This window comes from Nicotiana tabacum, chromosome 23 (genome assembly GCF_000715075.1).
Source record: "Nicotiana tabacum cultivar K326 chromosome 23, ASM71507v2, whole genome shotgun sequence".
Lineage (NCBI taxonomy): Eukaryota > Viridiplantae > Streptophyta > Magnoliopsida > Solanales > Solanaceae > Nicotiana > Nicotiana tabacum.
Window position 1 is genome coordinate 64,766,218 of NC_134102.1, and position 71,404 is coordinate 64,837,621.

The 71,404-nt window shown below is 36.7% G+C and overlaps 7 protein-coding genes, 1 long non-coding RNA gene and 1 other non-coding gene across 13 annotated transcripts in view; 4 read left to right on the forward strand and 5 right to left on the reverse strand.

The window, feature by feature from the left end:
- Positions 1-9,715: 9,715 nt before the first annotated feature.
- On the reverse strand, positions 9,716-11,276 carry LOC107768799 (uncharacterized). The gene is made up of 3 exons (XM_016587951.2): positions 10,862-11,276; positions 10,730-10,774; positions 9,716-10,553 (listed from the first exon to the last, which is right to left on the reverse strand). Exons 1-3 carry the CDS (start codon positions 11,166-11,168, stop codon positions 10,414-10,416), a joined length of 492 nt encoding a protein of 163 aa, XP_016443437.1. The 5' UTR covers positions 11,169-11,276; the 3' UTR covers positions 9,716-10,413.
- A 5,697-nt stretch (positions 11,277-16,973) lies between these two features.
- On the forward strand, positions 16,974-17,417 carry LOC107768808 (uncharacterized). Its single transcript, XM_075245656.1, has 2 exons — positions 16,974-17,095; positions 17,198-17,417. The coding sequence occupies exons 1-2, from the start codon at positions 16,974-16,976 to the stop codon at positions 17,415-17,417; spliced, it is 342 nt and encodes a 113-aa protein (XP_075101757.1).
- Positions 17,418-18,755: 1,338 nt separating this feature from the next.
- LOC142177189 (uncharacterized) lies at positions 18,756-19,418 on the forward strand. The gene is made up of 2 exons (XM_075245657.1): positions 18,756-19,084; positions 19,283-19,418. Exons 1-2 carry the CDS (start codon positions 18,756-18,758, stop codon positions 19,416-19,418), a joined length of 465 nt encoding a protein of 154 aa, XP_075101758.1.
- A 6,329-nt stretch (positions 19,419-25,747) lies between these two features.
- On the reverse strand, positions 25,748-26,428 carry LOC107768809 (uncharacterized). Its single transcript, XM_016587964.1, has 2 exons — positions 26,275-26,428; positions 25,748-26,226 (listed from the first exon to the last, which is right to left on the reverse strand). The coding sequence occupies exons 1-2, from the start codon at positions 26,426-26,428 to the stop codon at positions 25,748-25,750; spliced, it is 633 nt and encodes a 210-aa protein (XP_016443450.1).
- A 415-nt stretch (positions 26,429-26,843) lies between these two features.
- LOC107768800 (uncharacterized) lies at positions 26,844-31,307 on the forward strand. The gene is made up of 2 exons (XM_016587952.2): positions 26,844-27,714; positions 30,450-31,307. The coding sequence occupies exons 1-2, from the start codon at positions 27,584-27,586 to the stop codon at positions 30,919-30,921; spliced, it is 603 nt and encodes a 200-aa protein (XP_016443438.1). The 5' UTR covers positions 26,844-27,583; the 3' UTR covers positions 30,922-31,307.
- Positions 31,308-34,133: 2,826 nt separating this feature from the next.
- Positions 34,134-36,585, reverse strand: LOC107768801 (putative calcium-binding protein CML18). Of its 2 annotated transcripts, none has more exons than XM_016587954.2 (2): positions 35,484-36,585; positions 34,134-34,624 (listed from the first exon to the last, which is right to left on the reverse strand). In XM_016587954.2, the coding sequence occupies exon 1, from the start codon at positions 35,990-35,992 to the stop codon at positions 35,501-35,503; it is 492 nt and encodes a 163-aa protein (XP_016443440.1). In that variant the 5' UTR covers positions 35,993-36,585; the 3' UTR covers positions 34,134-34,624; positions 35,484-35,500. The 2 variants fall into 2 exon arrangements, with proteins under 2 accessions (XP_016443440.1, XP_016443439.1); XM_016587953.2 differs by having other exon boundaries at positions 34,134-34,621; positions 35,484-36,584.
- An 8,140-nt stretch (positions 36,586-44,725) lies between these two features.
- Positions 44,726-44,826, reverse strand: LOC142177713 (U6 spliceosomal RNA). Its single transcript, XR_012706276.1, has one exon. It is a non-coding gene; the product is annotated as a U6 spliceosomal RNA (small nuclear RNA).
- A 531-nt stretch (positions 44,827-45,357) lies between these two features.
- On the reverse strand, positions 45,358-52,290 carry LOC107768802 (plastoglobulin-1, chloroplastic). 4 transcript variants are annotated; one of them, XR_012705958.1, is made up of 4 exons: positions 51,458-52,290; positions 46,463-46,658; positions 45,856-46,217; positions 45,358-45,743 (listed from the first exon to the last, which is right to left on the reverse strand). XR_012705958.1 is itself a non-coding variant. In XM_075246386.1 (4 exons), the coding sequence occupies exons 1-3, from the start codon at positions 51,976-51,978 to the stop codon at positions 45,909-45,911; spliced, it is 1,026 nt and encodes a 341-aa protein (XP_075102487.1). In that variant the 5' UTR covers positions 51,979-52,290; the 3' UTR covers positions 45,358-45,743; positions 45,904-45,908. The 4 variants fall into 4 exon arrangements, 2 of the variants coding, with proteins under 2 accessions (XP_075102487.1, XP_016443443.1); XR_012705957.1 differs by having other exon boundaries at positions 45,358-45,756; XM_075246386.1 differs by having other exon boundaries at positions 45,904-46,217.
- An 18,858-nt stretch (positions 52,291-71,148) lies between these two features.
- Positions 71,149-71,404, forward strand: part of LOC107768803 (uncharacterized) — a 4,391-nt gene continuing 4,135 nt past the window's right edge. The window contains exon 1 of the long non-coding RNA XR_001644238.2: positions 71,149-71,399. This is a non-coding gene — a long non-coding RNA (uncharacterized LOC107768803). The remainder of the gene's footprint in view (positions 71,400-71,404) is intronic.

Here is a 71,404-nt window from a genome sequence, read left to right on the forward strand (position 1 = left end):
GGGGATACACCTCCGGATCATGTTATCTACACATATTCTAAAAAGTAGAGGTTCATCCCAATAATAAGATCGACAATCACGAAAGAACCTTTTCTTTTGAATTGAAGAGAGTTCATAAGGTACAATACCGCTTGCTAAATAGCTAGCAATATCAGCATACCATGGCGACTCCTCCATTGTCACAGCGAGTAACTGTTCATCCGAGAATGTCTCTGTTATATCTTAAACCTCCATCTTCTTTTCAGCTCCTTCCAACCTTGAGATGTGGTCTGTCACTTGATTGTCCGTCCCTTTTCTGTCACGGATTTTCAGATCGAATTCTTGTAGTAAAAGAACCCAGAAAGCGTGGCTTTGACTCCTTCTTTGCTATCAAGTACCTAATTGTTGCATGGTCAGTACAAATAATAACTTTTGAACCAATTAAGTACGACCTGAATTTGTTGAAGGCAAACACTACAGCCAATATTTCCTTTTCTGTTACGGTGTAATTGAGTTGTGCACCATTGAGTGTCCTGCTTGCATAGTAAATTGGGTGCATTATCTTGTCTTTTCGCTGCCCCAAGACTGCTCCTATAGCATAATCACTGGCGTCGCACATGAGCTCGAACGATTGCTCCTAGTTGGGTGCAACAATGATGGGTGCAGTTACCAGTCTCTTCTTCAGCTCCTCAAATGCCAACCTGCAATCATTAGAAAACACAAAGGGCTGATCCTTTTCAAGGAGTTTACATAAATGGTTAGCAATCTTGGGGGAAAAAAAAATTATGAATCGCCTGTAGAACCCGGTGTGCCCAAGGAAACTTCTCACTGCAATGACCGAAGGGGGCGGTGGTAATTTCTCAATCATATCAACCTTAGCATGGTCGACCTCAATTCCCTTACTGGACACTCGATGCCCCAAAACTATTCCTTCTTGTACCATAAAATGGCACTTTTCCCAATTCAGCACCATATTTGTCTCCACACATCTTTTGAGCACTCTTCTTAAATTCTGAAGACAATCTTCGAATGAATCCCCCACCACGGAGAAATCATCCATAAACACCTCCATAATGTCTTCAACCATATCAGTGAAAATGGCTAACATGCACCGCTAGAATGTAGTCGGCGAATTACAAAGTCCAAAAGGTATTCTCCGAAAGGCAAAGATGCCATACGGACAAGTGAAGGATGTTTTCTCTCTGTCTTCAGGGGCTATTGAGATCTGGTTGTACCCCGAATATCCATCCAAGAAACAGAAGTGAGACCGCCCAGCTAACTTGTCTAACATTTGGTCAATGAAAGGCAAGGGGAAATGGTCCTTCCGGGTGGCTGTGTTCAATTTCCGATAGTCCATGCAAATCCTCCACCCCGTGACTATACGAGTCGAGATCAACTCGTTGTTCTCATTTTGTACGACCGTTATTCCTCCCTTTTTCGGCACACACTGAACAGGGCTGACCCAGTTATTGTCAGAGATGGGGAAGATGATACCCGCATCCAGCCACTTGATCACTTCCTTCTTCACCACCTCTTTCATATTTGGGTTCAGCCGTCGTTGATGCTCTCTGGAAGGTTTGTGCCCCTCTTCCAAGAGAATCTTGTGCATACAAAAGGCTGGACTGATACCCTTTATGTCTACCATGGTCCAACCAATAGCAGTCTTACATTCTTGTAACACCTATAAGAGTTGTTCTATCTGCACAGCTAGCAAACCAGATGATAAAATAACAAGCAAAGTAGAATTAGGCCCTAAGAAAGTGTACTTGAGGTGGGATGGAAGTGGTTTCAGGTCCAACTGTGGTGGCTCCTCTATTGATGATTTTGTAGGTGGTGTTGCTCTTTCTTCTAAGCGTAGGGGCTCGAACTGAGGTTCCCTTTTCTAGAACCCTTGACCCTCGAGAACCATGACCCACTCCGCCAGCCCTTCACCATCCATCTCTTCCAAATTCATCAAACAAGCTTCTAGCGGATCCCTGACATTAAGGGTCTCATCCTCCTCTTGCAGTATCACATCCACGACCTCCACTAGCGAGCAATTTGCAAATTCGCTGGGTCTCCTCATGGATTGTTGAACGTTGAATATTATTTTTTCATTGTTCAACCTCATTTTCAACTCTCCAGTCTCACAATCAATCAATACTCTCCCAGTGGCTAAGAACGGCCTTCCCAGAATGATGGGTATCTCTTCATCCACTTGACAGTCAAGAATGACGAAGTCTGCAGGGAATACAAACTTCCCCACTTGAACAAGATCAAGAATTCTTGTCGATTTTTTGACTATGCAATCAGCCAGTTGCAATAACATTGAGGTCGGTCTAGCTCTGCCAATGCCCAGTTTTGTATAGATTGCCAAGGGCATCAAGTTTATACTGGCCCCCAAGTCACACAATACTTTAGCAAAAACATAACTCCCAATGGTGCATGGGATAGTGAAATTACCTGGATCAGACACTTTTTGAGCCATAGGTCTTGTCACTACCGCGCTGCAAGTCTGTGTCAAAGTTATAGTGGACAGGTCCTGGAAGTCAAATTTTCACGACATCAGGTCCTTCATCATTTTTGCATACCCTGGCATTTCCCTCAAAGCATCCATCAGTGGAATATTCAATTGAATTTGTCGAAGCATTTCCATGAATTTCCTGTATTGATCATCTTTCTTTTGCTTTGCCAATCTATGAGGGAATGGTGCAGGAGTCAACCTCTACCCACTGCTTGGTGTCTTTTCTTTGTTGGAAGCTTTTTCTACCACCTGTTCTGAGAGTTGTTCACCTTCCTTTTCCTTACCCTTGTCAACTTGTGCTTGTTCAATTACAACCTCGGTGAGCTCTGTTGACTCATCTGCCTCTAATGTAACTGGAGTAGTTGGCATAGTCTCTCTCCTAGATTGAGAAACTTCTTACTCTCTGTCTAAATCTCTTCCATTCCTGAGACTCACTGCCATTAGCTGATTTGGGTTTTGTTCCTTTGGGTTAATATTTGTATCTGCAGGCAATGTTCCTTGTGGGCGATTGTTCAAGGCCATAGACAGTTGTCCCAATTGAGTTTCAATGCCTTTGATTGCCGAATCATGTGCTGCTAACTTTTCTTGCATCTTACCATTTGTCCCAATGAGTTGTTGCAGCATGCCCCTGATTTCTATCATGTTGTTGTCCTGTTGTTTATGAGGTGGTTGGTAGGCCAACTGTTGCTGGTGCTGCTGATTATAGCCCTGTTGCCTTTGATAAGGCACGACTTGGCCTTGTGGTCGTGCGCTTCCTGGATTGGGGTTGTGTTGTGGCTGGTTTGGTCTGTACTGCTGGTTTGGTGTTGGTCCCCATTGTTGCCCACCTTGCCTCTGACCTCCAAAATTATTGACATAATTCATGTCTTCTCTGAAGCCCTGGTTGTTATTCTCTCCACTCCACGAGCACACATATGACTGGTTTATGCAAGGAGTGCACAAGCCTCCATTTGTTGTATCAACAATGTGCACTTGCTTTGTACCCATCTCATCAATTTTCTTTGTCAGTAAGCTCATCTGGGTCATGAGAGTGGTTATGTTCTCTGCATTGGAATTGTTTGGGTCAAGAGCAACAGAATGCACTATTGGTGTAAGTGTCGTACCTCTAGTCATCCAACCTGAATTTTGAGCCATCTTGTCGAGAAGAATCTTGCACTCTGTGAACGTTTTGCTAAAAAATGCACCCCCAACTGAAGCATCTACATTGGCCTTCAAACTGTCTTCCAAACCCATGTAGAATCTCTGTCCCAGCATCTGATTTGGAATGCCATGGTGTGGACACTTCACTAGCATACCCTTAAACCTCTCCCAGGTTTCTTGCAAGGTCCCAGTCGGTTTCTGCCTGAACTGCAATATCACATCAATTTGCCTTGTAGTCTTGTTGGGAGTATAAAACTTGTTTAAGAATTGCTTGACTAATTCTTCCCAACTAGCAATGGAGTCTATTGGGAGCGAATTCAGCCAAGTTTGAGCCTCTCCAGTCACTGAGAATGGGAACAGTAATAGGTTAATTGCTTCCGGAGTCACACTCGGTTGTATTTGAGTCACACAAATTGATAGGAAGTTCTTCAAATGTTGTTGTGGGTCTTCGATGTATGCCCCGGAGAACAGTCCCTTATTCTGCAACAGGTGCAGCATGTTGTTGGTAATCTGGAATGCCTCCGCTTGTATCTGAGGAACAGCAATGGCGATGGCCAGGTTATCAGCAGTTGGTTGTGCCCAATCATAAATAGCAGCTTCCGACACAAGAGGTGCCACCACTCCATTGTTTGGGTTAACACGATCATTCCGATTGTTTCCGTTGACGTCGTCCACGTTGTCCATTTCACTTTCGTGTTGGTCTTTTTGTTTTAACTGTTTGTTCTTCTTGTTGGCCCAATTCAATGCCCTGAATGCTTTCTCGGGGTCTGAGAGTCCTTCAAAAAGTTCACCAGTCCTCAAAGAGTTTCTAGGCATACACCTGAGTCACAGAAGAGTTCAAACGTGAGAATTTCAATGGAAAAATTTTAACACCATAGGAAATTGATCTAAACTAAGAATCCTAGCAATTCTTCTAAGTTGTAATAAATAACACCGTTGGTTCCCCGACAACGGCGCTAAAATTTGATCACGCCCAACTATGCCTTGTAAAAAGGACTAAGCGGTCGCTGCAAGTATAATCTGGTTCAAGTCCGGAGTCGAATCCCACAGGGAACTAACATATTTACTACAACTTTTAACAATGCTAATGATAAGCTCAGACAATTTTCGAATGCAAGATTTTTAATAGAGCATAAGTGAAATTTATTTATCTAATGAAAAATGACAACAAAATTAGCAATAATCAAGAATAAGGTTGAATTCAAAGACTAAAAGGATCTAGGGCTATTGATTTTCTCAATTACCGGACTAATTCCTAACACGTTAGCTATAATCTCGCCGTAATACTCTATGAGGATTATGAGTTCCGGGCTACCGTAATTATCTCTCGATCAATTACGATAATTTACTAGTAGCATTCTCTCGAACTACTCTAGTTAACAATTTATGCAACTCAGAATTATCCCACCAAAGCTTCGTTATCTCTAACCCCGCTTTTAAATTCAAGTAATTAATCTCTTAACTTACCCGAGAGTGGTGTTGTTCAACAACAATCTAACCTAGTGTTCTTTCTCAAGCAACACAAGGTAACTAGACACGATTAATCAAGAGCCCTTTCAATTAATCACAACACAACACATAGTTGAACAATCATAGAATAAGAACGGCTCAATTATATCGAAACATAGTCAAAACTTCATCCAACAATTGGTTCCATCAACCCTAGATGATGGGTTTAGCTACTCATACTAATAGATAAAAATTCATTATAACAATTCATAATCAACAATGGAAGTAAGAAGAAGATGATGAAAACTCTTAGGAAATTCTCCGTCTTCTCTCTCTTGTTCTTGCCTCCAAAATCTCCTAAAAACAGCTCTCCTTCTCTTCTGGGCGAATTAGGCTTCATATAGGTTTAGGTTAGTCGGCTTGAAAATTATATAATTGCTCCTGAGTTGTTGGCCTCCGTCCGCCCGTCCGTGGCCGCGGATTCGAGTGCGGATCCGGCCGCGGATTTCAGCCAGTGTTCTGCCTTTAGTGCGTGGTCCAATTCGCGGTCAACTCCGCGGTCGCGCACCTGGAGAGGACCTCCTCGCTTGCTATTCTCGCTCCTTTTCGACCGGGCTAACCTTCGATTGGCCTTCCACACTTCATATTGACTCTAAAACACTCTTTAGCTTCCTCCTAGCTCAGAGTGGCTCCTGCAAAGTATAAAATTCTCAATTAAAGCATTTTGTTATCTTTTAGCATTCAAATATCAATAAAATTCGTCTAAATTATAGTATAAATAGTGTCTAAATTGCATAAATATAGCCTACTATCAAGCATCGTGTGGCTCAGGGTGTTCACCCGGCTAATCATTTCTAATATCATCCACGGGTGCCTCAATGCCCCTTGTGGAACTGCAGGAACCGCGCCCAAGCTCGAACCTAATATAGATTGTGGATGTAAAATTTAAGGTATTTTTTTACTATGTATATTATAATCATGAAAAGAATTGACTATGTTTTCACCTGCAGCAGCGGTAAAAATTCGAAAACGTCTCTCTGGGTGCCCATGCATGCTCGGTACATCTGCCTATACAGGTAACCTAGAATAGCTGCACCTCAGCTGCAACCAGATAAATCATCTAGTCGCTCCAGATGATGTTGAAATCTCAAGCTGACTAGGCTTCCCGAAGTGTTCGGGAACAGTATACCCCCAAACATCAGCAGCAGCAACAGTCTCGTGTGTCGGTCGATATCCTCTGGCGGTGAATCATTTGTAATCTCCGCGTCCATCGCCACCAGATGCTGCCGAACGGGCGTTAGCTTCAATCGACTGGCCTCATTCAATGCAGTCGACTCCACTGGCTGGAAACTGGTGAGCCGCTGCAACATATGAAGGTAATCCACTCCCCTATAGTTTCTAAGAGCTTGCAGGTAAGCTACGGGTATACCATCAACAGGCAGCTCGAAAAGAACCTCTACATCCTCAAGCGTGATGGTAGCCTCACCGATGGGTAGATGAAACGTGTGCGTCTCCGATCGCCACCGCTCTATCATAGTCATGATCAACGCCCAGTCGAATTGCAACCGACCGATCTCTATGATCTTATAGAAATCCATATCCTGAAGGCGTCTAACTATACGAGGATGCAGTGGGTGATTCCTAATGAACTCCCACATATCGTCTACACGTCTGGGGCGGAATGTCTGGGACAGACAATGCACATCCCAGATGTGTGAAGACCTATGGTTGCCCTGTAGCAACATTAGCTCTCGAGATGCAGGTACAGGATGCACAGGGGGAACCTCCATGATGATGTCTGTAAATTGAATAATATTAATTAAAGTATTTTTTTCTATTTAATTGTTTAACATCTTTAAATATATTGCAATATCTTTAATATTAATATTTAATCGATATTTTTTTAATATTATTACTTAGGTTAATATATTTTCTATATTATTATTTTATATGTTAGTTTATTACATTATTTTATATGTTTGTTTATTATTTTATATATTTATTTCTTACTCGGCTATTTTTGGGTATAATAGAATTAAATAATTAATTTTCATAACTATACATGATATAATTAATAAGTATTCATATAAAAATACTTAGTTTGATAAATTTTCTATATTGTTATTTTTATGTTATTTTCTTACATTTGTTGACTAAACTTCGAGAGGGTTTGTGTTTAAACTATCATCTTTTTTTTCAGATATTTTTGGGGTTAAAAAATAAATAAATGGTTAATTTTAATAACTACAAAGATAATTTAGTAATTATTCATAAAACAAATACTTAGGTTGATAAATTTTCTATATTAATATTTCATATGTTAGTTTCCAACATTTTTCTACTAAAGTAACACTACTCTAAATGGACATGAACAAAGTCAACTACCATAAGCTAAAATTTATTATCAGTTTTACTACGCTAAAGGGCACTACATTACAATTAAGGACACTAAACAACAATAAAGTCACATATTAATATACGTACAACAATAAAATCACATATAACATTAATTATTCATAAAATAATAATTTATCTTTTTTACTAATTTTTTAGCACATAAATAATCTAATCCGGATAAAAAATAACAAATTAATTAAATCACAAAACGATCACAAAAAACATAGACCACAGTAAAAAAAAATAACTACTAAGCATTTTATATACATGAATTTTACCAAAAAGTAAGTCGGAATACCTCGATTTAAAAATTTTTGAAATATGAAAATTTGATGATTTGGGGGCCGAAACGAGCAATAAATAAGATCCACTACACGACAACGCCTTGGATCCGGTGTTAACTTGCTACAATACGGAGAATATACACTTTTTATGGGACGGGTGGGCTCCAATGAATTTTTTTGCTTAAAAAATGGGGGGGGGGGGCACTCTCTGCCTTTCTGCTGATTTCTGATCGGGGAAGGAGATGGCCCGCTTTTTTAAGTAGGTATATCGCATATATTTATAGCGCCTCCTATATATGCGCTATACCTCCCGCCAATTTTGAGTTCAAATATAGCGCGGTGAACGCTATATATAAAATGGTAGTCAATTTTGTTTTCCACCTATTTTTGTCGTTTGAGTCCAAAAGAATCACACTTTGGTTCCGGACTCATGTTTAGCATGTATTATGTCATCATTTTAATATGAGAATAATGTCAACTCATAACACTTTTCCTGCAAAGTTTAAAGCTCGGTTTTAATTTACAATAATAGATTAATTTAGTCCTCAATTTAAAGGATTGCTTGAATTGACAATCAAGCAGTGAAAAATATACTAACAAATTTGGAAATTGGAACATAGGGAGCATGGATAGGTAATTTAAGGTGAGCAGAAACTTTTCGTCAATGAATAATAGGTAGATGGCAAAATTCCTTCATATCAGAATTTTAGTTGCTAAAAATCAAGCCTTCGACCAGACATCACATGTTGATTCTTCAATGCACCTAATATTGTCCTCATAAAATAGGGGAAAGTTACCAAACAAAGACGAAATCAAAGGACATGCTCATATATTTGAAAAATGGAAATAGGCTACCGCCCATTACGATATGGACATTGAAACTTTATGTAAATAAAAATTACAGAAGCAAATTCCTCCACCAGATGCTGAGAAATTAAGGGGTAGTTTGGTTGCCGGTTAGAGTTATACAGGTATTAGTTATACATATATTAGTTATGCAGGTACTAGTTATGTATGTATTAGTTATGCAGGAATAAGTAATGCGAGAATTAGTTATGTATGTATTAGTTATGCAAGGTTGAGTTATGTTGGGATTAGTTATGTATAAATTAGTTATACGGTAGTTATATAAGGATTAGTAATATAAATGTAATGTGAGTGTTATTTATTATTATCTTACTTTATTTTATTAAAATTGTTAGTATAGTTTAAATATATATTCTTAAACAAAAAAATACAAGTTTGAATAAAGGGTATTCTTGTCATTTTGTGTTTTAATACAAATATTACTAATACATGTATAAGTTATTCCACCTTCTACCCTGCATAAATAATACATAGATTCTCTCATAACTTATACATGTATTAGTTATGCGGAAAAGAAAAACATGAACCAAATATTGTATTAGCAATGCTACATTTATATGAAAAAGAGGAAAAAATAACCAAATATTGTATAACTTATGCTAGCTTCTACGTGGATATTATTTTTCCCCCATTTTTTAACAAAATAATGTATAAAGTTATCTTAATTTTAATACATGGATAACTCATCTCTAACCGGCTACCAAACTACCCTAAAGGTATTTATATTCTACTGTAGAAAAAAGAAAAAAAGAGCATTTATAATGGGAAAAGAGAAGTGTATTAAAGCATGAATATGACATCGGAAAGGTGAACCTGGGGGTGAGAAATAAAGAGAGAGAATCGAGAATTTAATGAGGGAGGAGGAGCCAATGGGGGCATTTAGAATCTGAGTAAGTCTTTCCCAGCTGGCAATTCTAAACGAAACACGAGGCACTTGTAACGGTTACAACTTTCCAGCTGTTTCCCATTCACATCATCACTTCCCTCATTCATATCTGCTCTGCCACACTTTACCTTTCTTCCCTATCCATAACTACTGTACATCTTTTTGTATTTTTATTTTAATTATGTAAGTCTTTGAGAAAGAAGAGAAAGGTTTAAAAAAAACTGAGATTGGCTGAATTAGGTTCTAAACGTTGTTCATACATGAATTGTTATCCAACTTATACTTTGTAATTAAAAAAAAACACACACATAAATTCTAGCATAATGTTAGCAATAGCGATAGTGCAACATTGTGTTTCTAGTGTACACGCTACATCAGTAAAGTAATATTGCAGAATTTGATACCGATAATTGTTCTTATTCCTCAAACCAGACAACCAAGAACTGATTTAAATTCCTAAAGACTGACTAAATCTTACGCCCGATAAATGCCTAATTACTGGGAAAAACTGTCGGTTTCACCTAAAGACTTTTTCGTACAACACCATACGATTTTTTACATTTTCCTTTTTAGTTTTCAGCTCCAGCTCAGTAATTTCCATTTACGTGCCCCCAAAAACTTGGCCTGGCAGTGAATATTCTGTTTTTGGTACATCAAATAAAGTAAAATATTTACAAGAGTAGTAGTGCACACGCGGTTAAGTTTGTTCGGTAAACAGCCAAATGACCAATTAACCAAAACAAACGCGTGGTAAATACTTTCCAAGTAAAAAAGGGTAAAATTGGCAGAGGACCGAGTTACGCACGTGGGAGAGCTCCGCCGACGGAGAATTCGCCATGAATAGAGCGCTCTATCGAGTGATATATGATGAGAATAATAAAGGAGAGAGAGAACCACAAAACAGCGGCTTAAAAATCGACGAGTTTCCGGTGCAGCCGATGTTTTGGATCCTGTCTATCAATGATCTCTTGCAAGTTCCTTATGCTTCGGATCGCTAAAACATCGCCTTCTAACACTCTCTGCAACTCGTCATCAATATTTGCTGATTCTGCATACACATAACAAATAAGCACTCACTAGAGCAAACAAAATACTGTGAAAACACATCGAAATCGAATTTCTGAGTGAAAGTGATAAATACTTGAGTATAATGGAAATGAATCTGAAACATAAATTGAAAAACCAATTTCCAAAACGGAGAAACAGAATCTGCATTATATATACCTATAGGCTTGGCGAAGCCTTCAATTCCATGAAATTGAGCTAAATCTGAAAAGAAGCACAAAAGTCAGCAAAATAGATTAAAAAGAAGTTTCACGAGTTCGTTTTTCTCTGAATCACAGAAGTATAATGTACCTTTATCAGAAGGATTATGCGAGGAGAGATAGAGGATGAGGAAGCAGAGGAAAGTGAGAAGAGGAATGAGGTGAATATACTTCTCAGCTCTGGACAATGACTTATTAAGAGACTTGATTGACTTGCGTACTTGTTCATCTTCTAAGAGTGAAGGAGAGGCGGCTTGGTCCTTCATCAACATTATCTTCTGAGAGTCCTCCGCCGCCGCCGTGACGACGGCGGAGGAGTCGTCCCTGCCGCCGACGATGATGACTCCATGTGGGTGGAGTAACTTGGATCCCGGTGAGCCCAGAGATTGTCTATGCATGTTGAGATAGAAACGGCGATTGAGAAAGAGTAAGCTTAGAGGAGTGTTTGGTGGCTGCTTTGCTAGCTGCTCTGAGGTTGTATTTAGTCTGGGGATTTATTAGCAAATAAATACCATTAAACTTGAGGATACACCTTGTGCCAAATATATCAAATAAATTGTACTGCCTCCGTTTCAATTTAGATTAGCTAGTTAGATTCCGCACGTAATTTAAAAAAAAAAAAACTTTTAAAATTTGGGGTTTTAAAAGCTTAAAGAATAAAAGTTTTGTGGGGCCATGATATTTGTGTGGTTATAAAAGTTTCTCATTAAGGATAAAATAGATAAAATAGAAAGTTTAAAGTTGAATTATTTTCAAATTTAAAAATATATAATTTATTTTGGAACAGAATAAAAAGGAAAGTAGCTGATCTAATTTAAAAGATTGAGAGTACTAAACACCCGTAACTCTTACGACTCAGGTGCAAAAAAACCTCCTTGTTACAAAGACACTTTAATCCCTTATGTTTATAAAAATCCGACCCATATTTATTTTGGAATAGACCGACACATATTCATTTGTGTATATTTTTCATTATGCAAAGTACTAAATTTGTATGGCCAAATACATGTCCTTTAAATTTGGTTTCAGTTTCTATTTTGACACTTTAACTAAGGTCGGTATCTATTGAATACTTCAACTAATTTAAAAGTATACCTATTAAACACAAAGTATACAAAGTATGTCATGGCAAAAATAAGTGTTTCTAACTTTCTCAAAGCGAGTGAACTCATACCAAAATCATATTTTTGTCTTTTTTTAACTATTTGAAAACACATTTTTAAGCCGAAATGACCTCACCAACTCCACGACATAACACTGTGAACTACCGGTAGCGTGAACCCAAAACGCCATAACCATCAGCTTCAATTTCTCTGTCTTTCCTTACAAAAATCACAAACTATCTTCAATAATACAAAACACATACAACTGCACCACCAGCTTCACCAAAACTCGACAATCGTCTCACCTCACCTTCACCAAAAAAATCTCATACACAGAGAAAATCACCATTAACACAGAACAAAAACCTCTCATTCAAATTCTTCAATTTCGTCAAACATAAACAGAGGAATCAAAGGTACACACAACGATTTAAACAATTCACATCATTCCCCTCAATAAAAATCATTGGAACTTGAATTTTTCTTAAATTTCGATCAAAAAATAAGATTTTAAATTTTTGTTAACAAAAAAACTTAAATCGTAAAAAAATTAAAACCCATAAAGGAAAAGAAAAAAGAAAAAAAAAGAGGAAACTCCAAGAAATTTGAGAAAAGTTTGGGATATCCATTTACGTTCTCAAAGGGAAAGAGAACCATAGATTTGGGGAAAACATCAGTATATTTGAGTGAGTCCTCTTATCTTTCTGCCTCGTCCAAGTATCAAATCAGCATCATTTTTGGTGAAGACAGTGTCGATGGTAGCTACGGTCGAAAGTGATTGAGTAGTTTTTATCTGTACATAAGTGAGGATTGCCTGACAATGAATGATGAAGGATGAGGAACCGGGAAGAGGAGGGCGGAGAGACGATGGAACTACTTAGGTGGGGGAGGGAATTTTATGTGAAAATAAAATTTCTTTTTTTCTTAAGATTATTTGGACCCAAATGCGACGTGTCTTTGTCTCATTCGTCACTTTGCCACCTCATTCGCATGTGACTAACACACACTTATTTTTTTGACTGGCAGTAAGTGAGGTGTTTAATAGGTACACTTTCAAATAAGTTAGAATGTTCAATAGGTACCGGCCTTAATTGAAGTGTCAAAATGAAAACTGGAGCCAAGTTTAAGGGGTCGCACACGTATTTGACCAATTTGTATCGTTCATATAAAACTTTCATTTACAAAACTTTTTTTTTTGAAAAGGGGATTAAATATATTTTGAAACGGATTTGCCCACGAGCCAACCAGTCCAACCCCTTGAACAAACGAGTTAACTTAAGCAAGACATTTAACCCCCCCCCCCCCCAAAAAAAAAAAAGGCTAAAAAGTATCGGTCTTAAGTTGGCTAAAAAAATTCAAATCCAACACTACTCAACTAGCAAATTGAGTTAGGCAAAACCCATGAGTCAAGTCAATATTCAGGTAATTGACATGAATGGCCTTATAACGAGCTGACTTTAAATATTGTCCTCAATTCTGAATGTATTTAAAAAATAACTTCTCGATTCCCCTAGTTCTTCAGGGATATTTTTACCGGATAGATAGAGTTTATGTTATATTTACTCTACCTATAGTATTAATTGTACACAAACTCTACTCAATTGGTGTAATTTTGTTCATGTTCAATCGTTTAATATACTGTCGGATTGACATAATTTTGTGTTATCTGCAATCGATATATCCGTTAAATTATTCATCAAAGTCTACCTGATTGGTATAATTTTTATCTGTTATTCAACAAAATATTCTTTGAATTCGTAATTCTAATTTTGATCAAACCATACCAATTATGCTCCAGATGATCTCAAATTTGAAGCAAAGCCTCCAAATACTAACACAAACTATCTCCAATCACCAATTTAATCAAATAACACCAAATCAAGAAGATCCACTTTGTCTTCTTCAATACTTTCTAAGGACCAACTATGAAATTTTTTGTTTTTTAGTAAATCATCAAATTAGTGTTTAAACTAAAAGTTTAAGCATAAAGAATTAAACTGAATCAATTTTAACAGTAATTAATTATTAACTTCGAATTTCGATCCTCAAACAAGGATTTTAAGCATCTAAAATTGAAGAATTATGATGTTCCTGATGATGATGATGAAGAAGAAGGAGGAGGAGGAGAAGAAGAAGAGATGGAGAAGAAGGAGCTGAAGGAGCAAAAAGACGGAGTTCATTTATTAAATACTGTCAATTACAAGGACATTCAACTACGATCAGTCTCGTCAGGGGACACGCCATGTAATTTTCTACAATATTCACGACTCTACTTATGAACATTATTGTTTACAAAAAAAAAAAGTTTCTTAACTTAATATTCAACGAAAAGCATGCTGTTAGTTAGGTATATATTGTTCTATGTTCTGATAAACGAAATTTTAGATCTTCATTTCTAAAACTAAATCTTTGACCAATCACAAGCAAATGCGCATTATTGGAATTAGGAAGTACCCAGAGACCTATATCAAGAACATACTTCTTTATACCAATGCCCCTTTTTTTTAGCCATGCGTTTTGAGTTTTTTTCTATAAAAAAAAAAAAAAAAAAAAGGAGCTCTAGTACATTATCTATAAAGAATTTGTTGCATACTTTACTAGCTTATATAATAGGGCGTAATAAGAAGAATTACTTTCTAGAAAGCTTCGAGTTCCTTTCAATCATTTTGTTTATAAAATTGCTCTTATAGTGTTAAGTAATTGACTGGGCTTTAAACGAAAATGACCCTTTTCTTGCTTAAGGTGGAAGCTAAGGCTATTTTCAAAATTGAAATCAGCAAGTAAACTTTGCTTTCTTCACTTTTAAAATAAACATAATTGACGTCGTCATCTTTTGGATTATGAATTGGTCACTAGTATTTGCCTTATTTGCTGAATTGTTTATTTTTCAGTCTGACATTCGTATTCAAACAGCCCATAAGCTCAATCAATAATGAAAATTAGCAACACTTTACAAAGAGAAACCATATAAAAGAATAGCCATTGGTTTCATTTTCTAATTTTCATGTTTACTTTTGTACTATTAATTGTCAATATTGTTTTTGATGTTATTTGCGGTTAGGTACTTTTTAGAATTGGAAAATTGAAGATTTTAGTGTATGAATGAATGAACATTCATTGCAAATATATGCACCATCGTATATGTTGAGAAATATTTTATGATAAATATTAATTGATAACCCGGCAAAAAGCTAAAAAGAGACTCAATTACTATTATATGTTAAATTACACAGATAATGAAAAATTATTTGCACTATTAGGGGTCTTTTGTTTTGTAGGATAAAAGATAACATTCCAGGATAATATGCAAAATTATTTTATCCTGTGTTTAATTGAATTTTTTATTTTGGTATGAATAATCCCAAAATTTTCTATATCACAATCGTGGTAATATATTTCTAACACTCACAACGAAGGATAACAATCTCGAAATTACTAATACTAGGATAAAATATCGTAAATGACAAAGATGTCATTCTCCAAATCTCTTCTTCCAAAGTTCTTTTAAAAATTCAAGGTTAAAACTAAAAATAAAAGTTATCCCAATTTATATAGTATAAAACACAAGCACCCCTTTTCCATTCATTTTGTCTAAGAAAAAAAGTCTCGACAGCTCAAGGCTGACAGGTACAACCCGCGTGCTTGCCTTCCGGCTCAACATTCTTGAAAAACAATCGAATCGAGGGTTCGGAGAAGCTTTCTATTTGAACGGAATTCCACAATTGCAGAAGCGGCGACGGGCACGGGAGGAAGAAACCTAAGAGAAGACGCTCGTTTCTTAGGTCCTTTTTTTAGTGCAACACAGGAAAGCGTCCTCTTTTTGTCATCCATGCAGCTTTCCAGATTTTGTATTGAACGCATGGCGTAGCTAGGACCCTCCAAATTCTGTTTGAGCCTATGTTCAAGCTAAACCCACCCCTATTTTACTAAGACTGGCGGTGAACTGACCGTACCCCAAACCGACACAGGTGAACAAGTAAAGTATACTAGGGCGCTTGAGAGAACCATGTCGAAAGACTTAAGTCGACTCAAGTGAAAATAATCATACTGCTTTCATACCTTATCTCAGGTTACCCCTTAGTGCGGGTATAGGGCACTTCGTCATCAGTGATTCGTTTAGCCGAGATTTGCACAAAAATACAGTCCAACGCATTTGCATTTTATGTATCCATATTTTTTCAATTTTCATCTCCACAGCTAATATATATTTTGGAACAATGTATATATATCTTTACAGTTTATACAATATTACATACTTATTATAAATAATATATCAACATTGTATAAAAGCATAACTAGTGTATAAAAGGTGTTTATATACAGTTTCATAATATTATATAAAACTATGTAATATTGTACAAAATAATACAAAAATTGACTTCTCTGACGAGTGCAAAATACAGCACGAAATTAATGCTCGCTGGTCAAAAATAGTATAATTTAACTATCGTCCCCTCATGGATTAGATTTAAATAATGTTCGAATAATTTCTAATTAACTGCTATCCAAGATGAATAATACTTTGATTGGAATGTTTATCAACTACAATTAACTATTAAAATTAAAGCAATTATCAATTGATCACGAAAAATAAGAATTGAGCAACACAAAAATATCAGTGGGAGAAGTAAGGGCCATTGACTAGACACGTGCAAGATAATTAACTCGGAATCCAATTCTTGAATTAGTTCACTTCTAAAATACTGTTGATTCTCACGAATTCACCAGATAATTAGATTACACTTGAAGTTAAGGTTCCTCTTTCGATTAAACTTTAAATTCCGGAAATAATCCAATTGAAGTACTTTGAACAACTGCTATAAATATAATTATAGTTTTTGTCTAAAGGGTAACTTCTCATGAATATTTTCCTATTTTCTAGTTCAATTAATAATTCAAGAGAAGCTAGCGAAGATTCCTCAGAAGAAGAAGATTAGTATAGCGTGTGTCTAGGAGACTAGATGGGTGGGATTTAAGGCTCGGGATGTAGACGGGTATAAGTTGTGGTACTCGGGAGTAGCGGGCAAGAACGGAGTAGGTATTTTGATTGATAGGGAGCTTAAGGAGCTTGTGGTAGAAGTGAGGAGGGTGAACGACAAGATGATGTCTATCAAGCTAGTCACTGGAGGGCTGACTGTCAATGTTATTAGTGCATACACACCCCAAACAGGCTTGGACGAGGAGGTCAAAAGGCACTTTTGGGAGGATTTGGATGAGGTTGTGTGAGGTATTCCCCACACAGAGAAGCTATTCATCGAAGGAGATTTCAACGGCCACATTGGGGCAGCCGCTGGGGGTTATGACGATGTGCATGTGGGCTTCAGTTTTGGAGATAGAAACATTGGTGGAACTTCATTGTTGGATTTTGCTACAGCTTTTGAGTTGGTGATAGCAAACTCAAGCTTCCAGAATAAGGAGGAGCATTTGGTCAACTTTCAGAGTTCGGTGGCCAAGACACAAATTGATTACCTACTCCTCACGAAGAGTGATGATGGTCTATGCATTAATTGCAAGGTTATCCCGAGTGAGAACCTCATGACCTAGCATAGACTTTTGGTTATGGACTTAGAGATTAAGAGAAAGAGGAGGAAGAGGGCTAGGTGTGGCCAACCTAAGACCAAGTGGGGAGCCTTGACTAAGGACAAAGCCAAGGAGCTGAGGAAGAAGTTATTGGCTATGGGGGGTTGGAGGAGTAGTGAAAAAGCGAGTAGTATGTGGACTACGATGGCGTGTTGCATTAGGGAAGCTGCTAGAGAAGTGTTACGGGCTATGAATGGGTATTTGGATGGCCACAAAGGGGACTGGTGGTGAAATGAAGAGGTCCAAGAAAAAGTTGAGGCCAAGAAGGCGACATATTTGAAGCAAGTAAAGAGCATATACGAGGTGTAGAAGAGCAAGAATAGGGAGTGGTATAAGAAGGCTAAGAAAGAGGTGAAGCTTGCTGTTACGACGGCTAAGACTGCAACTTTTGGACATTTATTTGATGAACTTGGGTTAAAGGCGGGGGATAAGAAGCTATACAAGTTAGCCAAAGTGAGAGAGAGGAAGGCACGTGATTTGGACCAAATGAAGTGCATAAAAGACGGAGAAGGTAAGGTATTGGTGGAGGAGGAAAATATTAGACGAAGATGGCAGACCTACTTCCACAAACTCTTGAATTAAGAGGGAGATAAGAACATTGTGCTAGGTGAATTGGAGCATTTTGAGAGTCGTCACAATTTTGGGTATTGTAGACACTTTAAGGTTGAGGAGGTTGAGGGGGCTATGCGTAAGATGAGAAGGGCAAGAACCACCAGGCTAAATGGCATCCCGATAGAATTTTGGAAGAATATGGGTAGGGAAGGCTTGGAGTGGCTTACCAGGTTGTTTAATATCATTTTTAGGACGAAAAAAATGCCTGAGGAGTGGACGTGGAGTACAATGATTCCATTGTACAGAAACAAGGGAGTTATCTATAATTGCAATAACTATAGGGGTAGCAAGTTGCTGAGTCACACTATGAAAGTATGGGAGAAGGTGGTAGAAATGAGGGCTAAGAAGAGTGTGTTTATTTTCGAGAACCAATTTGGATTCATGCCGGGCGATCGACTACGAAATCTATTCACCTCATTAGGAGATTGGTGGAACAATATAGGGAGAGGAAGAAAGATTTACATATTGTGTTTATTGACCTAGAGAAAGTGTATGACAAAGTCCCGAGGGAAGTCCTTTGAGATGTTTGGAGCCTAGCGGTGTTCCTATTGCTTATACTAGGGTAATTAAGGACATGTATGAGGGAGCTGAGACCCGCATGAGTACTGTGGGAGGGGACTCAGAAAGTTCCCAATTCTGATGGGATTGCACCAGAGATTGACTCTTAGCCCATTTTTATTTGCTTTGATGATGGCCGTACTTATGCATCACATTCAAGGGGAAGTGCCTTGGTGTATGTTATTTGCATACAATATTGTCCTGATTGATGAGATGCGGGGTGATGTTAATGCGAGGCTAGAGGTTTGGAGGCAGACTCTGGAGTCAAAAGGTTTCAAGTCTGGAAGGACCAAAATAGAGTACTTGGAGTCCAAGTTTGGTGACGGAAATCGTGATACAGACGTGGTAGTGTCACTTGACAACCAAGTTCTCCCCGAGAAAGAAAGTTTCAAATACCTAGGATCAGTAATCCAAGGGGATAGGGAGATTGGCGAGGATGTCACATATCATATTGGAGCAGGGTAGATAAAATTGAGATTCGTATTTGGTGTTTTATATGATAAGAATATGCCACATATACTTAAAGGTAAGTTTTACAAAGTGGTGGTTAGACCGACTAGGTTATATGGGGTAGAGTGTTGGCCAGTTAAGAACTCTCATATCCAAAAGATGAAAGTAGCAGAGATGAGTATGCTAAAGTAGATGTGTGGGCATTCCAGGAGAGATAAGATTAGGAATGAAGTTATTTGGGATAAGGTGGGAGTGGCCCTCGTGGAAGAAAAGATGTGTGAAGTGAGGTTAAGATGGTACGAGTATGTGAAGAGGAGAGGCGTTGATGCCCCCGTGAGGAGTTGAGAGATTGGCTGTGGTGGACATGAGGAAAGGTAGAGGTAGACCTAAGAAGTATTGGGGTGAGGTGATTAGGTAGGACATGACAAAACTTCAGCTTACTGAGGACGTGGCCCTAGATAGGAGGGTGTGGAGGTCGAGGATTAGGGTAGTTGGGGGTAGTTAGGTGTATTCCTTTGTCATCCTAGTGGCAATAGTATTAGTCTTGTAGTCTTTTTTTTCTTTTTTTCCTTTTCGTGGAGTTATATTCCTACCTGTTATTTCTTTCGCTTCAGTTATTTTACTATATCGTTATTGTTTATATATTGATGTTGATACTGCTTATTGCTACTGCTCCTTTTTATTTTGTTCTTGAGCCGAGGATCTTCGGAAACAGACTCTCTACATCTACGGGGTAGGGGTAAGGTCTGCGTACACACTACCCTCCCTAGAACCAACTTGTGGGATTACAATGGATATATTTTTGTTATTGTTATTGTTGATCTTTTGATTACCTAGATGAATCACGAATTTAAATTAGAGCATGAGATGTAAATAAATTCAATATAAAACTTCTCTTTCAATTAAGAAAAATAATGAACAACCTCACAATATAGTTCAAAACTCAATCAATAAATTCAAATAATTATCATTAATCGAATCCCCAATCAATCATCAATACACCATGTCTATCAAAAACCTAAGGGAAAACTACTCCATAACAGTAGGAAAAATCATCACAGATAAAATTAATTAAGAAAATATGAATTCAATCCAAACGCGGGTATTAAGATGATGGAAGAATAATGAATTCTAGTGCCTTAGAGTCTCCAATGCTTTACCAATCTTTCGTAGGTCTAACGTCCTCTCAAAATCGTATTTTTGGTGTATTTATATCATATAAAAGTAAGTCCGGACGAACCTACCCTTTTCAAGCTGAAGTGGAAAAAATTTATCAGCGGAATTGCACAGGCGCGGCACGCCGTGCACCGTACCATGCGGCGCGCTAATGGACAAGTTCGGAGGGCATTGTTTTTGTCAGAAATCTTCAGTTGCACTGCCGCGCTGCATGCAATTTTCTTATAGTGGGATTTGTTTCTCACTTTTTGATATCCGAACTTGGTCCTCGACCCCTGAACTCGATCCCAGTTTAATTCATTGGGCTTTTACTCAGACTTCAAAGCTCCAAAATTTCTTCATAATTTGAAATCATCACCTACAAGGCATAAAACATGTAATAAGTGCAAATCATCATCGATTAAGCTCAAACACGAACAAAGTACAGTAACTAGAGTGCAAAATGCGGTTAGAACACGAGTTTCTAGCCTACAAGCATTCTCTCTATCAAATTTCAGCTTACGAAAATCCAAATACTTCATTTAAAATTGGTTTAAAATATCACCAAATGGATCTTAAAATCGAAGACGAGCTTCACCCAAACAAATTCACTAATATTAGTCAACACTCATTCGATTTTCTTCACCAATATACATCTTCCTCAAATTCATACAAAAAATCTCAAAAAAATAGAATAAGATACAAATCTCAGCTAAACCATATCAAACTTTAATCTTGAAGAGGTTTAACAAAAATTAAGAACCAATTTCGTCTTCTTCCAATTTCACCTATCCGATTCGCTCTCAAACAGTCGCAAACTAGTCTCAAGTGAACAAAATATCCAAATTAAATATTCCTGGGATATTATTAGCTAATTTCAACAACCCCCCACCCCCAACAAATCTCTAGATTGAAGCTTCCAGCTCAAGTCAAAATTTTGTCCTTGAGCACGATTCTTTCATAAATTTCAGATTTGAAAAGCTTCTAACTTTCCCAACCTAAGTTTTCATTTGGATATTAGAATCTTAACTTTACAAAAGACCTAAAAGAGGTGGTCAATGGAGTGGGGAGAAGAAGAAGAAGCATCGGTAAGATCTGTTCAGACGTAAAAATTTTGTTTCAAAATATGCTTAGTGTAAGGTAAGATCCGAAAATATGGGTTATAGTGTTGGGTGATATACAATATAAAAATGTTGCAAATATAAATTCAAGACATGATTTCCAGAGAAATTCTTTCTGATGTATTTTTCTTAATGCTTTGTATAGGTATATATACAGCTAGGACCTAGAAAAAGAATATTCCTATTTGTACATTTGCTTGAATCCTATTTGCTATTCTATAATAAACTAACTACCTACAAAGATAAATACAAAGAATATATACAGCTAGATACTAGATAAGGAGTCCTAGGTGTCCTACTAGAACCTTCCTGTGTGTTGCCAAATGGACGCTCACGATTTAATCCATCATAACCATGATGAAGGGTGGAGATTAACCAAATTTTAAAGATATACTCTATCATCGTAATGTCTGAAATAACCACTTTATGTCTGAGACTTCAGTTTTGTTTTCTCTTTACTCTTCTTCTCTATTTCATTGTTTTTAACAAGTTTGTATCTCTGCAAATCATCTCCATATTCTAATATATTTGAAAGCCCCACACCAACACCCTCCCCCCCTCAAGTTGGAGGGTGGTGGAACTACCCTCAACTTACCCAAAATCAATTGATGTTTAGGGCCTGAAAGGGTTTTTGTGAATACATCTGCAATCTGAGCAATTGAAGGTACGAAGGATAAGGAGATGAGTCCGGCGAGGTACTGTTGACGTACAAAGTGACAATCAAGATCCACGTGCTTTGTACGTTCATGAAAAACCGGGTTCTTAGCGATATGGATTGCCACCTGACTATCGGAGTTAAGAGGAACTGGAAGTGAAGGTGAAACAGATAAATCTTCAAGAAGACGAACGAGCCAAGTAATTTATGCCACTACCCGACGCATCGACCTGTACTCTGCTTCAGCCGATGAAAGCGCCACCAACGATTGGTTTTTTGATTTCCAGGAGACCGGAGAGCCACCCAAAGTGATAAAGTACCCACTAATTGATTTACGTGATTCAGGGCAGTTCCCTAGTCTGAATCACAAAAAGCTAGGAGCTTGAAAGAGGGCTTTGGGAGAAAGGAAAATACCCATACTTGGGTCTGTGAGTAAATATCTGAGATATCGAAGGGCAGCATCAAAGTGTGGTTTGCGAGGAGATTGCATGTATTGGCTTGAGTGTTGCACCGTAAAAGAAAGATCAGTGTGTGTGTGTGTGAGGAAGTTTAACTTGCCGAGAAGTTTTATGTAAATTGTGGGATCTGGTAACAATACACCATCATCCATCCGGAGTTTGCAGCAAGGATCAAGAGGAGATGGAGCAGGTTTCAAATCCATACAACCAAATTCGGATAGCAAATCCAAGGTAAACTTCCGTTGACTTAGAATAATGCCATGTGGCTCTCTGATAATTTCCGTGCCTAAAAACTAATGAGCATGCCCCAAATCTTTAATCTTGAACTCGAGAATCAAGAAAACCTCTAAGTGAATCTAGTTCCCCTGGATCATTTCCTGTAATTAATATGTCATCTACATAGACTACAAGAATGGAAAGTTTTCCCTCAGAAGTTTTGAAAAATAGTGAGTAGTCATTGAGAGAGTGAGAATAACCCTTGAAGTTTAAGGCAGTTGTAAGCTTAGCGTATCACTGCCTTGAGGCCTGCCTTAAACCATATAAAGACTTCCTTAGTCTGCACGCATGATTAGGATTAGGAAGTGTCATCTCTGCTGGAAATTTCATATAAACCTCCTCCTGTAAATCTCCACGGAGGAAGGCATTATTCACATCCAGCTGTGAAATTGGCCAATTTTTCTTGACTGCAATGGCTAAAAGACACCTAACAGTAGTTATTTTAACAACAAGGAAAAAAGTCTCTGTAAAATCAATACCCTCCCTTTGTGTATCACCTCTGATAACAAGTCGAGCTTTGAACCTTTCAACCGAACCATTTTGTTTATACTTCACCTTGTAAACCCATTTACATGGCAAGGCCTTCTTATCCTTAGGAAATTCCACAACTTCCCACGTCTTGTTAGATTCTAAAGTAGTAAATTCTTCAGACATTGCTTCCTTCCAGCCTGGGTGTAAGGAAGCTTGGGAAAATATGGTAGGTTCAAATACATAAGAAATGGAATTTAGAAGAGACTGATTAGAGTGAGATAGAGCAGAAAAGGGTAGAATAGTAGGAGAGACAGAAGAAGCAAAGCAATAAGGAGTGAGTTCAGTTAAAAAAATAGTGTTACAAACCTAGTCTGAGAGATAGTTGAGAAAATGATATTCTCTAGTGGATCTTCTTAGTGTACTTTCAAAAGAGATAATAGGAAGATTAAGTTGAATAAGTGAAACAGAATGTGATAAAGTCCCTGAGGGAGGTTGAGGTGAAGAAGAGTGTAACAATGATGGGAGAGGTGACTGAGACTTGGAAGGGGTAGAAAAAGATCTTCTAATCAGAACTGGGTTAGTAGTCTGATGAGGTGTAATAGGAGTATGTTGATTAGAGGACAGAAGAGGATCAGACACATGAATTGAAGATTGAGGAGGAAAAATATGAGTAGGATAAGAACAGAGAGTAAAAGGGAAAACTTTCTCATGAAACACCACATCCCTAGAGATGAAGATCTTTCTGGTTTGTAGGTTTAGTAGTTTGTATCCCTTCTTCCCAAAGGGATACCTCAAAAACATAGATTTGACTGATCTAGGCTCCAATTTTGATCTGTGTATAGGCAAGGTTGAATCATAACAAAGACAACCAAAACTCCTTAGAGTGTCATAAGAAGGAGGTTTTTCATAAAGTAATTCATAAGGGGTCTTCATTTTCAGAAGTTTGGTGGGAAATCTATTTATCAAGTAGGTTACAGTTAACAGACATTCCCCCCAAAATTGAATTGGTAAATTAGATTGATATAAAAAGGCTCTACGTGTTTCGAGCAAATGCCTATGTTTCCTCTCCACAACTCCATTTTATTATGGAGTGTAAACACAACTTGTTTGGTGTATAATACCTTGGGAAGAAAGAAACTGAGATGTGTGTTGACTGTTACCCAATTCAAATATATTGTCTATTCTGATGACTTTTATTTTGCATTGAAACTGTCTCTCTATCATGATAATGAATTGTTTAAGTATAGTGAAAGCATTAGACTTGGTACTGAGAAGAAAAGTCCAAGTCCCCCTACTATAATCATCTACTATGGTGAGAAAATATCTGAAGCCATCATGAGTTTGTGTTTTGTAAGGACCCCAAGTATCCACATGAATAATATCAAAGATGTGCTTAGAAGATATAGAGCTGGAAGGAAATGGATAATTTAGCTTGCCTAGCTTTAGCACAACATCACAAGTAAGAATATCAGAAGGTAAATTGGACTAAGATATGAAGAAAATATTTTTCATATTAGAAATAGGCATGTGTCCTAATCTATTGTGCCAAAGTCTTACATCAGTAGTGACAACTCCTAAGAACAAAATAGAATTTGAAAACGGATTTCTAACAATCTTCTTGGAATCAGAAAAACTAGAAATCCTATCACTATGAGTGGCTGCAGCTCTAGGCTTGACTTGGAGTGGTCTGATTGTGTGCAAAAGATAGATTCCTTGCCTTACTTTACCAAGCACCACTGGCCTCTTCATTGAAAGGGCATGCAATATAGCACCAAGAGAAGTAAAAGACAGGATTGAATTAAATTATTTGCACAACTTGTGAACAGATAACAAATTGAATTTGAAACTAGGGACAAATAAGACATGCTGAAGAGTAAAGCCTGGTATGATAGTGACACAACCTGCTTGTTTTACTAAAACTTTAAGAGAATTAGGTAATTTTACAAAAAGAGGTTTAGGAAGAGTCTTAACATTAAATAAGAGACTCAGATCTGAGGTCATATGCTCTGAGGCTCCAGAGTCTAACATCCAGGAAAGAGAGTTAAGAGATAAAAGGAGAGAAGTAGGAGTTAGGACAGATATAGGAATACCAACACAATTGGCAGCAACAATGTCTTCAGTAACCTGCTCATTCTGAGTGCCAACTTTGACATGTTGTAGAAGCTGATAGAGGTTGTGGAACTGATCCTGGGTCATAGGTTTGTCTCCTGCATTCATGGGTTGTCCTGCATTGTCATCTGTGGTCAAGACTACATTGTTCTTGGGTCTGGCAGGGAACCTTTTGTTCTTGGTAAACTTGAAATCTGCTGGAAAACCAATAAGCCTATAGCAGTTTTCCATAGTGTGATTTTGTTTCTTGCAGTATGAACAGATTTGATTGTTCCTCTTAGCATCTGAATATACTTTCTTATCAGAAGCAAACCTATGACCACTATACTGTTGTTTTGCAGCTAAGAAAGCATCGTCTCTAGGGTGTTGAGAGATCTAAACCTCCCTCTACTTCTCATCTCTAATGAGAAGAGAATAAGCACGGTTAACTTAAGGTAAGGGAGAGAGCATGAGCAGGCTGCTCCTAGGACCAGAGTAGGCTTCATTCAGTCCCATAAGGAACTGAATGAGCCTTACATCCTGATGAGACTTGTGGGTATTTACTTTCCCTCCACAAATACAATCACAGGTACAATGTTGAACAACATCAAGGCTATCTAACTCATCCCAAAACCTTTTGAGCTTTATGTAGTAACCAACGATATCCAAATTGCCTTGAGATAACTCATTGATTTCCTTCTGCAAGTGATAGAGCTGTGGCCCATTACTCTGTCCAAACCTCTCTTCAAGCTCAGTCCAGATATCCCTAGCAGTCTTAGTATAGAGGATACTCTCAGCTATCTCCTTGGAGAAGGAGTTCAACAACCATGATATTTTCATATCATTGCACCGATTCCAAGCTTTGAAAGAATCACAAGAGATCTTGGGTTGAGCAATGAATCCATCAATAAACCCCACTTTGTTCTTGGCTGACAAAGCGATAAGCATTCCTCTTTTTCATCCCCCATAGCCTTTACCATCAAATACAGAGTTCACCAGGAGCATCCCCGGTGAGTCTGAAGGGTAGAGGAAAAAAGGGTATGGAGAGTCAATGGAAGATTTTGCTCCATCTGAGACAACAACATCAGCAACCTGTGAAGTGCTGGAAGTAGAAATGGATTTGTCACCCATTGTAGAGATAAAGAGTGCCTAAGAAAGACTGTGAAAAGAAATGAAGAAAGCTTGAAAGAAGATTGGATGAAAAAGGGAAGAATCGTCCCCTAAGCTTCCGATACCATCCAGAGAAATTAATCAGTATTTTTCTTAATGCTTTGTATAGGTATATATACAGCTAGGACCTAGAAAAAGAATATTCCTATTTGTACATTTGCTTGAATCCTATTTGCTATTCTATAATAAACTAACTACCTACAAAGATAAATACAAAGAATATATACAGCTAGATACTAGATAAGGAGTCCTAGGTGTCCTACTAGAACCTTCCTGTGTGTTGCCAAATGGACGCTCACGATTTAATCCATCATAACCATGATGAAGGGTGGAGATTAACCAAATTTTAAAGATATACTCTATCATCGTAATGTCTGAAATAACCACTTTATGTCTGAGACTTCAGTTTTGTTTTCTCTTTACTCTTCTTCTCTATTTCATTGTTTTTAACAAGTTTGTATCTCTGCAAATCATCTCCATCTTCTAATATATTTGAAAGCCTCACACCAAGAAAACTCCTAGTATATATATTTTATATTATATCCGGTATTCTATTTTTAATCTAATGAATCAAGTATCTACCGATAAAAGTATATCCACTAAATAATTCTGTTATTATTTAATTCTCATACTATAATTTCGTCATTATAATTCCGGCATAATTTGTTCACCAACCAAACGACCCTCAGTCTATGTAACTTAGAATCCAAAACTAATCGGATGAATTTTGGTTGAGAAGTTGCAATATCAAATTGTGTTGTTGAAAGTTTAAATTGTAGATACAGTTTGTTTCAATTGGACCTTCAAAAGAAAACAAAAGCATTCGCTGTGGAACTAGAACGAAATAATAGGCTGGGTCAATCTCATTTGCTATAAAACATATCGTGGCCCAAAACTGGCCCAAATTATATCAGAGAGAGGCAGAGAAGGAAGAAAATGCGGAAGGTTGAAATTGCTGGCGGCTCTCCAGAATTCCACGACTTTTTTTGTCTTGTTGAAAACGAAAACGGTTCACTATATAGTCATAATACACATATTGAAGCAAACATAAAATACTAATGCTCTTTTCTCATTTGGATATTCTTTCCTGAAGAAGGTTGTAGAGAAAGAGAGAGAATGGTGCTATGGGAGATCACATTGGCAACGGCGTATTTCTTGGGTCTGAAACGAACTTACAAGCTCTTCTTGAGGATTCAGCGTAAGCTTATTACTCCCAATAACCCCAGGCTTCGTGCTTTCGCTCAAAGGTACTTTTTGATTTCAATTAGATCTTAATATTATTGTCATTTGTAATAATGATTCCCTTTTCGTGGTTATCAGCTTTACCTGAATAAATGATTTGTCATTCTATTACAATGATAGTTAGGGTAACACTAATTGGAGTTATTATGATAAAAGTAATTCAGAGAGAAATGTATCAGCGAATGAGATAACAAAAATACTACTTTTCTCTTCTTTCTGTGTAGCAACACTAATTCCTATTTGATGGATTAAATAATAGAAACGGAATGGTGTTTTGGATGATGTTTTAAACAACAAAGTCTAGTATCCAGTTTTGTGGTCCATTCCGAATGCATATGCAATTTCATTTCTGGCATAGGTTCTGTAAAACCTCGTGATTAGTCGTACTGCAAATCAAAGTGTTGCGTCCTCGGAGGATCACTTCTCTTAGGTGGTTAAGATGGAATATGATCTTGCTGCTTCTTTTGATAGTTTTGTCTTCATCAACTTTTTATTTCGTCTTAGCTCTGCGGTGCTGGTTCTTCAATTATCAGTAGTTTACCTTTGTGACATGATACCCGTCCCATGTATCTTTCTGCTCTTATCCATTCTCAGCAACAAGGATTGTCATCTTCTCATAAATAGAATGGCAAACATCTGCTATTCCAACTTCTGTATTTTGATGCTTTTCTTATTTGTTTGAATATTGTTCATATGGATTTTCGATGTTTATAAAATACTAGACATTATCCCCAATTCTTGAAGAAAGTATCTCTTTGTGCTTAATATGATCACTCTTCCAGTAAGTGGTGATGTTGGACTAGTGTTCCATTTTTCAGTCTGTCTACCTGACATTTGACAATCTTGTTCGAATAAGATCGTTACGTGTGCATCGTCTTTCTTTCGTTCCTTGAATTTTGTGAAGATAAATTTTCTATAAGCAATGGGACTGGAATATCTGCTTGTCTGTTCTCTTGCAAAAGTTGTTTGTTAAATATTCTTATAGCTGATAATAGACGTATGTGGTAGTTGAGCATGTTACACTTAAATATGCAAAACTGGGTGTAGATTACCTTTGATTTTTGTAATCATGTTAGGCATGCATGCTTCTTGAGGTGTTGGATTATCCAAAGTTTTTTGTTCAAGATGCAAGGATATTAATAAGGCGTTGCATAAATGTAGACGAATACAGCTAAGAAGCATAAACTTAAAAGTTAACATATAGATGCTAAAGAGTGGAGTACTTTTACAATTTAGGGGCGTGAGTGTAATCTAAAGGTTAAAAGTAGAAGAAAGAATTTCTCCATATTCCACATTTTCATCTATTACGTAATGTGGTAGGTAGTATCTTCTTCTAAAATGTCTTCACCCCCTGCCCGTATCATGCCGTGTTGACATGAGTATCTTCTACTAGTTGACTGTCACGAGTTGGTAGGTAGTATCTCAATTAAAATGACCAAATGAACCACATTTTCACCCCCTGCCCGTATCATGCCGTGTTGACATGAGTATACTGTACAAACTAGTGTCTGGTTAATATGGAAAGCAGAACTCTCTCTAGTTCATGCATTAATGAGACTAAAGATTGTTAGTTGCTAAATAGCATTGTTAGAGTGTCTTCCATGACTCTTTTATATCTTGTTCTTTTGCTTTTTCCCTTTTGTTTCTGCCTTCAGTGTTTTCTTTTCCACAATTTCCTTCTATTCTTCTTTTCTCTTTCTCATAATTCTTGTTCCGTTTTTTCAACTCTCTTCTTTGCCAGAGATTCTCTTTGAACAGCACTCTTCTATCAATTGCTAAGTGCAATTTATGCTTTGCCCAACAAGATCTTGTTTAAGTCAGCAGCCTTCATCTCGCTCATAAGTCTCGACTCAATCCCCATGTAGGTTCGGCAATGATGCCTCATTACCCCAATACCTCCATCATGCTGGATGCACACCATCCTTTTTCTCTAGGTTTCTCTTAATTTAATCGATCATTCCCTTCTGAATCCCAGCTTTGTTAATGTTTTATGGAATCAAATCCACCAATGTATTCAACTGATTTGCACGAAGCATAAAGGAGCCTAAACCAAACCAAAATGATGTATTATTGGTCAGTTTCAGTTTTGAAAATCGGAATTTTGGACACCAGACTGACTTTGTGCAGCCCTGGGTGTGAAAACAAAGATTGTTGTAGTTGAATTTTTCTCAATTAGTTGATTGTAGACATGAGGAGGAAGATGAGGCAGATTTAGCTTTGAATCCAGCAGGATGAGCTGAGAATGAACTCCCTATGACAGAAATCAGCAATACAGAGCCTTGAAGAATATGTTATGTCTGTGCATGTTTGTACAAGGAAAAGAATATTCATGGCATGAATTGCAGACCAAATGTGATAGGAATTTGATATAGAAGAGTGTATACTGTTCGTGTTCTTCATAAATATGAGTCCCGTGCAGAGGTTTTTTGATTTATCCTTGTGATGTTTTAGCACATAATTCCTCAATTTCTGTAATGAGAGGCAACTAGTGAGCTCAGACCCTTCCCTAGGGAATTGTTAGTGTCTAAGGTTATTACAATCCTCTTTTAGCACACAATAGTTCCACATTCTCACCTTTTAAAAAAACAAATTTAAGATGTTTCGTGTTGACTACAACTTGTCCAAATTACCCAAAAATGGTTATTCCCTGCTGTGGGATGCTTGCTCATGATCTTTTCTACCATTTTGGCTGCGTTGTTGGTTGTATTATTTTTATAAATTGTTTCTTCTTTTTTTTCAGGCGAACACGAGCTGCCTTTGACGTGGCACTGACCATTCATCGCAAGATACAGGAAAGAGATATTGAAGCTGGTAGGAATCTTGGGAATTGGATCCTTCGATGGCTTGACAAAATGAAGCCATCAGCTAATATTCGAGGAAATCCCTCAGATAGCAATGCAATTACGAGCGCAAGTAAGCAGCTTAGGAAATCATCTCACTCGCCAAAGCCGGAGGGATTCCAGAAATATGGTGCTGGCCAGGATAAGGGATCCAGCAGCAGGCATATGTTTACCTCAGCGAGGAACACATGGCAAAAAGCCTATCCAACCATTTCTATGATGATCAAACCAAGAAGCCCTGCTGGAACAAGCATCCAGTACAGGCAGTTCAACACTGTCTTGCCGGCTAGTTTCAAAGCCATGAATCATGTGAAAAATGGTTTTGAGGGAGTGATCCGACCGGATATATTGCAGTGGATTCAACGAAGCTAATCCATTAACTACTCTGTTGCTGCTTTGGCCTTTTCACTTGTGGAGCTGAAGCATTCGAGAATTAGTTCTGGCAATAACTAAAAGCGTTATGGTTTTAAATTATAGTTTTTGCGGCTTCTGTTTTCTTTTGGCTGCCTAGGGCTTTCCAGTCAACCTTGTAAATTCTTTTCGGATTCTGCCCAGTACTTGCACTTCAACCAACCTTGATTGTTGAGTTGCTCTCTTTTGAATTTGATTTCTGTTGTGGAAGTGTATCAAGACCTGAGATTATCTTCCATCCCAAAGAACAGGAAAACAATACTTTTTCTTTGTTGTATTAGCACTCTATAGATAAAGGTGTTTGGTGTTCCTCGCGTTGATAAATGGCATATCCCATTTTAAGACCAGTGGAATTTGCGTTCTGGGTTATTTTATCTACTACAAGTCTTTAGTTACGCAACCCAATCTCCATCAATACAAAACTTTAAAAGATCATATAGCTATTATATTAAAAATTATATTTGAGTTACATAAAAATTATTTAAAAGTCAAAAGTGTAAGTTCTTGAAAATGGTAATAGTTGATCTTATTTAACTAACTCAATAAAGAAGAAATTAGGTTCCATATAAATTCTCCGTGTCTCGATAAATATATTCAACATAAAAGTGATGACATGAATAAAAACTTTAACAATTTTTTTATTTTATATACCTCCAGTTTGTTGAAAGGTTCATTATTTTTCCCTGGTAAATAGTTTTTGGCTTTGTTCATATTTTTGTGCGGAAGGAGATAGTAGAAGGAGAATTAATATGTGGAAAGGTGCAGACATAAATTAAGAGAAGAACATTAAAAGGAGAAAAACTTACAAATAGTATACAGTTTGAAATTGTTGCATATTGGTTTTTGTCTGAAATTTGATTACGACATATCTTATTTGGAATAGTAAAATTTTAAGGGTTTTAAGTCCTAAATAGTAGGACTCAATTCGTATTTAGTTCAAATAAGAAAATATTAATAATTAAAATTTTAATTAATGTTAAAGTCCTAAATATTAGGAAAATAAATAAATGACTATTATGTCTAGTGTGAAATCAAATTTTAAAGGGTAAAAAAGACGAACTATATTTTGCTAAAGGGTATCGTGCTTTTAATATAACTAGTCTCCATGTACGTGCCTCCCACGTGTAACAATAGGCGTGCGTAATAACTAACATAAAATTTGTGAATATACTGATTACCAGAAAAGTGTTATATGCACCTTATGATACAAAAGATTGCTACTATTAGCTAATTCATTTTCTTATCACTATACTTTTCTTAATTAAATGGAGAAAATGGACAAGGAAGACTTTCATGCACATGAGAAAACTTAATAGATTGAATCATGAAAATTTGCTTCGTTTTGTGTCTTTTTACTGTACGAAGGAGGAGAAATATTTGGTCTCATATAGTCAATATGTGAAACTTATGTTGCGTGTTTCTTAGATTTTTTTTTTTGTGTGTTTCTTGTGTATTGACTTGAATTAATTTGTTTATACTTTCGGCATGTGTGTCCAAATTCGATTCTATTACACTGCGCAAAATACCTGCAATATATAAGTAAAAGCTGCAAAATATTACGTAATAGCTGAAAATTAATATTCTTACACTAACATTAGTTGAAATAACACAAACCATTAATCTCTAAAGATATACAATTTAAACATAATACTACGTCAATGTAAAAGACTTTGATATCTAAAACTAAAAACTACGCCGAAAAACAAAGAAGTACGACACAAAAATAATTACAATAAAAGTTAAGATGTCATTGTTTTTCTCTCTAATTCATAGTATTTGATAAGCTAGCAACGATTGGAAACAAATTAAGTAAAATTAAATTTGGAACAATTAGAAACTATCTAAGCATAAGTAACTATTCTCGAGTCCGAACTTGTTATTCAATTAATTAATTTTATCTAGGAGGTTATTTAGGTAATTTAACTTTTTAATTTAAGATTTCTCACTTAATATAATATAGATAGATATAGATTATGTGAGACTTTTAACTTTTGTTATATCGTCCTGTCTAAGATCTCAAATGGGAAGCTCTCTATATTATATGAAAGAATTCAGCAAAGAATAGGGGAGAATCGAATGTCAAGTGGGCCGTAGTTTGTCATGAAGTTGGGCGAGTGGACTATACATGTTCGTCGATTTAAGGGAAGCACTAGGTGTAGGTATACATTTTGAAACCTACCAAGCCTGTCTAAATTTGAATTTGTTAAGTGATGTATTCATTTTAAAGAGGTATGATTCTATTCAACTAAAGAAAAACCCTTCTCTCTCTCTAGTTAAGTGTATGTGCGACTTTGAAATGATTGCATCTTGGCATGGCATATGTACAACCCAATCTTAAACTCATGAGATGATAAAAAGATAAGCAAGTCCCGTATTAGTGCTAACATTAGCGCTTGGTAACTTTGGACAAGATAACCAATAGACAAATTTTTAAGATATGTAATTCCCAAATGAACAATAATATGATAAAAAGAAAAGAAAAAAACTGTAAATTAAATTGGTACCATATGGCATATGCTTAGAGAAATAAAATAGTCTTCGGAGGAACTGTCGTACTGTCCTTGGTGCATGCAGCCAATTGCAACTACTGCCTACATTCTTTTTCTTAAGCCGACTTCCTAGAGCTTTCCTTTCAATAAGTTTTCTGATAAGTGCTAACTAAATATAGATAAGAGAACCTGTGTGTAATGCCAAAAGAAAATAAAAGGAGTGAAGAGTAAAAAGGTCAAAAGAGAAAATAAATGTTCATTTGAGCTCCTGGCTATGATAGACCATGCTAGTCCCGACTCCTGATGCTTGGCTTTCTTCTTTCAATTTCTGATTTCGACCAACTCGTATCAAAAGGTCTCAGAAATTTCTTTTTATTCTTGTATTGACTATGATTTAAAACTCATATATAGGCGGCCTTTGAGTTGTTATTGAATGTGGACAATAAGCTCTAACTTTGAATGAAACTTCTTTGAGAATCCCTGATATAGCTATCGTTAAGCTGTATGTATGATCATATGAATGGAGCAGGCCCCTGCCACTGAAGAACATGCAACATATTGCTAATTGCTAGAGGAATTATATCATTGATCAAACAATATACATTACACAGACGGAATGAGTTTGTTTTACGATTTTTAAAAGCCAATGGTGCCAGCCAGTAATTCTCATTGATGATTGTAGTCTTAATATTACACCCAGAGCCAAATGAATCCTGATTTTAATGCATGATGGTCACAATAAAATGCTAACAGTATTGCAGCAGAACTAACAAACCATAAGCATAACAATCCACATATTAGCTAGGTTCCACGTTCTTTCCTAATGAGAAACATTAACAAGTTCCGAAAATCAAGATCCACAATAGCATTCTACTTTTACCTGTGAAGTAGATGACAGATCTTCAAATCCAGTAATCTACTCTTAAGGGAAGAAGAGGAAACTTATCACTCAAACATTATTCAGTCTAAGAAAGCAATAGAGGAAAACGCATGATAATGAGAGAAAGCCTCTCTCATGCAAAGAAAAATTCTATCGGATGCTAAACTAGGATGTTGCATCAACACGGATAGAAGCAGTGCATTAAGATGGACGCACAAAGGAACCAACTCTGCATCTGAAAATCCTCTTCTTCTTCATGGTCAACACACCCATTTCTACTTTGCTAAGGGGCCTGCTACAAGTAGATAATTGAAATTCATTGATCAGAATATATATAGAACATAAGTTGGTTTATTGCACATTAGTAATAACAAAGAGAGTATAAATTTCCTGGTTCTTGACTAGGTTAAGCACAAAGAAGGCTTATTCCCATGCTCACCGTCTTTCTATACATATTTCTTTCTGGTATGGGAAAATGTCCATCTGATCATAACAACGTCTCAATCCCTTTCTAGTTATATGAATACTCTATTTATGGGCTGAACCAAGGGAGCTTAGTGAAAAAGCAAGAGCAACCTAATTTATTGGTTAAGTAAACTCCCTCTGAAAACCATAACAATTGGCTGCCTAATGTCTGTTGACTGCTGAGTTTGCTCAGCAGTTAATTATAAGTTTAACTATTACTGTGCCAAATTACTAAAATGACGCATAGACATAGTGTTGATGCTTTTGTTGGCACGTTGTTCTCACTAATTCATGCTAAGCAAAGAGTTTTTTCAAAAAGATTTTCCCTTTGCTGTTGACAAAATTAAAAGGTAAAAGAAACAATATCTGAGATCTAACTTATTCACTTTTTCATATACATTCAAAGCCCAAATTCATCCAGTAACATTTGTCATTTACTCAATCAACTATGCTTCAATCCAAAAATCCAGCAAAACTTAATAGTATAGGTCAAACGAATGGGAGAAGAACTCGGACAAAGGAGGATGTTTCAGTATATATTCCATTAATTATACTGTAGACATACTTTGAAATGATATATACAAAGAACCTTAACATTTGCAGAGAAAGTCTGGAAGTAAATTAACTAAAAGAACATACAAGGAAAAGAACACTAACAAACAAAACAAAACAAAACACAATATTTATACCTAAGGAGCTTCGCATATCAAGCCCATGAGTTATCAAAAGCAGCCGAAGTAATCGCCTGAGTGAATTCCTGAAAACTGATCCTGCCATCCCCATCCGTATCAGCTTCTCTGATCATACCAGTAAGCTCTTCTGCGGTCAAAGCATGTCCAAGCTTAGCCATGGAATGAGCCAACTCAGCGGCCGTTATATACCCATTTCCATCCCTATCAAACATCTTAAAAAGCTGTTTCAACTGCTCCTCCGTGTAAGGGGACTTTGCAGGAAGAAGCTCCGGTGCAACAAGTGAAACAAACTCTGAGAATTCAATAAGGCCATTGTCATTTTTATCGGCCTTTTGGATCAATGTGTCGAGCTGATCAGCACTTGGCTTTAAACCAAGTGACCTCAATAGCGCGCCAAGCTCGAGTTGGGTCAGACTCCCATCATCGTTTCTGTCGAATGACCGAAATATTTCTCGCAGTTCAGCCAACTGCTCATCATCTAACTTCACAGGTCCTTTATTGCTCATATTTCTCTCAGAGGCAATAAATCAAACAGTTGATATGCACTGTACGATTCTTGATCTGGAGATTTGAGTTATACTTGAAAATCAATATCAATGGATACCCTTTTCGTTTTCTCCTTCAAAAATGGGATTTGGGAATTTTCGGCAGCAGATTCAAAAAATTGGTTCTTCTTGTTTTTTGCTATTCGTGCCGTCCTCTTCTATTGTGTTGGCTACTGACTTATTGACTACTCTATAGCTGATCTTTGTGTCACTTTCGTATAACTTTTTCTTCTAGGACTTGGTAATGGATCCACCAAATTCGATAGATCATCCGAATTACAAGGAAAAGCTATACTACCGATTTGTAGGATCGAGATTGAAAGAAGAAATGCGAGTCCCAAGTTGAATTGGAGATGATTATTCTCATTTGTCCCCGTGAAGACACTTCTTATATTGTTTCTTCTATGTAAGAAAGTTAATTATACCGTCTACTGGTGAAACGAATATCTACAAAAATAATTATAACATCATGATTTGTATAACAAAGAAGAATGTTCAGGACATTTTTTTTTCCTTTTTTTGAGCGAGTCCTTTAATATTTTCTTGTGTAGTCTTTCAACTAGTATCATATAATTTCTACATAAAATTAAAGGCTATATGTCATTGATTGAGATATTTAAGGGCCAACCATATAGAAGAAGAAAAAAACCTCTCGAAAAATTTAATTATTATATTCTAAATTTTTGAATTTTGTAAATTATAATATATGGTGATAAGGTTAGTGATGATATTCTTGAGGTTTTGTAATAATATGGATGTCTTAAGTTGATACTAGTAGTAGCAATATTTTTCAAAATACCAAACGCTTCAACATTTGAGATTAACATACTCGAATTTTTTCAGTCTGTACCCTCTTTTTTCCTGTACAAAAGTCAATATTCTTCTTCTTTTTTAAATTTATTTACGGACAAGTAGGATTATCATGACGAACACAAAAATATTAAATTGAGAAGAGGAGGAAAAGGGGGCAAAATGGCAAAAAGTTGCGCCACAAAACGCGGGAGGAAATTAAGAGCACGTCTGACCCTTACGACTTTGTCAACTGTTCTTTAAAATTTGCCATATTCTCTTTCTTACTTACTTATTATACTAATCCCTCTATTTCAATTTAGATAAAGTAATTTAACTAGACACGGAGTTTAAAAAAAAAAAAAAACTTTTGAAACTTATGGTCTGCTTAAAGGGTAAAAGCTTTGTGGGGCCACGACATTTGTGTGGTTATAAATGCTTTTCATTAAGGATAAAATGGGTAAAATGAACAGTTTAAAGTTGAATTATTTCCAAATTTAAAAATGTGTCATTTATTTTAAAACGGACTAAAAAGGAAAGTACCTCATCTAATTTGAAACGGAGGGAGTACTTCTTTTTGCAATCGGCGGCTTTCGTAAAAATTGCATGGGGTGCCCTATTCGGTCGCCCCTTTTTAACTTATACCCGTTTCGTTTTTTCGTTTGCATCCGTACCCAATTTTTTTGTTAAAAGTATTTTATAAAGATGATTTTGCCCTTCTTTAATAAAAGACTATTGACAAACTGCAGGACAAAAACTTAAGTATGTTTAGGCTGAAATTTTAGCAAATAAACTAAAAAACTTCAGCTTGTTTAGACTGAAGTTTCGGATAAAACTCAGGACAAAACTGTAGACTGCGTTACAAAACTTCAGCATGTTTTAGTATGAAATTTTAGCAAATGAACTAAATAACTTTAACATGCATTAGCAAAAATTCTTTAGAAAATTACATACTGCAAGACAAAAACTTAAGCATGTTTAATCTGAAGTTTTAGCAAATGAACTAAATAACTTCAGCATGTTTTGTCTAAAATTTTAGCAAATGAACTAAATAACTTCAGCATGCATTAGCAAAAACTCATTAGAAAATTACATACTACAAGACAAAAACTTAAGCATGTTTAGTATGAAGTTTTAGCAAATGAACTAAAAAACTTAAGCATATTTAGTCTGAAGTTTTAGCAAATGAACTAAATAACTTAAGCATGTTTAGTCTGAAGTTTTAGCAAATGAACTAAATAACTTAAGCATGTTTAGTCTGAAGTTTTAGCAAATAAACTAAATAACTTAAGCATGTTTAGTCTGAAATTTTAGCAAATGAACTAAATAACTTCAGCATGTTTAATCAGAAATTTTAGCAAATGAACTAAATAACTTCAGCATGTTTAGACTGAAGTTTCAGATAAATTCATGACAAAACTGTAGACTGCAGGATAAATAACTTCAGCATGCATTAGCATGAAGTTTTAGCTTCAATGTGAAACAACTTCATGCTATATTAGCATGAAGTTTTAGCTTCAACATGAAACAACTTCATGCTATATTAGCATGAAGTTTTAGCTTCAAGGTGAAACAACTTCATGCAAGTGTGATTCTGAAGATGAATCTAGACAAGTTTCTGATTTTTTTATAAAGTTACTGAGAGGAGAGGAGAGGAGGAGATCGTTTTATATCTTTTGTCAGGGGTGTAATTGTCATCTTATTACGGATTTTTTGTGAGATGGCTACCAAATCAATAATTTTATAAAATAGGGTACAGGTTAAAAGGTGGCACAAATATAGGGTACGGCTGCAAATCCCCTTCGGCTTTCCCAAGTCGTCTGGGCCTGTTTTAGCTTTTCAATATTTTGTGACAATAAAGAAAAATAGTTGGTGTTAAGTTCCTTCCTTTTCTTTTTATTATAATGTTTTCCATTATATAATTTGAAGAAATGCGCTGCGTTTTTACTGACCGACCAAGACACCAATTTTGGAGCTTGTTTCTCCAATGAAGAGGTATGACTACCTTGTCAATAATCTTCTGATATTGAGGAGCGACTTTATTAGATAATTTGAAGAATGTAGAGACAAAAAAATGAGGAGACATTTGGTAAAAACTGCAACAAGAGTGGTGCTTCTGTCTGGGAATGGCCGGTTAGCTTGAAGAGAATTTTAGTCATAGACAAACAGCCTGCCTGCTGACTAGTTGGCTAGTGTGGTAGGACATTTGGTAGTTTGTGAGTAGCATTCAATGATTCTGAATTTAGTACTACACTAGAGCTGTTGACAAAAATACTACTCCTACTAGTATATGATTTTGATTGGAATGCAGTCAAGAACAATTGTACAAGAATATTGTACGTGGTTAGTTGACAAAAATACTTGAAAAATCTTCATTTTAAGATTCTTTTTTGTTTCTCTTACCTTTTAAATGGATGCGTCTTTCTTACTTTCTTCCTTCTCTTTTTCAAATGATTAACAGGAGAAAAGAAAAAATCAATAAGATTATAACTATTAGGAGTGCAAGACAACTGAATTCAAACTTGCAAACACCATAATTTAACTCTAAAAGCAAGATGAACATCCTTTTACATTTTCTTCTTAATCATCTAAAACTTGTATCTTTTTATTTTTATAGAAATTCCTTGGTAAACCTAATTCTTGGTTTAACAAAAATTGAATTCTTGGGACTAGATATTTTGATAAAAAGAATTATGTTAACACGTTTAGGGGACCTTTTGGAAGGTTGGCGTTGGTCGGGGAAATTTGGGGGGAGGGGGGGAGGAGGTTGAGGTTGACTTTGACTAAGTTACGTGAAATCAAACAACTAACTATGTTATACCCTATGGATTCAGTATTATGGTACTTGACTTCCTATTTTCTTGAGTATCTTTTTTATTTTCTGTTTGATTAATTATACTGACAAACTAACGTCTACATGATGCAACCGCCAAATAAGCCGTTGGATCAAAAATCAAATCACTAATCCACTATTACAAAAGGCAGCCAAAACTTTATTTGGTGGATACCCTTAAAAGATGTTCTAAAATTTATGGCACGTATATTTGTGTCACTTTGTCATGCCGGTCCCCAAACTTAATAATTTGCCAATTGAATACTTACACCCTTTCAAATCGTATATAATAAACGCTTATGGCAGGAGGCTACCAGTGTGTGTAATACAATCTCCTACACGTAGGATGACACGTCAAGAAAATTAAACCATGTAGACCCCAGGTCATTTATTATGGCCACATAGAAAAATAATATGGAAAATGATTATTAACCCCCCTCCCCCCCCCTCACCCCCCAAAACCCAAATTTTCTCCTCATTTTATACTTATCCGCTTAGTTAGAAAGTATCGAACCACTTATGTCTCTCCTTTCTTCTCCGTCATCGTTGCCGGAATTTTCATCATCGCAGTTGTTATCAAAGTTTGTGGGGTAAGTTTCTTCATCTTTTCTTCATTTTTTGTCTTTATTGATCTTCATTTCCCTCAATATATGGGACTTTTGCTCTGTTTAGGGTTTTTAGGAAAAGACTGGGTTAGATCGTAATTGTTGTTTAATTTTTCTCAATATATGGGGCTTTTGCTCTATTTCGTTACATTTTGAAGTGAAAACCCTTTTTAATGTAGTGGCATGCATGTAATGGCATATTTGGTTATTCCGTTTAGTTTTTAGATTTTTTTTTGGTCAAATCAGAATTTCATCTTAGATTTATGCATTTTTTTGTGAAATTTGTTGGGTCTCGTTCTTGTTAGTAGTCCACCAGAGTATTTTTGAATATTATAGGGTATTGTGGGGACGAAAAAGGAATCTTGGAAGCTTTTTTACTTAAAAATCTGTCTTTTTTGTTGGTTTGTTTATGGAGTTGTGTAAATGTGCAACTTTGATAATAAATAGTCATTGATAATACCGTTTTTTTTTTGTTACTTTGCAGGTATGAGAAGAAAATGGCTTCAAGCCTAGTTAACCTACAAATCCACCACAGTGGTAATTTTGTATCGGACCCTGAGCTAAGGTATGAAAATGCACTAACTTGTCCTCAATTAGCTACAGTTGATATTGATGAGCTGCATATTATGTTGTTTCACAAGTTTGCTAGGGACTTAGGATTTTTAGAAGTTGATTTGTTTGGATGCAAAGTTAACAAAAAGGGTGGCTATTACATTTTAAAAACAGATGCTGATGTGTTAAAGTTTCTTAATACATTGAATGGTGGTGACTTTGTTGATGTTTGTATTGTCTATAAAATTAGGAATCCTATTTTTGTTGAGGACATAACTGAACTGGACCCCACGCTATAAAGACATAGGCATGACAGTGGGTTAAATGCTAGGGTTGATGTGTCACTTCCCAACAATGATATAAATAGGACCGAAAATGATAAAGATAAGAGTAAGAAGGCAAATATAAATGGAGAGATAGAAGAATCAGATGAAGGTGAAGGTAATAACTTCTCATCCTATCACCTTCAAACATCAGAATCTGATTTTGATGAAGACTTTGATGATTCTGAAGAATCTGACTCACTGTTTGATATAGATGAGAACATTGAAGAGTGTAGTAATTTGGAAGATGACTCAACTGAAATTAGGCAGTCTAAAATCAACAAAAAGAAGGATGCCCAAGTAAATGTAGATGAGATACCATCTGGTCCAGTTGGTATAGATTCTGGTTTTAAAGATATGCATAAGAACAAAAGGGGAAAATGAAGGGAAACTAGGAGGGGATGACCAGTATTTTGATAGCTCAGATCCAGGTAGTGAGTGTAGTGATGGTGAAAGAGAACTTGTTGGCCCTGATGAAGTAAGGGACGCACCAGCTAGGAATCCAAGTAAGAAGGTCTACTTTGACACAAGTTGCAAAAAAATATTATTTGAACTGTATATGATATTTGAGAATGTTGTACAGTTTAGGGAGGCATTGCAGACCTATTCTATTCAAAAAGGTGTGAACCTTAAGTTGAAACCTAATGAGAGGGAAAGGGTTAGGGCAAACTGCACAAAGAAAGGTTGTCCATGGCATATTCTTGGCAGCATAGAAGGTAGCACCAGAAATTTTAGGATGATTACATACTACCCTGTCCATAAATGCTACAAGAAGACAAGGAACAAGATGTGTAACCCACCATGGATTGCAAAAAAAACTTCAAAGACAGAATAATCAGTGAGCCTCAAATTAACCTTCATCAAATTAAAACCTTAATTAGGAAAGCATATGGTCTGTATGTGAGTAAAACTTCCTGCATAAGAGCAAAAATGATAGTTATGAAGGAGAATATGGGTGATTACAAGAAAAAATTTACTAGGTTTCATGGCAGCAGCTTCAACTATGGAAAGTGGCACCTTCACTCAACCAATCACTGGTCCAAGCAACAACAATCAACTAATATTGTTGGAGGTCCAAAAAGGAAGACCAATGAGCCTAGAAGAGGTGGTGCAAATGCAGGGTCTAAGAGACCAAAGGCAGCAGGATATGGTGTGCTATTTGATTCAAGTAGCACTGTGATACAAAGGGTAAATATTTTCACTTAATTACACAGTCAACAGATATGGTTTACTAGATAATCCCTCACTCACAAACTTTTATCTTTGTGCAATCTGGAACTACTGACAGAGTAGTACACAATCCTTCTACACTCATAAGTTCTGCCCCTACCAACATTGAACTTAGGTTCAAACCCCCTGGACTAAAGTGGAAGGGTCAAGTTGCAGTTACACAAAGGCAGCTAGCTGCAAGAACAGAGCTACAGAAGGGCAAACTCTGCTACAATCACTCAAGCCACACCAAAGACACAATCCACACGAAGCAACTAAGCCACAACAGACATTAATTAAAGTGATCAACTGATATTTAAAGATTTAATGATGGATGTTTTTGATAACTGCCTATGGTAGACAATATTTTGTAAAGCTACTTCATTATGTATGTTTTTGTTGATTGCCTATCGTAGATAATATTTTGTAAAGCAACTTCCTTATTTTGGATGTTTTATTAACTGCTTATACCAGGCTATGATATTAGTAGTTCATGTACTTGTTGCTGTAATAGAACCTTTGTCAATATATTCCATGAGCAAAATTTTACATCAACACAAAATATGTAGCCTAAACCCAGGAAATAAGAAAGTACGTTATCAATCCTAAACACATAACATAAGAGCTAACATTAGAATAACTACAACCGTAATTATAATAGCAGCAACTCTAAACTTCGACCTTCCTTATCTTCTCTAACAATGGCATCGATCACTCTTCTTAATAAGACCTGCAAGAAGAGTCTTGTAGTGTTCTTCCTCAATCGCAGGATCAACCCATCGAAAAAAGCCACAACCTTCACCAATCTCATATCTTCGGCAGCCTAGGAACCTTCTTCCAGGATTGGTGGGTGTTCGTGACATTTTAAGATCTGCAGTAAGTCCACAATAACACAAAGGTTCCTTCTTCATTGCTGAAGGAGAAGACGCGGCAGTAGCTTATTTCTTGCCGGAGAAGAAGAAAAAACTCTACTTTCAAAAGAAAAGAAGATGGCACAAATTGATGGGCAATGAAGAATCCCAACAAAAAAATTTATATTTTTCACTGTTGAAGCTAACACGAGAAAGAAGAAGGCATCATATTTGGATAGAAATTAGCTTCTATAATGTTCAACAATGGAGAATAAGGTAGAAAGAAGAAGATGACTGTTAAATAAGCCACATTATTACCGTTAGGGCTTTTTCAACTGCCATCACGCACCTTACAGGCGTGTGAATCACGCACTAAAGCCAAATATGACACATAGGATCAGCCTCCTGTCATAAGCGTTTATTATACACGGTTTGAAGAAGTGTAAGTGTCCAATTGGCAAATTGTTAAGTTTGGGGACCGGCATGACAAAGTGGCACAAGTATAGGTGCCATTTAGGCCATTCTGCCATTTGTTTTTATTAAAGTACTACTTCACTTGATAAAGTAGACCGAAACGGAACTATTTTCTGTATTTATTTATAAAAATTGCAGCTGTAAATACCGTTAATATGGGAAAGGGGAGAGAGATAATCCAACTCTCACATATTATGTGAAAGATTCTCACAGAAACCATTAGACTATAAGCTTTGATAAGTTGTTTCAATTTTAAAAACAAATTGAAACCCAACTACCGCGTTTGTTTGGTTTGTTTTTTTCAGCCTAACTCATTTACTGTTTCACTGAAATCAAAGATTGGTTATCAGGGGAAAAATTAACTTCATTGACAAAACAATTACTACTCATTTCTCCAGAAATAAGACTGAGTAATCTACGATTCAAGAATCATTAACTTAAAAATTAATATATGGTTTATAATCTAAACTTAGATATAGTTTGGATTCTGAAACTGGTTACATTAAATTATCTGTTCCATAAAACAATGCATTCAGTTATTTTCTAGCTGGAATTTATAAGAAGATAATACACATTACCAAGTACGAACTGATTGTGAAGCTGGATTTTCTTCAGAAAGAAAAAAGACAAGATCAAATTAAGTACAAAGATAAAAAATTCAATTGGTTTGGATGCGGATTTTAGAGGAAAGGCCACGGTAGAGCTTTGATTTGCATGCGCAGCCCGTGTCCTTTTTCCGGAAGGTTTTTATGAGAAAATTGATGAAAATGTGAAATCGTGCCTTAAAACTCATTTGAGTTGACTACGGTCAACGTTTTGTGTAAACGGACCCGGACCAGTGCTTTGACGGTCCCAATGAGTCCGTATCGTGATTTGAGACTTGAACGTATGCCCGAAATCGAATTCGAAAGTCCCTAACTTGAATTAACGCAATTTGTTGAAAACTAGCAATTTAAAGAATTCATAAGTTTGACCGTAATTTGACTTTGTTGCTATCGGGTTCGAATTTCGATTCCGAAACTTAGTATAAGTTCATTACAGTATTTATGACTTGTCTGCAAAATTTGAACCATTTCTCGATTTGTGCGTGTCATCCTTGCGCAGGGGCCATGCTAATCTTCTATGTAACGTTCCAATTTTATCGTATGTCTTGAACAACAGTTCTTTGGAAAAATGAAGTCTTAATTTGACTTAGTTGTAAAGCAACAATATAGTTGACTTAGAGAAAGGAATAACTCGAGCATTTCAAGTAATTCTATCATAAATTGGAGGACAAAGAAAAGTTCAACTTTGATTTTCAAGGCTAACTCTTCCTTAGTGAGGCACTCCATCTTAGACTCAGTTTACTAGGCTACCCTTCTTTCTGAATTTGCATATCAATAAGATCTCTGATAGCAAAGTGCGTAGAGTTCAAGTTTTATTCAGTCAAAAGTGTAAAATATATTTATACAATCAAGTCCTTCTAAAGTAGTTATAGGTAAATCTCTATGATAACCTAATAAAAATGGTAACTAATCTGCTATAAGAGGTTAAACTACAGCAAGTGAAATTTTTTTTACACAGTCAGATGTATTAAATCCAAGTGAAAATAGACAGAGAATATGAAATGCTACTACTTTTTGCAGTCTTATCAAAACAAGTGAGAAGGGCATCTTCATGGGTTCATGTATGAGTTGCTGCCAAATTAGAATTAGCTTCAAGTCCAAATCAAATAAGTATTGAACTGAAATAAGTGATTGACCTCCAAAAGATTAAAATACTGAGTAACTTCTAGAACAAACTTTAGATTATCTAACAGTAGAGGATGGCAATTCGGGCTTAACCTGTTTAAAGTAATTTCATAGAAGCAGCTCCATCCTGAGATGAATGCATTTATTCAGTAGTATTCGAGCATTCTAAACATGTTTCCTGCCAAAAGCCTATTTACCTTTAACACAAGTGGGATTACCATTTTGCAGTGACATCGAAAGAAAGAAGAGCAATGTAGGCTCTCTTAACTGGCCAATCCAAATTCTACATGAATTTGAATAACACTAACCGCATTGCATGTGGATATTCTTCCTTGCCACCTTCAATCTGCAAGTAATAGCTATAATAGAATCTCATTAATAAAATCAAGATGTGTTTTACAGCTAAGGTGGATTAAATTCTACATACTGCACTAAATTGATGTAGCAGTAGACACCACCTGCAGTTCGTAAAACCTCTGGAAATCACAATACAGGATTACGGGTACCTCTACTAATATAGAAGAGAACTCCCTTCCTTGACAAGCACAAAAAGCCCACCATCTCCTTTGGATATCCGCAGATCCTTATCAAGGTATGTCGTGAGAAGCCAAGATTTTGTCCTTTCACCTGGAATTTGGATCTTGAGAGGAGGCTGACCAGAAATAGTTCGTGCTATGCCTGCCACAGCGTTTTCCAGGGGACTTAGAGATTGCTGCACTGGAGAGAGACTTATCTTTTGCCCAAACACATCCACATTTTCTGGCAGCTCTATGTTTGATTTTATCTCTGGAGGTTTAAAATTCCCTTCCTTAAATTCAACCTGCAAAAATAAGCAGTTGACAGCCAAATGCAGAAGGAAAATTTAAAAATCTCCCAAAAATACTCTATGAAAGGTTATCATAAAAAGAATCATGACCCTCCACAATTTCCTGATATCTTGCACAATTAGTTCATAAATTCCAAATTAACCGTTGGCTGAACTACTAACTCGTTTTTTTTCTCTTTGTCCATGATATTGCTGTAAGTACCTTTCTAAAGCAATTAGATTGTAGTCGAGAGGGGTACCTGTATTCTAGAGGGGCTTCGAACTTCAAAAGTGGCAGTTGCACTAAAAGACAAGGTGGCTACAGGGCTTGATAATGTAGTCGAGTTCTCTATAGTAAAGTTGCTTGTATCTATGCCTTGGCTAATCTTTTCTACCTTCACCAGAGGAATGCTGCCCGCAGCAAGAAGAGGTAACAACTCAGAAAATGCTGTAAACCTGACACGTTGAGAAAGAAAAATGAGATTATTTGCTGCAAAATACATCACTTAGCATTTACTTCAAATCAGTTTCTGCGTGAAATTTCACAACAAAAGATTACATTGTTCAGTGTTAACACTAAGGTAAGATTGCATTTATCTCATTGAAATCAATATAGCATCCAGTTAACACTTGGGAACTATAAACAAAAATACGCTTTTCATATTGAGACATAGAGCTATAATCTTCCAGTCAAGGCCAAGTCCTGAGTGAAAGTCTGGACCGTTCCTCCAACTAAAATCACCAACAACAAAAGCAAAGAATTTATCACAGAGATTCTTGGCCAAGTCAAAATCCAGACGTTACACACTACATTCCAAATTTAACTTCTTGATTCTCTATAGTGACATTTTGGCTGTCCAAAAATATGTACACATCCTTTAGCTGAAACTTTTTCATTAACTTTATCCGAAAACCACTTCAAAATGCCATTTTCATATCTCACAAAATACAACAACAACAACAACAACAACAACAACAACAACAACAACAACCCAGTAAAATCCCACAAGTGGGGTCTGGGGAGGGTAGAGTGTACGCAGACCTTACCCACCCCACGGGGTAGAGAGGTTGTTTCCGATAGACCCTCTGCTCAAGGAGACAATATATCAGTACCATCAACAGAAACCATAGTAATAATAACAGCATCATAAGTACCAGAAAATAGATGAAAAGCAATAACAGTAACACGTAAGAAAGGCTCGGTACTATGAAAAGTGGAAGAAAAGTGTGGACACAACAATAACCACTAGCAGTCTAGGACACAACCCTATAAGACTAGCCTTTCACCCAGTACGAAGTAGAAAAGAGCTCCACTACCTCCTAACCTACAACCCTAATGCTCGACCTCCACACCTTCCTATCAAGTGTCATGTCCTCGGAAATCTGAAGCCTCGCCACGTGATAGCATCCTAGGAAGCTCAAATCTATTCAAGTACAAGAATGAAGCTTTGGAATCTCAAAGAGGGCCTTTAACAAGATGTCAAGCTAAAGAGTTGCAAAACAAGGTCATTAGACTTCAAGTGCAAATAAAAAAGTTGTTAATTGGGATGGAGAGCTCAAGGATAAAGGATATGAGTTGTCTAGGTATTATAATTATTTTATGGTCCAAATTCACGTCCAAGAAAAGGTGGATTAGATCCCAAGAGAGATCCTCTGAAAAAGGTCCAAATCAGGCCACTATTGGACCTATTTGACACCTAAAAATGTGTCCAAACTTGCAGCCCAATAAGTCCTACATGAAGCCACGTTTTTATGACATAAAAAGGACTTACTTGATGCCCAAGAAAGGTTCAATAGGCGTGATAGAAGTTGGGTACAAGTTGGTGCCAAGTTGCTTGCAAGTTGCCTTCAAGATTTCCAAGATCCTATCCATGATTGGTTTGCGACTTTCAAGATTCTATTCAAGATTGGTCTTAACTTATTTCCATATATTTTGGTACTAGATTTATTGCTTTCCTAGGTAGTTAAGGTTATGTTTTCCTTTTCCTAAGATTGTTGGAGTTACTTTCCAAGATTGACTTGGTTTTTGTTTCCTAGTGTTTTTCCTTTTCCTAATGTATTTGGACTTGTTGTCCAAAGTAGTTTAGGACTTTATTTTCTTGTTTTTAGGTAGGAATTTCGTGACCCCCTCTCTATATAAAGGGGTGTCCTCTTTGTTTTTAGATTTTTAGATTATTATAGACTATTATCAATAAAAATTGTGAGATTTTTCTTGCACACTTGTGTGTGGCTACTCTTGGATTTATTCTTCAACCTTCAAGACTCAACTTAAGGTGGTAAGATTAAACTCTTTCGAAATCTTAGATCACTTCTAGGTATTCAAGAAAGGTTGATAAGTTTAGGCTTATTGTTGTTCTTTTTATTCTAAAGGGTCGGGTTTCACAATCTATCTCTTGTTTTTAATTATCTACCAAAGGCGATTAGTTCTTTGTTAGCTAATTGTTGTTGTTAGGATTCAACTTCAAGAATAGACTTCTTGAATTCAAGAAACTCTTTCTTGAATTCAATCTATCTTTAATTTTTCGTTTTTTTTTTTGTTTCTTTATTTTTTTTTAGCTTCCGCACGTTTCTTGATTCTCTTTAGTAATTCTTGGACCCCTATCGTGTTGTTATCACCACGTCCTGCCTGATCACATCTCCCTAATACTTCTTGGGCTACCCTCTACCTCTTCTCATACTCGCCAAAGCCAACCGCTCGCATCTCCTTACTAGGGCATTCGGGCTTCTCCTCCGCACGTGCCCGAATCATCTGAGCCTAGCTTCCCGCATCTTGTCATCTATCGGAGCCACGCCCACCTTCTCCCGAATATCTTCATTCTTAATCTTATCCATCCTAGAGTGCCCGCACATCCACCTCAACATCCTCATTTCTGCTACTTTCATCTTTTGGATATGAGAGTTCTTAACTGGCCAACACTCTGCCTCATACAACATGACTGGTCTAACCACCGCTCGATAGAACTTACATTTGAGCATCAGTGGCACTTTCTTGTCACATAGGACTCCAGATGCTAACCTCCACTTCATCCACCCCACCTCTATACGGTGCGCGACATCCTCGCCGATCTCCCCATCCTCCTGGATAACCGACCCAAGATACTTGAAATTGCTTCTCTTGGGGATGACCTGTGATTCAAGCATCACGTCCATGCCCGCTTCCCTCGACTCGGCGCTGAACTTGCACTCCAAGTATTCTGTGTTACTCCTGTTCAACTTGAAACCCTTAGACTCAAGGGCCTATCTCCAAACCTCCAGCCTCTCGTTAAGCCACTAATATATAATCAACGAAGATAAGTTAACTCTTGTCTAAATAATTGTAACGAGGTGAAATTAGAGCACCACTCAAATAGTTGCACTGTTTTTGTTAGGCATTAGCAACTCATGCTCGCATAAAAAGGCATAAAGCTATAGAAGTTACATAATGGATGTTTCATGATAGAACATAATGTGGGAATCTGGAACGCCATTATAGATAATTATCTCTTGTCAGGATCTTTAAAGGATGTTCATAATGAGTGTAGTATTTGTTGATAATGATTATCTCTATGGTTAAACATTGAAGGGAATGATGCAACACTCGGAAATCCATCCAATGTCAACAAGGCCTACTTAGAAAAAAGCAAAAATTCCTACAGGTGAGCTCAAATTTTTACAGAAGACTGTCATAGAAGCTAGAAGCAGAGGGCTGTTTGCAGACAATTCGAAATGTGAATATGCCTAACGTCGATCATAATTCTTGTCAGAATCCTGTACAAAAATTCATTTTGAGGGTTGTAATCGAGAAAACTTTGTCCATGGTTTGACATAAAAGCAATGGTGTGAGGTTTGAAAATCCATCCAAGATCAGCAAAGCCTACTTGGATAAAAGTAGTTCCTGAGGTGAGCTCCAAAATTTTACAGAAGATAGTGGTGGAAGTTAGAATACGAGGCTGTTCGTGGGACGATTTGAAATATGAATATGCCCTATAGACAGGTCTTTCGATAAGAACTTGGAGAAATCTTCAAAAAGATTTATGAATTAATAAACTTTGACTGATGCATAACAATTATCTGTTATAAAAAAAATCATCAATATTTATACCCCAATGGATTTTTCTATCATACTATGTTACAGAAATACAGTTTTATAAAAGCATATCTTCAACCTTTAGGTTTACTTCTGTGATACGTGAACCAAAACAGTAAATGTCAGTGGATCTTAAGATCACAGATCTAATCCTATAAATTATACTTCATAACTATTAAGAAACAGTCTATCACTAATTCCAAGCATTTTTAACTTTCAGTACTTAGTACAACTCTATTTTCCAAGTAGAAGGAAATAATAACAAAAACAACAATAGCAACAACCACCACCACTACATAATAGTTATAATAACAATGAGAACAAACAACAATACAGCTGAGATCCCCCTTTTATAGGAAGTTAGTCAAAGCACTTCCCCCCTTAGATAGTTTAAAGGAAGTTGATTAAAACGAGAAGAAAATTTGAAATTATAGACGGCAGTGTTTTTTTACCCCTTTTAGGAGGGTGGAGGATATGAGGGGGTAAACTGCCAGTTCCTACCAAAAACTTTGCTTCAAGGAAGCTCCAAAAAATGCAGTCATGACAATCTATAAAGTAACAGTATGAGCAAGCAAATGAGATATTATGCGACCAATGCCCTAATGGTTAGGTCCTATACTTTATGTGGAGCTAACTACTCAGTACAATATGCTTTATGAGAAAGCAAAGTTTATTTTTTGGAGTGGAACTCTTTTTTTTTTAATGGACCTCACAAGGTGCTTATTTAAAGGCATATTTCAAGTTCCCTCTTAAAAACTATGTTGATGCACCTATCCAGATTGTATAGTGAACTCCCACCATGGAATTCTAGCTTTCTTCTAAGCTGCTTTGGGTGCAAATGCCTACATTGTAAGGTTAACTTCTGCCATAAACCTGGAATTGGGATACCACCTAGGAGAGCTGCTTGCTCTGTGGTGTCCATGCTCAAGATAAGCATGCCACTATAGATTTGATCAACATCTTCTCCCGTAGAGATCAAATTGACTACCGAAAACTACCAATTACCCTTTAATAGAAACACTCATGAGACGAATATCAATTTGTTAGAAAATGTAATTTGCACTATCACGTAAACCACTTTTTGCTGACAAAAAATATCAAAACTCAGCTACTTTCATACTAAAAATGTAACAAATGGTGAAATCAAAGTAAAAAATGAACAAATAAGCAGTGAAGCAAAAAAACTCACACTAAAATCCAATTCCCATCAAGCAACTCAGGACACTCAGTTGGTGCGGGAGTAGGATTTGCTGCCTCCAGCTGAGAAACGAGCTCCAAAGCCTCAGCCCGAACCTCCGATGAAGCCCGAAACCCGAAATCTGTCCCATAAACTGTATCCACAAAGCACCTTTTCAGTTCTAGAAGCTTCTCGTCTTCTCCACCACTCACATCTACAGCTGGACTGCCGTTGTTACCCCACTCATCCTCATATTTCGGAGGGTCCGAGTCCGTTAACTTCGTAACCGGCTCGGATTCCAGCTCCGACTTCTCTCCCCATTCATCAACGAACCCGGTCGTTTTATCGTCGGATTTATCATTGTCCGGTTCAATACCGGTCGCTTTTTCCGGGTCATTGGAGGATTGAACCGAGAAATTGGGAAATTTTCGAAGCTTAGGGTTTGAGAATGAAGAAGGAAGAAACGTGTGAGGTTTAATGGTGGTTTTGGGGGGTTTTATGGTGAAAATTAGAGGAGTGTAAAGAGTGGACATTTTCTGATTGATTTTTGAAAATCAGCGTTATGCGGTGGTTGTGGACGGTGAGATGATGGCGGAAGTGGTGGTTGTCGACGGTGGCTTTGAGACGGTTGGTTTTTACTTTTTACAGATGGTGAAGGTGGATTTGGCACGTTTTACTTTGGTATGAATTGAAGGGAGCGTTGCGTAGTGCTGACACGTGACTACGAGTCACGGGTTTCGAGAAGGGAAAATTGCCTTTGATTACCTTGCTTACCATAGATGCTCATGGTCCGATGCTTCTCGCACCTCAGGCATAGCGATATCTTACTGCACCAAAATATACTTTACTTTGGTTTGAATTAAATTTTACTTCACGAAATTTTTGTAATTTTTTGTTTTCCGAAGGACACACGACATGTTGAATTTTTTTTTACTAATAATTTTTTGATATTTGAGTCTTTGGATTGTTACTAGAATTGATATTTTGACACATGGTTTTGAATTGTGATAAATAATGTAAAATTGAGCTTTTTTTCTTTTTGTTAATGTTTAATTGTACTTCAATTCGGGTATGGTTCTGTTTTGATATGAAACAGTGAAAAATATTTTATATAATTCTATTTACAAGTATTCCTTAATTAAAACATCTCCTATTTTATTTTTTCCTATCTATCTAAAATTTCGATGAGCAAATTATTGATAATAATGTTAAATTGAACTTTTTTTTCTTTTCATTAATTTTTAATTGTACTTCGCTTCGGTTATGGTTCTACGAAAAATATTTTATATAATTCTCATTACAAGCATTCTTTAATTAAAACATCTCCTATTTTATTCTATCTATCTGAAATTTTGATGAAGCAAATTGCTGATAATAATGTTAAACTGAACTTTTTTCTCTTTTCGTTAATTTTTAATTGTTCGGATATGGTTCTATTTTGAGATGAAAACAAAAGGGACAGTGAAAAATATTTTATATAATTCTAATTTACAAGTATTCCTTAATTAAAACATCTCCTATTTAATTTTTCCTATCTATTTGAAATTTCGATTAGCAAATTATTGATAATAATATTAAATTGAATTTTTTTTCTTTTCATTAATTTTTAATTGTACTTCGCTTCGGGTATGGTTTTATTTTGAGATGAAAACAAAAGGGACACTGAAAAATATTTTATGTAATTCTAATTTACAAGTATTCCTAAATTAAATCATCTCTTATTTTATTTTTTGTCACGCCCCGACCTCGGAGAGCGCGACCGGCGCTCAATCGAGATACACCGGTCTAGCAAAGCCTACTTGATACCTTATACCCAACCTTACCCATGAAAAGTGATACCACAATATAAGAATCAATAACAAGAAATAGACATGAGAAGAGTAAAGTATTCCACATTCTTTTTTCATTACTCAAAGGAGCTTCATTTACAATTTCTAAAATATTAGTTCCAAGTTACGAGGGAAAAATATGTTTGACAAATACCAACACTTCTAGTTCATTACCCAACATCGAACACCACCCACAACATATCTAAGGAGCCTCTAAGTACAACTGAAAAGTAGTATGGAAGTGTCGGCGACAAGGCCCTAGCTATACCTCAAAACACAATGTACAACGTCAAGTGACATAAGGCCCGGAACAAAATAGGGCTTACCAAAACCTGCTGAGTAGAGGGTAACTGCTAACGAGGATCAAAGTTGGCCGCTTACGAACCACCTGCATCCATTAAAGATGCAGCGCCCCCGGCAAAAGGGACGTTAGTACATGTGGAATAGTACTAGTATGTGAAGGTAAATGTCCTCTTTCGAAATAGAATGCCAATATAAGAAGGGGAAACCATATAAGCAACAAGTATCAATCAATGATATCCAAATGCCAAGTTAAAACATAATAATTTTTAAAATATGAAAATAATATTATTTTTGGTTAGGAGATCATTAGCACCGATATACCACTATATTTTTATCACGGAGTCCAATCACACCCGATCGGCTAGGCCACAAATAATGTGGATTAACATGTGATACGAAAAAAAGAGTGTTACCAAGAGTAGGAACCACCATGCGCGCGACATGACGTCCGAACTCCACCCGATCGGCTAGGCCGCCTTCCCACATATAGCGTGTGGTTCGACTTCTAATCCAAGGCTATTAACATTCTCTTCCCAATCAAGGGGAATAATCTCAATACATCAATCTCATCCCAATTAAGGAAAATAATCACAATCCATTCCTACACTGGCACGTGTAGTTTCGGGTGTGGTCCTTACGACCCACCCTTTCTCGGCTCGCTAATGATACTCCCAAATATATTTTGTTTTGTACACAAAAGAAACAGAAATATAAATACATTCACCTCATAACTTTTCACACCATATATCGCTTGATTAGTACTTTCAACCACTCACAACATCATTTTCTCATTGGCTCTCTTGGCCATACATATGATTTCTCACTCATGGCACGATGGACGTATCTCATATTCCACACTTTTATTTCTTTACTTTCAAGGATCATCATCATCATAAACATCAACATATGGAATATTCCAGAAATCATAACTTTAAGTTCATTAGTAATGAAGGTTTTAAACACAATGGATTCCTTTCCAAAGAACGGAGCACAATGACTGGCAATCGAAATACAAGTTAAAATCATAAACGAGTAATACACCATTTCTTTTTGAAATACTTCTCTAAAAAGGCAATGCACAATTTCATCTAATGGGTAAATAAGAACTCAAAACACATTGGAAACACTGACAAAGGAGGTCATGGTGATTTACAATGGAAACACAAATTCAAATCATACGCTCTAGTAACAACAACCATGGCCACATTTTATATCTCACTCTTACTTCTTTCACTTCAAAACATCGTCATAGTTTATCAACAATAAGGGCATTTGGAAATAGTATGGACTATAAGAATCTTAAGCACATTGGGTTTTCTTTCCAAGTTAAGCATAAAGAACTTTCATTTCAAACATGAATTGAAGTTATAACATTATAATACCTAAACCATCTTGAACACATTTCCGAAGGAGATCATGATGAGATAGGAGTAATTTGGATCACGTTTTGAGTACATACATCTTTTGACACTTTGCTTACTTGAGATAATCGAAGTTATTAAGAACAACTCGGAACATGGGAATTAGGAACTTAGGCCAACCATACTTGAAACTTACGGGGACATCATGGAATTCGATTTCTAAGAGAGGAGTTTAGCCAACTTACCTTTCTTGAGCTTTTCTTAGATTACTACAATGTCCCAATACTTCTAGCAACCTCAATCTATAGAAACATAATCAAATTTAACTATAGTTAGGAAGGTGTTCTTAGATTTAGCCCATTTTGACATTTCATCAAACACCTAATATGCAAAAATCTATTATAAGGTCCCATAATAGAAATTCCTCTACCCTCACCATGGATTTTCAAGCAGCCAACCAATATACAATATCCCTACAATACTCATCAACCATCATTAGTCACATGCATACCCAACCATTTGCTTCAAACCCACCAAAATCACATTTCCTAGCCTTCACATACTCCCAAATTCGAGATTGAGGGCTTATGAATTCCGGTCACTATCCCACAATCCCTACCATGATAACATCCTACTTAAACCCATTATTAAACTTTGCGTAAAATCTAGGGATTGTAAGTAGAAGGTCTTGTGAGTTTCCCTCTTGAATTCTCAAGGTTTGTTCAAGAATTGTAGAGTATAATTTGATAGAGCTTCTCCCCCTCTCTCTCTAAATTGATACCCTCACTCTAAAACATCAAGTTATATATTATAAAATGAACCCCCTTATTTCAAAATAGGGTTGGATAAGAAAATTTTCAAAAATACCCCCCTCGATGTCAATTATGTGGTGCAATTCCGTGGTAACAGAACAGATATGTGGCCAGCAGAATGGCCACAAAATGGTATGTCAATTCCACAATGCCATTTCGCGATAGCATAATGGTTATGCAGCAAGCAAAATGGCCACAAAATAATTTTCTAATTCTGGGTTGGTTTTGGTCAATTCCTCGATGCAATTTCGCGGCAGCATAATGGTTATACGGCCAGCATAATGGCCACAAAATGATTTTCAAATTTGAGTTGCTTCTGATTCATTCCGTGGTGATTCCGTGGTCAGCGAAACAGATCTGCGATAGCATAATGGACCACAGAATTATCGTTTTCTACAAATTCTTCTACCAACTCCACGATGCATTGCACAATCCAAAAATCCAATTTGTGGCACATTAGCTTATCTTGGCACCATAAAAACTTAAATCCTTGGTGAACTTTTACGGGGCCTTACATCCTCCCCTGCTTAGGATCATTCATCCTAGAATGAGGAGCAGAGCCAAAACACCCAACATAACTCATCTATTCTTTCACACATCACAAGCCCCCAAATTTTTTAGAAATTTCGGCAGAGTCTTCTATATAATTAGGCCTATCTACCTGCCAGAGAATCATCAAAACCACTCCTAACAATACATCCATGACTCAACAAAGCATCAAAATATATATCGATAACACCAATCTCAACATTACAGGCATTACATTATCAAAAGTGGCATCTGGACATGAATTGTACATATTTAAATCATAACACATAGAAAGTAAACTAGCCACAACCATTTGGCTATACAAACAAGTAAGAATAATTTCTTTCAACAACATCCTCGGCCTTCGAGGTGACATCCTTGACACATAGACTTCGCCATAGCACTTTGACTGAGGCAATCTCAACTTCCGGACTTGTCCAACAAGGATGATAATTAGGTACCTCTCATAAGTCAATTACCCATTAACTTCACCTTCAATAGCTTTCACCGGAATAATAGACAAGGGATTTCCAACTGCCTTCTTGGACATAGACACATGAAGCACCGGGTGCATGGAGGACAACGACGGGGAAGCATCATACTCATAGTTTGGCCTATTTCCTTCAAGATTCCATAAGACCCAATGTGAACTACACCTACTTTACCTTTATTAACAATTCGCACAATATCTTCATGGAGAGAATCTTGAGGATAACCCATTCACTTTCTTCAACTCTAAATCTCTACGTCGAACACCCGAATTAAACTCTTGGCGACCTTCAACAATTATTCTATGATGCGCTAGAATGAATATGACCATAGAGTTTCCTACCCAATATGTTTGATCATGGAATGATGATTCTTCATTGACATGCTTGAACCTACAACCCCGGTAAGTTGAATGCAAATAGGGACGGCGGGGTTCGAGATTGGGCTGGAATTATTCAAGAATCCATCAATATGCTGAGTAGGGGCATTTCAGGAGGTTATATCCTAAGAGGTATGAAGGTTACTACCAATAGCGCTGATATGGTTAATCATTGTGATGACATCATTGATTCGACCAACGAGACCTATAATTAACTAGTACACATTGATAATGTGGGAACCATGTACATGATCATGAGATGTAAAAGAAGTGAGTCATTTTAGATATGAGATATATGAGAGGCATGATCGGGAGGATAAAGACGTTAGCATCCGTTATTCTTGGAAGACGATGGGTTATGAAAGGGATAGTAGCAATTGTTTTATTCCATATGTGATTTGCTCGCCAAAAAAGTAAGCCTTAAGGAGAAATTGCCAAGTACGTAACACCAGTTGCATCCTAGAGTGTAGGGAAAATCAGTTTAACTTGAAAGGAGAAGATTATTGCACCACAAATGTTATAGAGGTTTCAAAAATACATGAAGTTGCATTACGCTCTTAACAGTATCTGACACAAAGAATCTACGCCCCAAGCCAATGAGATTGAAAAAAAAAGAGGTTGAACACTTGTGAGGTTATTATTCTGGCAGCTTAACCCTTTCCGACAGTTGATCCTATATGAGAGGAATAGAGGTGCGATAAACTTGTCTTTCAAATCAATATGCTCATGATATATGCCAAAATCTGAAACATCCATCTGAAGTAGGGAGGGAAAGGTCGCAGTAAGACTACTTAACTTCAACCATACACGAGGGAAACCATGTATCTAGGACATCCTATTATTGGGATAAAATCATGCATGAGTTGGAGAGGTTCTAATGGTTAATATGATGCTCCAGGGAGAAAGGCAAATGATAAACCCCTATCCACCCAGGGATATGGGATATTAAGGATAGTAAACTCTCTGCACATGATAATGACATAGTAAATGATTCTAAAAGCCGAGTGCTAAAGATAACAGAACCCAGGAAGGCATTATAGAGTAATCATGGAAGGTTTGCGAATGTTCATAATGAGCTCGCCACGAGTTTTGTGACTTGAAAAGTACCCGGATGCTAATGAAGGATGGTAGAGAAGAACATGAGAAACAGACATGATGCTATGATAACCCCAAAAGTGTATTCGGACTTGATGGAGAGCCTATTAAGAATCCTATGAGAAAGGAAGTGTTACAGCGACATATGGAAGGATGCGATCTCTCATGGTTATCCAACATGTGTCGGGAAACTAGCACAATGAATTTACTAACTAAGGATCACAGTCAGAACACATTGTAGAGGTGTAAAGAGGGAATGAACATTTGTTATGAGGTAGATATATTTTTGCCATAATAACTCTCAAACTGCAATACCATGCCACACCATGGGCAACTACAATACTAGGAACAAGGTAAGTTACTTACTGCGGAATGATCTAAGTGGGCATGAAAGTTATACTGAGATGGGCAAACAAAAGATCTTCCTATGACGGATGTGTGAGGATCTCAAATTTCAGAGAGACTTTATGCGGACAAGTGACCATTTCAATTGACATGTACATATATGATGGGTGCTGAGATATGATATTATATTGTTAGACAGTGAAAAGAGTTCATGATAATATTCACAAAGGAGTAAAGTGATTCCTTAAATCCTATGATCCACATACACATGAGAGGGAGAGAGTGTGTGACTTAAGAAAGATCTCACGCAAGGCTGTTTTACATTAGATTCGATGCCATATAGGTAAATGTTATGATGGTGTGTGCATAAGTGAACAGATGTTACCCATTTGAATCAGAAGGTTATATAAGAAATTCATTAGGTACAGTCCCTTGAGAATTTAGGGAAGCAAGTTAGAAGCATTAGCCCAAGGTTATAACTCAATTCAAGGAAATCATTATAGAACTCAGTTCCTCAAGAGGTTGTAAGTAAAATAATTGTGATAAAGAGGCTTCACGAATAATGCGTCTCGTTCAAAGAGTAGGTATATGCAATGTTTTGTGATTCAGTGTCTTGTTAAGGCCATATTTATGTAGGCTCTTCAATGCAGATGCACATATATAACAAGGAAAAGTATGTGGTGTTCAGAATGACGTAGCAAGGAGTGACTTACTTGGTGACTTTAGGTTGACGGGGCAGTGCCTTAACTGATGCCCCTCGACTCAACATCCATAACATACATTGGTACCATAGTGAGATACCCCCCGAATGACATCTCCTACACTTATCACAATGGGGATGAGATCCGCTAAACTGACTCGTCCCACCGACCTGATTTTTACCCTTCCTGCATGCATCATAAACATTCCCACTACCCTTCCTCCAGGCCCCCATGGCAGGAGTACCCATCTCTGCACTGGTTTGCTATGTGGGCCTTTAGAATTGCCCAAGCCTACCACCCTAGCACGCTCCTGAGCATACTCACAACACAACGCCAAATATTCCCTCCCACATATCGGGCAGAGCGGGATGGGTGTACCCAACCTAGGGCATTTGTTCTTCTTGTGCCCTGTATTCCCACAACCATAACATATTTCAAGAGTCATCCAGCATGTCCCCAAGTGGCACTTCTTACAAATCGAACATTCCGGCTTATTGGTACCAACAACCCTCTTTCGCTTCTTAGATGCTCTCACCACATGATCTAGTGGCGTGGTGATATTGATAGGAACAAGGGCACTTCCCCTAGCAACTAGTTCTTCCAATCCCTCCACGGCTCGACCCATTCTCCCAACAAGCTTTTTTGCAATCTCCCCCAGATTCAGTGGCGGGGTCACCCCTTCAATGCTGCTTCAAACTCGTGGATTACTCATCTGGAAAAGAAATCATAACGAGGGAATTAGCTTCCTATCTTGAGCTCTATCGCACGATCTTAGAGTATCAAAGAAGGGTGACATTTCTAAATATCCATGTAGCCTCTTAATTATAGAAGTGATTGACAACACACAGATAAGAAAGACTCTACAAGACACAGCTCGAAGACATCCTAGGACACCTTAAAACCTTAGGCTCTGATACCAAGTTGGTCACACCCCGACCTCGGGGAGAGCGACCGATGCTCAACCGAGATACCCCGGTCAAGCAAGCCTACTTGATGCCTTCTACCCAACCTTACCCATGAAAAGTGATACCACAATATAAGAATCAATAACAAGAAATAGACATGAGAAGAGTAAAGTGTTCCATATTCTTTTTCCATTACTCAAAGAAGCTTCATTTACAATTTTCAAAATATTACAAGTTCAAAGTTATGAGGGAAAAACATGTTTGATTAATACCAACACTTCTAGTTTATTACCCAACATCGAATACCACCCACATCATATTTACGAAGCCTCTAAGTATAACTGAAGAGTAGTATGGAAGTGTCGGCGACAAGGCCACAGCTATACCTCAAAACATAATGTACAACATCAAGTGACATAAGGGCCGGAACAGAAAAGGGCTCACCAAAACCTGCTGAGTAGAGGGTAACTACTAACGAGGATTAAAGTTGGCCGCTAACGAACTACCTGCATCCATTAAAGATACAGCGCCCCCGACAAAAGAAACGTTAGTACATGTGGAATAATACTAGTATGCAAAGCTAAATGTCCTCTTTCAAAATAGAATACCAATATAAGAAGGGGAAACCATGGAAGCAACAAGTAACAATCAATGATATCCAAATGCCAAGTTAAAATATAATAATTTTCAAAATATGAAAATAATATTATTTTTGGTTGGGAGATCATTAGCACTGATATACCACCGTATTTTTAGCACGGAGTCCGATCACGCCCGATCGGCTAGGCCATCTCTCCACAAACAATGTGGATTGACATATGATACGAAAAAAAGAGTGTTACCAAGAGTAGGAACCACCATGCGCGCGACACGGTGTCCGATCTGCACCCGATTGGCTATGCCGCCTTCCCGCATATGTCGTGTGTGGGTCGACTTCTAATCCAAGGTTATCAACATTCTCATGCCAATCAAGGGGAATAATCTCAATATGTCAATCCCATCCTAATTAAGGGGAATAATCACAATCCACCCCTACACTGGCACATGTAGTTTTGGGTGTAGGCCTTACGACCCTCGCTTCCTCGACTCGCTAATGATACTCCCAAAAATATTTTGTTTTGCACACAAAGGAAACAAAAATATAAATACTTTCACCTCATAACCTTTCACACCATATATCGCTTCATTAGTACTTTCAACCACTCACAACATCATTTTCTCATTGGTTCTCTTGGCCATACATATGATTATTCACTCATGGCACGATGGCCGTATCTCATATTACACGCTCTCACTTCTTTACTTTCAAGGATCATCATCATAAACATCAACATATGGAATATTCCGAAAATCATAACTTTAAGTTCATTAGCAATGAAGGTTTTAAACACAATAGATTTCTTTCCAAAGAACGGAGCACAATGACTGGCAATCAAAGCACAAGTTAAAATCATAAACGAGTAATACACCATTTCTTTTTGAAATACTTCTCTAAAAAGGCAATGCACAGTTTCATATCATGGGTAAATAAGAACTCAAAACACATTGGAAACACTTACAAAGAAGGTCATGGTGATTTATAATGGAAACACAAATTCAACTCATACGCTCTAGTTAGTACAACCATGGTCATATTTTATATCTCACTCTCACTTCTTTCACTTCCAAACATCGTCATAGTTTATCAACAATAAGAGCATTTGGAAATAGAGAGTTGATATGTATATGAGCTATAAGAATCTTAAGCACATTGGATTTTCTCTCCAAGTTAAGCATAAAGAACTTTTATTTCGAACATGAATTGAAGTTATAACATTTTAATACCTAAACCATACTTGAACACATTCCCGAAGGAAATCATGATGTGATAGGAGTAATTTGGAATACTTTTTGAGTACATACATCTTTTTGACACTTTACTTACTTGAGATAATAGAAGTTATTAGGAACAACTCGAAACATGGGAATTAGGAACCTGGGCCAACCATACTTGAAACTTACGAGAACATCATGGAATTCGATTTCTAAAAGAAGAGTTTAGCCAACATACCTTTCTTGAGCTTTTCTTAGATTACTACAACGTCCCAATACTTCTAGCAACCTCAATCTATAGAAACATAACCAAATTTAGCCATAGTTAGGAAGGTGTTCTTAGATTTAGTCCATTTTGACATTTCATCAAACACCTAATATGCGAAATCGATTACAAGGTTCCATAATAGAAATTCCTCTACCATCACCATGGATTTTCAAGCAGTCAACCAATATACAATATCCCTACAATACCCATCAACCATCATTAGTCACATGCATGCCCAACCATTTGCTTCAAAGCCACCAAAACTACATTTCCTAGTCTTCACATACTCCCAAATTCGAGATTGAGGGCTTATGGATTCCGGTCACCATCCCACAATCCCCATCATGATAACATCCTACTTAAACCCATTATTAAACTTTGCATAAAATCTAGGGATGAAGTCTTACCTTGTAAGTAGAAGGTCTTGTGAGTTTTCCTCTTGAATTCCCAAGGTTTGAGCAAGAATTGGATAGTATAATTTGATAGAGCTTCTCTCTCTCTCTCTCTAAATTGATACCCTCACTCTAAAATATCAAGTTATATATTATAAAATGACCCCCTAAAGCCTTATATCAAAATAGGATCGGATAAGAAAATTTTCAAAAATAACCCAGATGTCAATTATGTGGTGCAATTCCGTGATAGCAGAACAGATATGAAGCCCGCAGAATGGCCACAAAATAGTATGTCAATTCCGCGATGCCATTTCGCAGTAGCAGAATGGTTATGCGGCAAGCACAATGGCCGCAAAATAGTTTTCAAATTCTAGGTTGGTTCTGGTCAATTCCGCGATGCAATTTCGCGGCAACATAATGGTTATGCGGTTAGTAGAATGGCCACAAAATAGTTTTCAAATTTGAGTTGCTTCTGATTTATTCCGTGGTGATTCCGTGGTCAGCGGAACAAATCCGCTATAGCATAATGGACCACAGAATTGTCATTTTCTACAAATTCTTCTACCAACTCCACGATACATTGCACAATCCATAAATCAGGTTTGTGGCACATTAGCTTACCTTGGCACCATAAAAACTTAAATTCTTGGTTAACTTTTACGGGGCCTTACATTTTTGTCTATCTATCTGAAATTTCAATGAACATATTATTGATAATAATGTTAAATTGAAATTTTTTTCTTTTCGTTAATTTTTAATTGTACTTCGCTTTGGGTATGGTTCTATTTTGAGACAGAAAACTAAAGGGACAGTGAAAAATATTTTAATATAATTCTAATTTACAAGCACTCCTTAATTAAAATATCTCCTATTTTATTTTTTCCTATCTATCTGAAATTTCGATGAGCAAATTGTTGATAATAAATGTGAAGTATGTTAACTTTTGGGAAAATAATACTGTATAGCCGCTCTCAATTTAATAGCCGAAAAATATATTTTTTTGTATATATATATATATATATATATATATACATACACACACATTTTTGTATGTAAAAAAATATATATAAATTTTATACTTTTTTGCGACTACCGGATATAAATAGATTCTACCGGGGGCTAAAAATGATCTTTGCCCACAAATTTTGGTGCATATACATGTATTTCGCTGCAGCAGCATGACATACTCACCCATCTTGTCTCTAAAAAAGTAATATTTCGTTACAATTCACAAGGTAGAAGATCCCGGTGAAGAAAAGCAGCCAAATTGGTGGTTGTGTGGTGATTTGGAGTGCTGACTGAGAAGGAATAGTAAGTGTCCCGTGGGCCTTTTCTTTTCATGAATAACCTTCCATGGTGGACTCAAAGAGAATCAACAGTTGTCAGAGTAATACGAATGCTAGATTTTTAAGAATATTTAAAAATATTAGTGTTAGTAATGAAGATATATCTCTGACGAACCAACATTTGACGGGCAAAAAAGAGTCTCAAACTCAAGAGATTTTGATGGAATCTTACTATTTGATGAATAAAGATGGTAGTTATATAAACATCCTATTTGATGCATGGCTTTGCATGTATATAGAGAATGGCTTTCCTGTTACCGTTTGAAGTGTCAGCGTAATTTTCGCTATTTAAAAATATTGGTGTTAGTAAACCACTAACACCACTATAGTTTAGAGTGGTGACCCAACTATGTCTTATAAAAAAGACTAAGCGGTCGTTATAAATATAATCCGGTTTACAAGTCCGGAGTCGAATATCACAAAGAACTAAGGCTTAGCTACAGTTGTTCAATATTGCTAAGAAACACAAGTCCAAACAATTTTCTAGTTATAAAGATTTAATTTTTATTTCAAATAATTAGCTAACAAATATTATAAAGCAGTAAAATTATCAACTAACAAGGATGAAATTGGAGACAAGCCTAAGGAGGTCTAGAATTATGATTTTCCTAATTGTCGGAATCCTTCCGGCTACGTCTTCTGTAATTTCGCCTAAGTATTCTCTACGGATCGTGAGTACTTCGGGTGTCATAATTATCTCTCGAGCAACTACCATAATTTACTAGACGTATTCTCTCAAACTACGCTAGCTGGCACTAATTCACCGCTCACTACAATCGTACCAAGGTTTCGTTATCTCTAATCCCACCTTTAAACCCTCCGTATTGATCTCTCATATACGTTAGGAGTGATGTTGTTCAACAACTACCTAAATGTGTACTCTCTCTCGAGCAATATACATACTAAATAGGCACAGTTAACTGATGGTCATTCAATCAACAACAATAAACACATAGTTGAATAAGTAGAGAAATCCAACGGCTCAATTATATAAAAATATAACAAGAATTTATTCTACAAAAGGTTCTATCAAAACTCTAGAATTAGCTGTTCATAATAGTATGCAAAACTACAATACTAGAATTCATAACCAATAATGAAAGTAGGAAGAAGGAAGTTAAAAACTCATAGAAGAATTCTTTGCCTTGCTCCTGGTGTGTTCTTGCCTCCTTAAGTCGAAATCCCATCTCCAAAAACATCCCCTTTGGTTGAATCTGCCCTAAAAACGACTCTCATTTGGTTGTATCTACCCTAAAAACAGCCCTCTTTGTTAAGACATGTGTTAGGGAGTATTTATAGGCTAGGATTGAAGTCCTTGAATCCAAACCCGGGTCAGAATCTTTTAACCCGTGACTTTTAATTACGTGGCTATAGACCTCGTGAAGCCTGGTCTGTAGTGCGGTCAACCTGGCTATAGACCTCGCGAAGCCTGGTCTGTAGCGCAGTCAACCTGGCTATAGACCTCGCGAAGCCTGGTGTGTAGCGCGGTCAACCTGGCTATAGACCCTCGCGAAGCCTGATCTGTAGCACGGTTTGGGTACTTGTCAATTTTGTGCTATTTTCGTCCTCTTTTGTGCAACATTCACTCGTCTTTGTCTTCCAATGCTCCTACACATAAAACAACACAATTTAGCTTAAATGTCATACAATAAATCACTAAACCAACAAAATATAGGGCGAGTAATGTGCTAAAAGTATAGCATTTTGGCCTAACATCACTACCCCACACTTAAACGTTGCTCGTCCTCGAGTCAACCACCAATTCCTAGAGCACTTTTATTTCTTTTAGCACATCTGAAACACACCATACCTATGACTATGGTTGATAGCAACAATTAAACTTTAGCATATGCCTTCAAACTTCCCTTTACTTTATGTCATACTTCAAAAATTTATTCAACAAAAAGACAACATGTTTATAACAATCCTAACCTCACAAACTGACTCAATATCACAATGCATTCATGGCTTGAACACTAATCATCATAGAGAAATCTAATAACGTCACTTATCCCTTGCGAAATCATGTGTCCTCATAACACGAACAAGAGAGTAAGTTGAATCCACACATTCGAATCAAATACTCAAATATATTTTAAGGATTCACATATATCAAAGAAATTCGTCACTCTCACAAAGAAGTCACATGCATGCACAAAATACCATAGGCTTGCCCATTATATAAACCTCTACTAATGTAGGCTTACTCAATCTAAAATCAATTAGGACTTTTTATGGATGTAATGTGGGCTAAAGGACGGGTAGGATAAATTTAGGAATGGTGACTAACCCTCCTAAGCACTTTAACACATCACAAAATTAATTATAAGCGCATTTTCTTCCACCCAAGTGCAATTTCACCAACAATTTCATCCCCAAAGTATTTTCTCTTTCTTTAAGCACTACTTTAATTAATACACACTAGCAAATACAAGATATGCTTATTTTCCATTGCTATATTTTTTTTTTCTTTTCAACAATACTCTTTTTTTTTCTTATACCATTCTCACTAGTGGTGTATTCCTTACAATATAAGTGCACCTTTCTTTCTTTCATTGGTTCCACTCAAAATCTACCCAAGTTCCATCCTTTCTTCTTTTAGCGCTCATTTTACAATTAAAGTACTTTAAGAGGTAAAATGATCAAAATAATAATAATTAAGAACAAAGGGGTATAGGCTTGTAATGTGGTTGCCAAATAAAAGCTTATAGGCTCAAAAGAGTTGACTAGGGATAATTTTTTATTGTGGTAAGCATTAAGCTCAAACAAATCAAAGAAAGCCTAAAATTATTTTTCAAACCGAGCAAAACCTAAAATTTCGCTTCAACTCACATGCCGGGCAAGTTCTAGACTCTAATGCAATGACATGGACTATACACTTTCTCATCACACATGGCACATGACTAACTAAGGACGGTTCTATTCCGATTTTCAAATAATAAAAGTATTCACGGAGCCACAAAATATTAAGCATCAAGCACAAAGTGAACACGAGCCAAGAAAATGAGACATGGGCGTCAATAGACATGCTATCTAACTCAACAAGGCATCATAAGCAACTTCAAACTATAGGGAAGGTAATGCACATGTTAGAACCTAAATATGCTACTATCAAACAAGTCAAAAGGGCACCTAGAAATTTTATCTTCCTTCTTTTATTCCCTAAATCCTATTATAATCTAAAAATTTAAAAACTATGACCCGATTCAAACTACATCCCATGAAAAAGAATCGAGTTACAAAGAAAAACCACGGGGGATTATTACTACCTACAAAAATAAAAGAAATATTTTTGAATTTTTCTATTTCTTTAAAAAAAATAAAAAATTATCACACTTTAAACCCTCAAAGAAATTATCTAGGATATCCATCGTCGGGAAAAGTCGAATCTTTTTCCATTTTTCTAAAAAAAATATTATTCAATTAAACTAACACAGCTAAAATATCATAGAAAGTCACCCCATGCTTAAAATTGTGCATTGTCCCCAATGCACGCCATAAATAATAAGAGGGTAAAAGAAACTCCCTAGTAGGCCAAAGGCCGAAGCACTAATAGCTCATGGGGTACTCAGACTTCATCCAGGACTGGTCCTTCGTGCGGGTACCTCACACTTAGTTCCAACTATCTGGTTTGATGTTGCATCCTTCTAATAGCTTTGCTTTTCATGCTCCTAGAAAATCAAAATTTGACACTACAAAAATAATATAATTTAAAAATAAAAAATAAAAATAAAAGAAAAGAAAAGAAAGCAGTAAAGCTGGGTTGCCTCCCAACAAACGCTTGATTTAACGTCGCGGCACGACGTGAATCAACTTTACCACTTTTCTCTCCACTTCAAACTTATGAATTGGACCCCAAGTTTTGCTTCAAGCTTATGATTACGCTCCTGGGGTGGTGGAATGAATCTAACTGGCCCAAGGAATCAATATAGTATTCTGCACTTCTTGGCCTTTAGATGAGGTGTGTAATCCCGACTTTCTGGCAAGAAGAATTCCAGAATGTAGTCACCTTGTTCCTCATTCCTTGACTCCTCAAGTGGCTTGGATGACTCTATTTCTATATCATCATCCAAACACAATGTGGAAAAATACTTGGAGTGTGGACCAATGCGCTCAACTATATGAACATTGGGACTCTCTACATCCTCAATACCAATGACACTAGAGTCAACTAAATATGTATCCTCAATATCCTTGGTTGACTCTAGTATCTCTTTTACAACACCGGCATCCTCAAATTCTAGTTTGATTGGTTGTTGGTGTTCTACTCTGACCTCCTCCATTAGAACCTCAATTTCGGTATCTAATTCATGCTCTTCTTGGCTACTATCCACAATATTGGCTCGTTGAGCATTAAATGTTTCAACTAGTTGACTCACTTGTGCCTCCAAGTTACAAATAGTAGCATCTTGCCTTTGCATGTGCAGTTGTTTCTCATTATTTTGTTCCACAAGACACCTTAGCATATCCTTGATCTCTTTCAGGTAATCATCCATGGGTTCTTTATTCCTATTAATTTCACAAGAAAAGGAAGAACCATCAAAGTAAGGGGTAAGGGGAAGATAAGAAATATAAGCACAACCATGAAAGTGACCATCTTGACCACCACACATATCACATACATTCCACAAATATGATTGAGTTGGTGCACATAACTCGCTCTTGGGAATATTTTGACAATTTTGCCACAGGTGATTTTCTCCACAATACACACAAGGAAGATCAATAGTAGAATTACCAACATCAAAACTTCCATAATTCCACGATGCCATATTTCTCAAATTAACAAGTAAAGCAAAAAATTTTAAAAATCAAATACAAGAAAATAAAAATAAAAGTTCAAACTTGAAAACTAGCAAAATGTACACATACAGCTACACCGTTAGTTCCCCGACAACGACACCAAAATTTAATCACGCCCAATTATGGCTTATAAAAAAGACTAAGAGGTCGTTGCAAATATAATCCGGTTTACAAGTCCGGAGTCACATCCCACAGAGAACTAAGATTTAGCTACAGTTGTTCAATATTGCTAAGAAACACAAGTCCAAACAATTTTCTAGTTATAAAGATTTGATTTTTATTTCTACTAATTAACTAATAAATATTATAAAGCAGTAAAATTATTAACTAACAAGGATAAAATTGGAGACAAGCCTAAGGAGGTCTAGAGCTATGATTTCGCCAATTGTCGGAATCCTTCCCACTACGTCTTCTGTAATTTCGCCTAAGTATTCTCTACTGATCGTGAGTACTTCGGGTGTCGTAATTCTCTGTCGAGCAACTACCACAATTTACTAGACGTTTTCTCTCGAACTATGCTAGTTGACACTAATTCACCGCTCACTACGATCGCACCAAGATTTCATTATCTCTAATCCCACTTTTAAACCCTCTGTATTGATCTCTCACATACGTTAGGAGTGATGTTGTTCAACAACTACCTAAATGCATACTCTCTCTCTCGAGTAATATACACACTAAATAGGCACAGTTAATTGATGGCCATTCAATCAACCACAATAAACACGTAGTTTAACAAGTAGAGAAATCCAACGGCTCAATTATATAAAAATATAACAAGAATTTATCCTACAAAAGGTTCTATCAAAACTCTAGATAACAAATTAGCTATTCATAATAGTATGCAAAACTACAATACTAGAATTCATAACCAATAACGAAAATAGGAAGAAGGAAGTGAAAAATTCATAGAAGAATTATTTGCCTTGCTCCTGGTGGGTTCTTGCCTCCTTAAGTCGAAATCCCATCTCCAAAAACGTCCGATTTGGTTGAATCTGCCCTAAAAACGGCTCTCCTTTGGTTGTATCCACCCTAAAAATGACCCTCTTTGTTCAGACACGTTTAGAGAGTATTTATAGGCTAGGGTTGAAGTCATTGAATCCAAATTCGGGTCGGAGTATTTTATCCCATGACTTTTAATTACCTGGCTATAGACCTCGCGAAGCCTGGTCTGTAGCACGGTCAAGATGGCTATAGACCTCGCGAAGCCTGGTGTGTAGCGCAGTCAACCTGGCTATAGACCTCGCGAAGCCTGGTCTGTAGCTCGGTCAACTTGGCTATAGACCTCGCGAAGCCTGGTCTGTAGCACGATTTGGGTACTTGTCATTTTTGTGCTCTTTTCTTGCATTTTCATCCTCTTTTTGTGTAACCTTCACTCGTCTTTATCTTCCGATACTCCTACACATAAAATAACACAATTTAGCTCAAATGTCGCACAATAAATCACTAAACCAACAAAATATAGAGCGAGTAATGTGCTAAAAGTATAATATTTTTGGCCTAACATCATGTGGTTTAGGAATTTTCATAAACCATTATAATTTAGAGCTTAATAACTATAATTTACCTAATTATTATTGGTAGATACTATTCAATTGCTACAAAGTTATATCACTTGTATTCAAAACGCAACCAATACAGTCTGTATCAACTGTATTCATTCGCGCAAAGAATACAACTTATGTTAATTGTATTCGTTCGCGCAATTATATTCATTCGTGTAACGAATACAATATGTGTCAACTGTAACCAAGGCGAAATACAATGGTGTATACAACAGATATAACTTGTATCAATTGTATATATGAGTATATACAAAGGATACAACCTGTATTGACTGTATTTGTTTGCGCAACGAATACAACTAAGGTGAAATACAGAAATACAAAAAAATAAAATATTCTTGTTGAGATTCGAACTCAAGAGCTTTGCTAGCTAAGCAAGTGCTCTAACTAACTAAGCTACGAGAGCTTGTTGCTCTCTTATTTCAGTTCAAAACAACTAATCTCTTATTTCATAAATTTGATATAAAATTCAAATATAGCTACAAATGATAAATTTGTTGAAAGTATGCTACGAATAGTAAATACAATATAAATGTTTGATGTGTCGCGTAATTTTCCCATGAAACAATTAGTGTTGGAGTACAATATACAAAGTTCTAAGTATCTCTACGGCCCAATATGCACAAGCCCAGAATAAGCATGCTAATCCAACATGAGAAGACTCGGAAGACTTTATTTATATTTATTTTACAAGTGTAATTTGTTTTTTTACAGATATACCCAGAAATAGGATTGTATAAATATATATAGGTCTGAAATATTCTTGTGGAGATAACATATTTTATTCTTGTGACAGTCGCTTATGTTTCAATAAGAAGGTTCTCGCGTTTCTCTCTCCCTGAAGGGTTTCACCCAATCTCTTCTTAGATTACTTTGATTTTTTGTGCGTAACAAGGTATCAGAATTCGAAATTTGGTGAATCGGACCTACATCTATCATCTGGTGTTACCTCCGATAGCTAATTTTGAGTTTTAAGTTTTTTAGTGCATTTTTTGGCGGTATTTGGCGACTGTTTCTGGTGAG

Coding starts and splice junctions, on each gene's coding strand:
- LOC107768799 (XM_016587951.2), bottom strand. CDS start 11,168: ATGCATAGACAATCTCTGGGCTCACCGGGATCCAAGTTACTCCACCCA. Junction 10,775..10,861: donor GCATAATCCTTCTGATAAAG/GTACATTATACT, acceptor GCTTCTTTTCAG/ATTTAGCTCAATTTCATGGA. Junction 10,554..10,729: donor AGGCTTCGCCAAGCCTATAG/GTATATATAATG, acceptor ATGTGTATGCAG/AATCAGCAAATATTGATGAC.
- LOC107768808 (XM_075245656.1), top strand. CDS start 16,974: ATGATGTCTATCAAGCTAGTCACTGGAGGGCTGACTGTCAATGTTATT. Junction 17,096..17,197: donor GAGGATTTGGATGAGGTTGT/GTGAGGTATTCC, acceptor TGTGGGCTTCAG/TTTTGGAGATAGAAACATTG.
- LOC142177189 (XM_075245657.1), top strand. CDS start 18,756: ATGGCCGTACTTATGCATCACATTCAAGGGGAAGTGCCTTGGTGTATG. Junction 19,085..19,282: donor ACATATCATATTGGAGCAGG/GTAGATAAAATT, acceptor TGGGCATTCCAG/GAGAGATAAGATTAGGAATG.
- LOC107768809 (XM_016587964.1), bottom strand. CDS start 26,428: ATGGGTGACAAATCCATTTCTACTTCCAGCACTTCACAGGTTGCTGAT. Junction 26,227..26,274: donor GGTGAACTCTGTATTTGATG/GTAAAGGCTATG, acceptor TCGCTTTGTCAG/CCAAGAACAAAGTGGGGTTT.
- LOC107768800 (XM_016587952.2), top strand. CDS start 27,584: ATGGTGCTATGGGAGATCACATTGGCAACGGCGTATTTCTTGGGTCTG. Junction 27,715..30,449: donor CTTCGTGCTTTCGCTCAAAG/GTACTTTTTGAT, acceptor CTTTTTTTTCAG/GCGAACACGAGCTGCCTTTG.
- LOC107768801 (XM_016587954.2), bottom strand. CDS start 35,992: ATGAGCAATAAAGGACCTGTGAAGTTAGATGATGAGCAGTTGGCTGAA.
- LOC107768802 (XM_075246386.1), bottom strand. CDS start 51,978: ATGTCCACTCTTTACACTCCTCTAATTTTCACCATAAAACCCCCCAAA. Junction 46,659..51,457: donor GATGGGAATTGGATTTTAGT/GTGAGTTTTTTT, acceptor TCAACGTGTCAG/GTTTACAGCATTTTCTGAGT. Junction 46,218..46,462: donor GAAGCCCCTCTAGAATACAG/GTACCCCTCTCG, acceptor TTATTTTTGCAG/GTTGAATTTAAGGAAGGGAA.